The following is a 72,089-nucleotide window of genomic DNA, read 5'->3' on the forward strand; positions in this document are numbered from 1 at the left end:
AAAAGAAACATAATACTCTGAAAGGTATAGAGAAGAAAGCAGACCACATAGGGACCTTGAGACCTGATGAACAACACTGCGATGATTTCCCTGAGTTTTCTTTCGGCTTCAAACATCCTAGACTAGATACTGGAGAAGCCGGCAACCCATTAATGCTCTCCCTAGCCACAGAACCAGAAAAAGAGCATCCTAGCAAGACAGACAATATTCTGTGGTGATCCATAAGGCTCAATTGCTACAAAAGAACGTAATGTTTGGTAGAGGGTCAGAGAAAATGAAGGGACCCTCAATGAGATGGATTTACACAATAGCTACAATAATGGGACTCACACATACCAACGATTATGAAGATGGTGCAAGACCAGGCAGCGTTTTATTGTGTTAGAAATAAGGTCGCTGTTAAGGATTGAATTGTGTTCCCAAAAAATATGTGTTGTAAATTCTAACCTCTATTCCTGTGGTGGTACAGTGGTTAAACTGCTCAGTTGCTAACTCAAAGGTCAGTAGTTCGAACCCACCAGCTGCTCCACAGGAGAAAGATGAGGCAGTCTGCTTTTGTAAAGATTTACAGCCTGGGAAACCCTATGGGGCAGTTCTACTCTGTCCTATAGCTCTGCTCTGAGTTGGAATCCATGGGGCAGTTCTATTCTGTCCTATAGCTCTGCTCTGAGTTGGAATCCACTGGACAACAGAGAGTTTATTTATTTATTTATTTTGGTTTTATGCCAATGGTTATAATTCCACTTGGGAGTGTGTTGTCTTTGTTATATTAATGGTGCAGGATTAGTATTGGTTGTGTCTTGAGTTAATCTCTTTTGAGAAATAAAAGAGATTAAAACAAGCAAGTGGGCAAGCAGAGATCAGGGAAGAGAAATGCCAAGCCACAGGAAGAGCACCCAGAAGCAGAAGCTAAAAGAAACAAGAACCTTTCTCCAGAACCTACAGAGAGAGAAAGCTTTCCACTAGAGCTGCAGCCCTGAATTTGGACTTGGAGCCTCCTAAACTGTGATAAAATAAATTTCTGTTTGTTAAAGGCACCTATCTGTGGTATTTGTGTTATAGCAGCGTTAGATAACAAAGACAGAATTTGGTACCGTGAAGTGGGCGTGCTGCTCTAACAAACACCTACGATGTGGAAGTGATTTTGTAACTGGGTAATGGGTAGAGGCTGCAAGAGTTTTAAGGTGCCTAACAGTAAAAGCCTAGACTGCCTTAAGAGAATGTTGATATAATTCTGGACATCAAAGGCAATTCTGGTGAAGGCTTAGAAGGAAGTGAGGAGAGCTATAGAGAAAGTCTTTACCATCTTAGAGAATACATATGGCACCAGCAACAGGATGTTCCTAGAAATATGGATTTTAAATGTGCTTCTGGTGAGGCTTTAAAAGAAAATAATGAGCATGTGTTTGGACAGTGGAGGAAGGGTGATGCTTTTTATGTAGCGGCAAAGAACTTGCTGAATTACGTTCAAATGTTTGATGAAAGGTAGAACTTTTAAGTGATGAACTTGGATATGTAACTGAGGAGATTTCCAAGCAAGGGTTTAAAGTGGCCACGGGGTTTCTCCTTGCCACTTATGGTAAAATGAACAGTGCAATATGAAAAAAAAAAAAAAACCTTAAAGATTTGGAAAATTCTGTTGTACAAAGGGCATGTGTCCTAGAATTTTCACCAACGGCATGGCTACACAATCTTTTGTTAAAGAGATTAAGCCTGTGATTAAAGGAAGGAGACAGAGAACGGACAAAAGGGAAAGAAAACTGCTCTGCCTCTTGGAATTCTATAGGCAGAAAACAGGCCAAAGGAGCTACATCTGTTGTCCTCCAAGAAAAGAAAAGGACCATCCCTGGAGCAACTCAGAGATTAGCTGAATTGTTGGAAGGAGCACAGGAAGCAAGGCTTTTTCAGTTTCAAATGGTAGGGACACAGTCTCCTGGATCTCAAAGGGAGGAGCCATAGTCTCCTAGGTTTCAAAGAGTCAGGTCTTCACCGACGCGGTTCCTGAGTGTGGGGCTGCTTTTAAGATGTACCAGGGGAATGCGGCCACCACCCAAAGCTGAGGGGGCAGGGCTGCCATGTCCAAGGGGCAGAAGAATAGGTCCTTTTGGGGCTGAAGGGGTGGGGTCACCATTCAGATGGACAAGGAGACTGGGGCCTTCCAAAGCCAAGGGAGTAGAGTTGGAATCCCAGTGGGCCTAGGAGGTGGAGCTGAAGTCCAGGGCTGAAGGGCCTCCATCCAGAATCCAGAGGGCATGGCCAAGACCGAGAGTCTGGAGGGTGGGGCTGTTGTCCAGATGGTCCCAAAGAACAAAGCGTTATTTTCAAGACTTTAGAGCTAATGTAAATTGTTCTGCTGGGTTTTGGACTTGCTTGGTGCCCATTATCCCTTCTTTTCCTCCAATTTCTTCCATTTGTAATGAAAATGTCTACCTTGTGTCTGTTCCACCATTGTACTTCGGAATCAGTAACTTGTATTCTAGATTCCACAGGTTCACAAATGAAAAGGAATTTTGCTCCAGGATGGACTATGCCTAATGTCTCACCCATATCTGATTTAGATGATCCAGAAGATGAGATTTTGAACTTGGAGTTGATTTAAGGCTTTTGGGATGATGTGATGGGGTGAATGTGTTTTGCATGTGGCAAGGATGTGAATTTTTGGGGGCCAACTGTGGAATGCTATGGGTTGAATTGTGTCCCCCCAAAATATGTGTTGTAGATCCTAACTTCTATGCCTGTGGTTATAATCTCATTTGAGAGTGTGTTGTCTGTTATATTAATGAGGCAGAATTACTGCAGGGCGTTTCTTGAGTCAATCTCTTTTGAGATATAAAAAAGATTATACCAAGCAAGCAGGCTAGCAGAGATGGGAAAAGAGAGATGCCAAGCCACATGAAGATCACCCAGAAGCCAAAGCTAAGGGGGACAAGAACCTTCCTTCAGAGCCAACAGAGACAGAAAGCCTTCCCCTAGAGCCATCACCCTGAATTTGGACTTCTAGCCTCCTAAAACCTCATTAAAACCCCCCTTTCATGGAATTTCTGTTATAGCAGCACAAGATAATGAAGACTGTCACCATGAATCAGAGCTGAATCAACAGCAACTAACAACAAAGCAAGGCAGAAGTTTAGACAATAACTGTCCTATCCCAGCAAAACATCATGGAAAACTGCAGCCCCTCTCCCGCCCCGTTATCAAAGGTCCAGTGAGGAATCTAGACTTCTATTAGCCCCCCCAACCATGGGGAGCCGAGACTTTTATTCCTGAGTGGCAGTAACAAGGTACCCCTTCCTTCAGTGGAGGCCGTGTGGGGATCTTGGACTTCCACCCTCAGGCCCAGAAAGTGCCTCCCTCCCCACCAGTATCAGAGGATCAGAGGAGGCTGAATGGAAAGTTGTAACTTCCACCACCATCCAGCAGTAACTAAGGTTCTTCTCTCACAGTGTCAGTGGAGGCCATGTGGGGGGTAGTTACAAAGTGCCCTTCTCCCTCCCAGCCAGACAGTGTCAGCTAAGCTCTAGTGGGATGTCCCTGCCCGATAATGATGAGGCATCCCTGCTGGGGTGTCAAAGAAGGCCTAGTGGCAAGCCTGGAATTTCAGCCCTGACTGGCAGTAACAAGGTGGCATCCTACCTTCCTCCACTGGCATGGTGTCAGAGGAGGCCACTAAATCAGAAAATTTAAATAAGATCCAGAGTTTCATAACATAATACACAAAATGTCCAGGATACAATTTAAAAAAACCTCTCCTCATACCAAGAACCAAGGAAATCTCAACTTAATGGGGGAAAAAAGCAATGAATACAAAAACTGAGGTGACACACAAGTTGGAATTATCTGGCTTGACTTTTAAAGCAGCCATCATAAAAACATTTTAATGAACAAATACACTTGAAACAAAGGAAAAATAGAATGTCTCAGCAAAGAAATGGAACATACAAAAAACAACAACCAAATATAAATTCCAGAATTGAAAAAATACAATCACCAAAAGTTAAAATTAACAACTTCAAAAAAGTGAGCAGAAGAGTCCTGGTTCCAGCAAGATGGATGAGCTCCATCTTACAATTAAAAAACCCTAGACACACAACAGACAAGCATAGGAAGACTCTGAAAAGTGGCAGAAAGAGGGTGTACTGCCTAGGACCTTGGGGCTTGAGGGATGACATGGATGCGAATTCCCTCGGTTTCATTAGTGCCTCCTTTATGTCCTGAACAGGGTGTTGCAAAAGCCTCAACACAGAACTGTTAATAGGCACAGACAGAAAAAGTCTGTTCCCCCTAGCCAAAGGATAGGGGAAAGGGTAGCCTAATGACAGAAAACTTTTTTGGCAACACCTGCCCTACTCCAGTCAAACACCAATGGAAAAACCAAGGCTTCCCCCCAGTGATTTCAGCAGAGCCAAGCAGGGACTTGATCGTCCGCCTAACAGACCTATTCTAAGGAAGTGGGTATCACCACTCCTACTCCTCTGCTTGGTGGCGTTGACAAGACCAAACAGGGAGCTAATCTTCCATCTCCTGACAGGCAGAACCAGGTGGTGATTATATTTCTCTGCCAGGTGGATTTGGAGGGCAAACCAGGGAGCTGATCTTCCATCCTTCGCATAGCCTAAAGCAACCACTAAAAACAAAAACCTATACAACGTGATGTATTCAAAAACTGTATCGAAATCAAGATGAATTCTAAAAATGTTCAAGTAACTCATAGGACAGTAAGAAAAGAGAAACTGAGGAAATATAAAAAAATAGACTTAAGCCATAACATAATAATAATTACTTTAAATTTAAATGTTTGAAATACATCAATTAAAGGACAGAAGTCGACAGAGTAGATTTAAAAAAAAAAAAAAAACTTTATCCAACAATACACTGTCTACAAGAAGCTCACTTCAAATCCAAAAACATCAATTGAAAGCAAAAGAATAGAAAAAGATATATCATACAAACATTAATCAAAAAAAGCATAGGTGGTTATATTGATACTCAATAGTCTTCAGAACAAAGAAAATTAGCTAAAGAGATACATTGCACAATGATCGAAAGAATCAATTGAACAGGAAGACGTAACAATCCTAAATTCCGACTCCTGGCAACCCCATAGGGTTTCCAAGGCTGTAAATCTCTACGGAAGGCAGACTGCCACATCTTTCTCCCACGGAGCGGCTGGTGGTTTCCAACTGCAGACGTTTTGGTTTGCAGTGGATCGCTTTAACCACTGTGCCACCAGGGCTCCTTAGCAAACAACAGAGCCTCAAAATACATGACGCAAAAAGCTCGTAGAGCTAGAAGGAGGAATAGATGAATCCACAATTACAGTTACAGATTTCAACATCCCAGTCTCAAAAACTGAGAGAAAAACTGGATAGAAAGTCAGCAAGGATATAGAACTCAGCAAGATCACCGAAAAAAAGGATCCAATCAACGTTTATAGAACACTTCAACTAACAACAGCAGAACATGTATTATTTTCAAATGCTCACAGGACATTTGCCAAGGTAGACCATACTCTGGGCCATAATGCAAACCTCAACAAACTGAAGAGAATTCAGATCATACAGAGTATGTTCTCTGACCACACTGGAATCAAACTAGAAATCAGTAACAGAAAGATAACAAGAAAATCTTCAAACAATGGAAACTAAACAGCATACTTTTAAAGAATTCTTGGGTCAAAGAGGAAGTCTATGGGAAATCAAAAAGTACATTTGAACTGAAGGATAATGAAACGCAACATCTCAAGCACAGTTGTTAAAGAAACAGCTAAAACAGTGCTGAGGGGGCAATTTATTGCACTGAACGCTTATATTAGAAAAAAGTCCCAAAGCGATTATCTAGGCTCTCATCTTAAAGAACTAGAAAAAGAAGACCCAAATAAAACCAAAACAAGTAAATGGAAGGAAATAATAAAGATAAAAGCAGAAATCAATATAATTGAAAATAGAAAAATCATAGAGAAAATCAGTGAAATATAAAGCTGATTCTTAAAAAAAAAAATCAATAAAATCAACAAACCTCTAGTAAGACTGACAAAGAAAAAAAGAGAAGACACAAATTAGTAATATCAGGAATAAAAATACAAATACTACAAACATCAAACAAATAATAATGAAATATTAACAACTCTACAGCATAAATTTGACAACTTAGATAAAATGGACAAATTCCTCATAAAACACTAAAGAAACAAAAAACAAGAAAACCTGTTGCCATCAAGCCGATTCTGACTCATAGATAGCAACCCTTGAAGACAAAGTAGAACTGCCCCACAGAGGTTCCAAGGCTGTAAATGTTTACAGAAGCAGACTGCCACGTCTTTCTCCCACGGTGCAGCAGGGGGACTTGAACCACCGATCTGTCAGTTAGCAGCCAAGCACTTAACCTCTTCACTGCCAGTGCCCCTCATAAAACACTAGCTACCACAAATGACTCAGTATGAAATGGGTACTATGAATAACCCTGTAACAATTAAAGAAGTCTAATTCCTAATCTAAAAACTCCTGAAAAAGAAATCCCCAGGCTTAAATGATTTCACTGGAGAATTCTGACATAAATGTTTAAAAAAGAATTAACACCAATTCTGCACAATCTTGTCCAGAAAATATAAGAGCTGGGAAGACCTCTCAACTGATCAAGCCAGTATTACCTGGATACCAAAACCTGACAAAGACAGTACAAAAAAGAAAACTACAGACCAGTATGTGTCCTGAATATAGATGCAAAAAATCCCTAACAAAATATTAGCAAACACAATTGAGAATTATATAAAAATAATTATAAAATATGATCAAGTAGAGTTTATTCTAGAGATACAAGGTTGGGGCCATATTTGAAAATCAATCAATGTAATTTATCATATCAACAAGCTAAAGGAGAAAAATCACATGATCATATCAATTAATGCAGGAAAAGCATTTGACAAAAATTCAACACCTGTTCATGAAACTGTCAGAAAACTAGGAATAAAAGAGAATGCCCTCAACTTAATAAAGAACACCCACAAAAAACCTAGAACTAACATCATACTTTTTTTTTTTTTTAACATCATACTTAATGATGAAACACTGAATAGTTTCTCCCTAAGACCAGGAACAAAGCAAGAATGTCCATTCTCTCCAATTCTATCAACATAATATGAAAAATTCTAACCAACAAAATAAGGGAAGAAAAGAAATAAGAGCTTACAATATAATACTATTCATAATCACTCAAAAAACACAAAAGAGGTAAAATCTAATGTACTCGTATATTGAAACTACAAAATGCTGATGAAAGAAAACCCAGATAAATGGTGAGATATATCACGTTCACGGATTAAAGCACTCGTGATAGTAAAATAAATCAATTCTCCCCAAACTGATGTAAAGGTTTAAAATAATTCCTATCAAAATACCAGCAATATATTTGTAGATATAAAAAAGCTATTCTAAAATCTGTATGGAAATACAAAAAAACTAGAATAGCTAAAAAATTTTTGAAAAGGAAGAATAAAGTGGGAGAAATAACTCTATTCGATGGACTCAAACATAGCATTGATTGTGAGGATGGTGCAGGACTGGGCAGCTTTTCGTTCCTTTTTACATAGGGTCGCTATAGATTGGAACCTACTCGAAGGCACCTAACAACAAGATGTACCAAAACAAACAAACAAAAAAAATCGATGGTCATAAATGCAGTCTGTGGTAACTTGAATGCATAGCAAGTTGAGGACTACCTGTAAATACATATTGTACCAATGTCAGTTTCCTGGTTTTGCTATTGTCCTAAGTAAGATGTAACCATAGGGTCGCTATGAGTCGAAACTGACTCAACAGCACCTAACAACAACAAAAACAACAAACTATAGGAGGAAACTGACAGACAGTACATAGGACTTCCCTGTATAATCTTTACAACTTCCTGTAAATCTATAATTATTTCAAAAATTTTAATTAAAGAAAAGAAAGTTTTTAACGAAAAGGATCAATGTGCAAATTTCAACAATAAACATGCACTTCTCCTGAAATGAGAATACAAGCTTTTTTCTTTTTTAACAGGAATGCCTAAAACTTTCCCCTCAGAAGGAATGATACATGCATCAATTAATACGTGATGTCTATTAACAACTGTGAGGCTCCTTGGAAGAAAGCCTTGGCAATCTGCTTCCGAAAGGTCACAGCCATTGAAACACCTACAGAGCACAGTTCTACTCTGACACACATGGGGTCACCATGAGTCAGGGTCAACTCAATGGCAACTGGTTTGGCTTTTTTTTATTAATAACCGTTGGAGGCAGCAGGAAAGAGACGGTGAACTGTCTGAGAAGCAAATGTGAAGATGCCGTCTGTCTGATTACCAAGAAACCACTGAGGTGGCTGAACCTCTAGATTGTCAGGACCTAAAGAAAAGTCTGAAATTCTCCCTGTCCTTCTCATTCTCTCCTTGGGTAATTCTGGGATTGCAGGCTAATGGCACAGAAAAAGCAGCTGCTTTGGAGCCGGAATTTGTTCTTTCTCGTTTCATCATCTGCTTAAGACAAAACAATTTCCTTTCTTTTCATTTCTATCTAAACCTACAGCTGTAAATAAATAAACACCACCATTTGCAAAGCCCACACAAATTCACACTAACAGATTCCATTCAGATGAACACGTTAGGCCCACAAGACATGAGATGAACAAAACCTCCCAAAGCAATTTATTTACCTCTATTAACGATGGCAATGACAAATGCATTTGCAGTTTATTTTTGAAGCCGTGTAGATCCATTCAAGCTGACCCCTTAGTTGTAGGATTAAGACTATACTGCTTTCAAATTGCCTTTCAAATAGTGCTATAAAATAAAAGCAGGAGGGTCGAAAGAAACTGCCATACAAGAGGTCACCAGCTGATGGGCCTGGAACTAAAGGGGCCTAGGACAGGTTTGGGATAACATGACTGGAGTTGGCTTATGGGAAAACAGTGTACAATGATGACATTGTATGGTGTCCAGCCAACCTCTTTTCTATGCCCTCACTGCGTTCTTGCCCTTCACATTTCTCCTCCCCCCTAAGCCTATCAGCCATTTAATTGACCTCTGAGGGCTCTGCACCTTCTGTTGAAGCTACCTCACCATCTCCCCATCTGCAGGAATGAGAAAGCAAGGTTTGGGTGCCTCTGCTTCCTGCCCTGTGGTTGTTAGAGCTGACTCACCAGCCCAGCCTGGGTCTACAGTTTGAAGTACTGATGATGCAATTCACCTAACATTAGATCGTATTTCCCCATGTCACGAAATATTCTTAGAAAACATGGTTTTATTGCCTGCAAACTTTGCCAGGGCCATCTGCTTACTTGGCACTGGCATTTGAGCTGGCAGACCTCAGTGTCCTCTCCATTCTCTGATCCCTCATGTGGAGCATGTACACCCACATGTGGCTATTTGCTGTCATTCCATATTGTTCACCGGCTCCTGGGCAAGGCTACCGCTTTGGATCCGCACATCCAAATATCAAAACATGATAGCCACACACACATACACATAGAACAAGCCCTACAATAAAATTTAATGTGGCCCTGAAGCCACCTGGCCTTTAGCCCAATTTTACACGTCTCTGGAATAGTCTCATTCAGTTTAGTTCAGCCAGTGGAGGAACAAATTAACTTTCTTTCCTGCATGAATGGTGATAGATATCTAGCATGCAGGCACAGGGCCCTTAAATCATAGAAATTTTAAAAATAATTATGTTCACTACACATAAGAGTCACTTAATAAGTACTATCTTCCCAAAACAACAATAAAAGTGCTTAAAATATCAAGTATTTAAAATAAGGCAGTCTTATACCCATTTGAATAGATATTGTATTTAAAGTAAGATAAAAATTCCTCACTTCTTAGGAACTCGAGTTGGCAAGGGTGGGAATAGGCTTTTTCTTGAAACCTTCACACATTGCATTTTCAGAAATGCCTAAAGAAGAAGGATAGCATTATTTCCATCTAAGGAGCACTCATTAAACGGTATGGGAACGTCATAATATCTGCATATATGATAATAATGGCCTCACTTGTTGAGCACATACTAGGTTCCAGGCACTACACAAAGCACCTTTTGGGAAAGAACTAGCACTACCCCTTTGTGGCAGTATTTTTGGCCCAAAGGAGCAAGAGGAACTATGTTTAGGTGCATAATGCAAGAGTTCAGATTCAAGAGTCCAGAACAGTGTGTGTAGCCAGCAAACAATGTTTCACATAAGGGCCTAAAGCCCTTACATGTAAAGGGATACTGAGCCCCCTGCCCTCCCCATGGGTATCCCCTCATAAAATTTATGAGACATCCACAACCCTCTCCGTTAGTGGCTGTTACTAACAGTTTTCCTGTTAGCTTTTGCTGTCCTCAACCTCGTGCCCACCAGTAAAACCAGACAGAATAAATAGGGGGAATATTGATTCCTTCACCCTGGTTGTTCTCAGTTGCTCACTGTGGCAGACTGTTTTCCAAGGTGGCCTGGTCACAAGAATATCTCCCATCCCACGTGCTCTTCTAGAACCTTGCCATTCCTTTATCCAGAAGTGGAATCTAATTCCCTTCTCCCTGAATCTGGGAAGTGTTGAGGCTTATTTGTAGCCAAAAGAATATTAGGGAAAGTGTCTCTTATGACTTCCAAGCCTGGGTCACTGTATTAGTCTCCTTGGGCTGCTGTACCATAAATTGGGGGCTTAAAACAACAGAAATTTATTGTCTTACAGTTCTTAATGCTGTAAGTCCAAAATTCAGGTGTCAGCAGGGATGTACTTTTTCTGAAGGCTCTAGGGAAAGATCCTTCCTTGTTGCTTCCAGTTTCTGGTAGTTCCTGGCAATCTTTGGCACTCCTTGGCTTATAGATGCATCACTTCAATCTCTGAGTCCGTCTTCATGTAACCATCTTTCTTCTCTTTGACTCTCTGTGTCTCTTCTTTTATAAGGGTGCCACCTAGATTAGGACCCACCCTACTCCAGTAAGAACTCATGTTAAATGGTAGTATCTTCAAAGACCCTACTTCCAAACAAGGTTACATTCACAGGTACCAGAGGTTAGAACTTTGACATATCTTTTGAGGGAACTCAATTCAATTCATACTAGTTATAAAAGGAGATGAAATTCCCACCTTGTTAGTTTGAATCCTGAGCCACCATGTCAGAAATCTGACCACCCTGAGGCCACCATGATGAAACAAAGCACAGGCCACATGTAGGTATTCTTAACCACAGTCCCAGTTGATGTCCCGGCTGATAACCACCATCTACCACCAAGAATGTGAGTGAGACAGCCTTCAGATGATTCCAGCTCCAACAATTACCACCAGCTTTTGTGTCTCCCTAGCTGAGATCTCGGACATCATAGAGGAGAGACTGGCCAATGAGGCCAATGCAACTCATAAAATGTTACTACAACAAGGACATCAATGACAAACTAGTTAATAAGTGTTGTCATTTATTTCTAAGGCTATTTTTGATTAGTCGATGCTAAAAAAAACTTGAATTTCCCAGAAATCATAGAGCTCACATATGAAAGAAACTTGATGAAAATAAGGGCTAAATAGTCCCCAAATTTGTAAAGTTCATAGTTCCATGGTAAAGCTAGATTGCAGAACTTGGTCGATCCCAAATCTAGGCCTTGGGAATTACCAGTGGGGAGAGTTGGATCTGCTAAATCCTCTTTGAAAGGTTGTATCCTGACCCACAGGTCCAGTAGACGGTGAGAGAGAAATAGTGTGCTAAAGCAGGCTGGCTGTACCTCAGATATACTCAACAAAAAAAAAAAAATTTACTCAACTCAACAGCTGGAAAGAAAATGGAGAAAAGAAAACTGGCCCTTCTTACTGATGGACTCTGGTTATGTTGCTCAAGATGGCAAGAAAGAAATCGCATTATTGAAAACAATATGGTAGCCATATTATTTCTTTGTAAATGTGGTCCAATGTGTGTTGGGATCTCCCTAGTCTCACCAATCAGACTTGTTATGATTCTTGCCTGGAAGCAGCTCAACAAATTGGGTGGGGAGAAACTGAAAGTGTTCACCCCAACACTGCCCCTCCTAGGGAAGGGAGAGGAAGTCCCTTCCACTCAATGTGAATTTGAGAACAGAGGAAGAAAATCCCCACACAGATACTGATTTTAAATGAACTTTGGCACAATTGGTCCACCATTCTTTCCAAAGCAGTTGTGAGGCCTGTTCCCCATGTCCCCTCTGCAATCTGAGGACTCTGATTGCTTCGGAATCCTTCAGCTGGAGCTGGGAGGACCTGCACTGGGCTCACTACGCTTCTTTCTCTCTCTCACAGGGCCAAAGAACTCCCAGATCAGGCCTGGCTTCTCTCTCCTGGCACACACACTGCTTTGCACAAAATGAGAACTTGGTTCTGTGGAGCTTTGACTACAGAGGAAGGAACGGTTCGTTCATTCAGCATGATGAGAGACGAAAGGGAGTGCACTGCCCATCATCAGGAGGAGAGGGGACAATGGAAAACCCACGGCAAAGCTCTTCCCAGACACTCATTTCCTTGGAAGCTGGTAAGACAGAGGAAGAGGGAGCACAGGTGACTTCCTGGGGCATCTCCCTTTCTCCTTGTCTCCTCTTCTGGTCACCCAACCCCTCTGTGCTTTGTGGTCAAGCCTGTCTTTGACAAGCATATTGGAGCGATTATGTTCTTGGAGCTACTGCCAGATGGAGAAAAGAAAACCAGAGACTGGATTTTAAAATAAAAGAATAAACCCTTCTCTTCCATCAGCAGTTCTGAGGGCTATTACTTTCCCATCTCCCTATGAATACCATAGAGCATGACAGGAGCTCCTGTTTGGATATCTTGTCCCATCTGTTACGAGCAGCAGATACTTCCTTCTTAGCCTGAGTTGTGCATTAGGCTGTCTCATTGAGGTTATGCGGTGGTCTCTGTATGCAGTAGGTGCTCAGTTAATACTACCCAAAGAAAGGGAAATCTTAGGAGTAGCTCATGTGGATTTAAAGATCCTTGTTCACCCCTGACCCTGAGCCCATGAGTCTTGGGGCACTCAGGATCTCCTGGCAGCATGACAAAAACCTCCTGGGTGGCCCTTAATGAGCATGGGGTATGGGATGAGTGTCTCACTACCCAGCTGCCCATGGCAGTCTGTGGGTTCTCAGCACCTTCACTGTGCCAGGAGCCACTGAGCCCTTCTCACAGTGGCTCATGAAGTCTCCATCTGCCGGGGTGATGAGCTGTCCTGTGCCCCCTTTCACCAAGGCCCCTGTGGAGCACAGTTCCTCCTTGAGAGTGGGACTTGCGGAGACTAATGCAGCCTTTTGTTGTTGCGAAGGTAGTATCTGACTCACACTGGGCCTCATTTTGATGAAAGTTCACTTTTTCCTGGCAAGGATCTGCTGGAATGAACATCATGTTATCAATATGTCCACTTGCTCATCATTTGCGACAGTCAGCTTAGTCAACATTGCTCAGGACTCATTGTGCAGCCATTCTTAGGGCACCAGGAGCCTCAGGCTCCAGCTCCACCCTCACACAGGCAGTCTATCCCTCAGTGAGGGAGTGCCAGGGCCCTGATCCTCCAGTCTGATGAAGTCACTTGCAAACACCCAAATGTCTGCTTGTTCTTTTGCTTATAACCACACCCTGTGCGTCCAGTAACTACAAACAGGAAAAGTGAAAAATGACCCTTACTGTGGGCAGTGAACAGTGTCAGCCTTCTCACCCTGGACCACCTCGTACCTCCCATCTGACAGGTGAACTGATGATCTGCTACGTGCGTGCCAGACACTGTTCAAGGTACTAGGGCTATGTTGTTGTTAGGCGCTTTCAGAGTTAATTTCCAACTCATAGCAACCCCATGTGACAGAGTAGAACTGCCCCATGGGGAGATTGCTGGGTCTTTCTCCTGTGGAGCTGCTGGCTGGGTCCAAACTGCCAACCTTTCAGTTAGCAGCCAGAGTGTGTACCTGTTGCACCACAAGCAGGGATAAATTAACCAGTGACCAAAATATGCACAGGCACAGTTGTGGTGAAACCCATGTGAAATCATGCACTACAGCTTAGTAAGTAAGCCCAAGTAAGCCTGTGGGTACCTTGCTTATTGGGTCACCTGTCCCTGGCCACCAGGGCTGCTGCTAGAGATACCGCAGGAAAGAAAGCAAAGGCTATTTGTTGCACCTGCACCCACCCAGCTTTGAGATGGCGCCTCCTGGAGAGCAATAGGGTGCAGTGCTGCCCTGGTGATCTCCATCTCCCCTCATAAGAGACCTCTGTGACCTGCGCTTTTAATAACCCTTTGCCTCTCTCACCTGGTGGCCCTGATCCGCCCCCTGCCCGCTGCAGTGGTATGGGAGGCAGCAAATATTTGGTGTCCGGCAGTGGCCCAGATAGCCCAAGCATTGCAAAAGTTCCAGGGGGTCCCCACAGCCTTGGCACCTGGATCAGTGGCAGGGGACCTGGAAGGCTATGTCCTGGCCAGTCGCTGTTTGTCAGCCTAACTGACCACTCTAAGCTGCAGATTAAAACCCCAAACCTACAGAGCTCAGTGTCTGAAAGTTGCAGACATAGGATACAAAGCAGAAACCGTGAGAATTCTCTCAGATGAGGACATATAGGGCCACCTCTAGCTCCTCATGAACACATCCCTGGTCTACGTTTTCTGGCAGATCACAGCCACTTCCTGGCCTGAGGTACAGGGCACGAGATGGTACCTCCCTTCTTTTTCATCCCTATGAAGAGAGCACACTGGTATTGGGCTACACGTTCTCATTTCTGAAAGTGTCTGCAGTGAAGCCTGAAACTCAACCCCTGGGGCGAGGTCCAGTGGGAAGGAGTCAGCACCTGCAGCTGGGGAGCAGGAGGGTAAGTCTTCTGAGGCTGGAGGCAGGGGGTGCTTGTGTTGATGTAAGTAAGAATGGAAAAGCCACAATCTGGCTGCTGGTCCAGGTGGAAAGAAAATCCAAAGTCGTGTTTAAAGAAATTCACTGCTTTTATTTCCATCCAAATAGCAATGGAACTCAAGGTGAAAGCGGTCTGCTCCTCTGGCCGGTGCGTGTAAAAGCAGAGGCGAGGGCAGAACACACACACGCACTTCACAAGGGGAGTCCACCTCCAGAAGGGTCTGTGAGGGACCTGCAGGCCACCCCAGTAAGTAATGCTCAGCTTCCTAGTGCTGCTGTAACAGAAATATCACAAATGGGTGGCTTTAAAGAATAGAAATTTTATTTTCTCACTCTTCAGGAAACAGAAGTCCAAATTCAGCATGTGGCTCGGCGGGGCGGGGGTTGGGGGGTCCTTCCTTGTCTGTTTCAGCCTCTAGCAGCTAGCAATCCTCAGAGTTCCTGGACTTCTGGATTCACATGCCTCCATTTTCATCAGAGAGCATCTGTCTTCCCCATTTGTGCTTGCTTTCTCTGAGCCTATGCTGCTCCTTATAACTCAGAAGTGATTAGGTTTAGAACATGTCCTGCACTGATATGACCCAATAAACATAACAAAGAAGAAACTGGATCACATCCACAGGTATAGGGGTTAGGATTCCAATACATATTTTGAGAGGCACAATTCAATCCAATTAGCTGATGATTGATTGATTACAAGCTCAACTTCCTTCTTCATAAACATCGTAGGGATCTGGGTTTAAGACCTAGAAAACCAGTCTTGGTCAGTATTTGTGTCCGGCATAACCCATCCTTCTCAGATGGGTCCCTCTCTGGGGCTCATTTCCTGCTTCCTAAAGGGTTGGCTGGCTGCTCCTTATTTCTAGTCATCTATTTCATATCCCCCTCGCTGGGGCAAGTCTTGTGGCTACAGTAGGCTGCTAAGAGCCGGGCAACGCTTTTTCAACAGACACCCAAACACCTGTTTTTCTTGTTAAGTAAAAACAAGTTAATAGTCACAGCAAAACCATGAAAGAAAACCACAAGTGACCTAAGGATTTCTGACTCACCCCCAGCCTGGGTACTTTGTGACATTCCACCAAAAGCCATCAGCCACCTGCATGCACTGAGAACTGCTGACCAACAGTCTTTTTGTCTCCCTCACACAGGGTAATTACCCATGTGTTCCCTGCCCCAGATAGCTATTTCCTTCAAAAAAAAAAAAAAAAAGACCAACAGCAAGAAAAAAAAAAAAAAAAAACCCACCTTTCCCCTAAGCCCAAGTGACTAAGAAAAGCTGGCAAGGACCCTCCCTCAGACCATAATTGTGGGAAACCTCTTGCAAAACAGTTTTCTCTGCAAGATAAACTGTGTCTGTTCCCAGCAGCCAAGTGCCACACCCAAGAAAATGAACGATATTTCTTTCAAGAAACCTAGAGAAAACATTGACAACTGTTGTTGCTCCTCTGTGCACTGGGGAGAGTTGTGAGTAGTTGGTTACACCTTCAGAAAAGTACCTTTTTTTTTTTTTTTTTTAATAGCATAGCCTCCAGGATAGGTTGAACATACATACTCTTCTGGAAACCAGTACTGTGAAGCTTCAGCTCAGTCTAGGACTGGGTAACTTTCTATTAGCAGAAGGTCTGCTACATGTCAGGCACAATTCAAGGTAATTTTCTGCTTGATCGCTCATCATCACAAGCCCAGCCATCCAAGAGGACATGCGGACAAGCTGGGCCTTATAGCTGTCCTGAAAGAGGTGGCCAGTATGAAAGTCCCTGAAAGTTGCCATGCTTGGTGCCACCTAGCTCAGGTCTCATGGTCACACCTAGCAGGACATGGGCCTGGGCCACAAACCAAAGGATGTCTGCATCAGGCTGGGTCATGGCAGCCAAAGAGTTATATGGTTGTCTGTTGCTGAGCTCTGCCCTCTAGGGTTGCCCAGTGCTAGGCTGGGCCTCTCTGACCCTACCGGAGTCTCCTTCTCAAGGTCTGACCGTGGGCCCTTCCAAAGCAAAGAAGTCACAGCAGGAGCAAAGAGGGGACGCTCCAACTGCCACGAACACTGTCTTTGGGCCTTTAGAACCTCTTATGTACCCGGATCTCTGCACTCTGTACCCGGTCTCATCCTGCGATTCCTCAGGCTGCCTTAGGCACCTGGGGGAACACCTCTGCTCCCTGAGAGCTGACTAATGGTCACGTGCTCAAGACCTCACTGCCAAGGTATTGTTGTTAGCTGCAGTCAAGTCAGCCCCTGACTCCTTGTAACCTCATGACAATAGGACAAAACGCTGTTCAGTCCTGCACCATCCCCATGACTGGCTGTGGATCGACCACTGTGATCCGAGGGTTTTCACAGGCTGATTTTTGGAGGCAGTTCACCAGGTCGTTCTTCCTAGCCCATCTTAGTCTGGAGGCTCTGCTGAGACCTGTTCAGCCTCAAAGCAGGATGCAAGCTACCTCTGACAGACAGGTATGCACATGAGGAGCATTGTCCAGGAATCAAGCCCTGGTCTCCTGCATGCAAGGCAAGAATTTTACCACGGAAACACTAATGCTCCCATCCCTGCCGAAGTCCCACCCACCCATTGCCACTGGGTTGATTCCAACTCGTAGCAACACTATACAACAAAGTAGAACTGCCCCGTAGGATTTTCAAGGCTGTAATCTTTACAGAAGCAGATTACCACAATTTTCTCTCACAGAGGAGCTGAGTGGGTTCAGAGAAGGCAAAAAGGACAGAAATATGAAGGGGCTGCCCAGGTGTAAAAATGGCATAGGGGCAGAGTCTGACTTCCTCTGTCATCATTAGCGGGGGAGGAGAATCAAGATCAACAGCCCAAGCCTGATTCCTATGACTGGAGGTCAGACATCCTCCTTTCTCCACCATCTTTGCCGATTCTGATACCACCTATGGCACTCTCTACTTCTCTGCTGGGTTTGATAACTCACTGCAATGGCCACACAGAACTCAGACAATACTCAGATTATGGGGTTTATTAGGGAAGTCGTTGTTACTGTTAGGTGCCGTCAAGTAGACCCTATGTACAATGGAACGAAACACTGCCCAGTCCTGCATCATCCTCACAATTGCTGCTATGCTCCAGTCCATTGTTGCAGCCATTGAGTCAATCCATCTTGTTCAGAGTCTTCCTCTTTTTTGCTGACCGCCTACTTTACCAAGCATGATGTCCTTCTCCAGGGACTTATCCCTCCTGGTAACATGTCCAAAGTATGTGAGATGAAGTCTTGCCATCCTTGCTTCTAAGGAGCATTCTGGTTGTACTTCTTCCAGGACATATTTTTTCATTCATTTGGCAATCCGTGGTACATTCGATATTCTTTCAGCTTGAGAAATGCAGAGCATGTTCTTCCCTTTTCGCTTTCCATCTCAAGGTCTTTGCACACGTCATTATAATACTTTACTTTGTCTTCTCGAGGCACCCTTTGAAATCTCCTGTTCAATTCTTTTACTTCATCATTTCTTCCTTTCACTTTAGCTACTCAATGTTGAAGAGCAAGTTTCAGAGTCTCTTCTGACATCCATTTTGGTCTTTTCTTTTTTTCCTGTCTTTTTAATGACCTCTTATTTTCTTCATGTGTGATGTCCTTGATGTCATCCCACAACTTGTCTGGTCTTTGGTCATTAGTGTTCAAGGCCTCAAATCTATTCTTGAGATGGTCTCTAAGTTCAGGTGGAATATACACAAAGTTGTACTTAGGCTCCTGTGGACTTGTTCTAATTTTCTTCAGTTTCCACTTGAACTTGCATATAAGCAATCGATGGTCTGTCCCACAGTCAGCCCCTGGCCTTGTTCTGACTGATGATATTGAGCTTTCCATAGTCTCTTTCCACAGATGTAGTCAATTTGATTCCTGTGTATTCCACCTGGTGAGGTCCACATGTATAGTTGCTGTTTATGTTGGTTAAGAAAAGGTATTTGTAATGAAAAAGTCATTGGTCTTGCAAAATTCTATCATGCGATCTCCGGTATCATTTCTATCACAGAAGTCATATTTTCCAACTACCGAGCCTTCTTCTTTGTTTCCAACTTTCGCACTCCAATCTCCAGTAATTATCAATGCATCCTGATTGCATGTTTGATCAATTTCAGCCTGCAGAATTTGGTAAAAATCTTCAATTTCTTCATCTTTGGCCTTAGGGGTTGGTGCGTAAGTTTGAATAATAATCATATTAACTGATCTTCTTTGTAGGTTTATGGATATTTTCCTATCGCTGACAGTATTGTACTTCAGGATAGATCTTGAAATGTTCTTTTTTAACAATGAATGCAACACCTTTCCTCTTCAAGTTGCCGTTACCAGTATAGTAGACTGTATGATTGTCCAATTCAGAATGTTCAATACAAGTCCATTTCAGCTAACTTATGCCTAGGGTATCAATGTTTATGCATTCTATTTCATTTTTGACAACTTCCAATTTTCCTAGATTCATACTTTGTACATTCCATGTTCCGATTATTAATAGATGTTTGCAGTTGTTTCTTCTCATTTTGAGTTGTGCCACAGCAGCAAGTGAAGGTCTCAAAAACTTGACTCCATCCACGTCATTAACGTCTGCTCTACTTTGAGGAGGCAGCTCTTCCCCAGTCATCTTCTGAGTGCCTTCCAACCTAAGGGGTTCATCTTCTGGCACTATATCAAACAATGTTCTGCTGTTATTCATAAGGTTTTCACTGGATAAGTCTTTTTGGAAGTATACTGCCACAGTAGTCAAAATCAGCCTGGTACTGGTACAATAACAGATACATAGACCAATGGAACAGAATTGAGAATCCAGACATAAATCCATCCACATATGAGCAGCTGATGTTTGACAAAGGCCCAAAGTCAGTTAATTGGGGAAAAGACAGTCTTTGTAACAAATGGTGCTGGCATAACTGGATATTCATCTGCAAAAAATGAAACAAGACCCATACCTCACACCATGCAAAAAACTAACTCAAAATGGATCAAAGACCTAAATATAAAATCTAAAACTACAAAGCTCATGGAAGAAAAAATAGGGACAATGCTAGGAGCCCTAATACAAGGCACAAACAGTATACAAAACATTACTAAAAATGCAGAAGAGAAACCAGAGAACTGGGAGCTCCTAAAAATCAAACACTTATGCTCATCCAAAGACTTCACCAAAAGAGTAAAAAGACTACCTACAGATTGGAAAAAAATTTTCAGCTATGACATTTCGAATCAGCGCCTGATCTCTAAAATCTACATGATACCACAAAATTCAAGTACAAAAAGACAAATAACCCAATTAAAAAATGGGCAAAGGATGTGAACAGCACTTCACTAAAGAAGACACCAAGGCTGCTAACAAATACATGAGGAAATGCTCATGATTGTTAGCCATTAGAGAAACGCAAATCAAAACCACAATGAGATTCTATCTCACTCCAACAAGGCTGGCATTAATCCAAAAAACACAAAATAATAAATGTTGGAGATGTTGTGGAGAGATTGGAACACTTACACACTGCTGGTGGCAATGTAAAATGGTACAACCACTTTGGAAATCGATTTGGCGCTTTCTTAAAAGACTAGAAATAGAACTATCATACTATCCAGTAATTCCACTCCTTTGAATATATCCCAGAGAATACGAGCCTTTATACTAACAGATATATGCACACCCATGTTCATTGAGCACTGTTTACAATAGCAAAAAGATGGAAGCAACCAAGGCGCCCATCGACAGATGAATGGATAAATAAATTATGGCATATTCACATAATGGAATACTACGCATCGATAAAGAATAGTGATGAATCCATGAAACATTTCATAATGGAGAAATCTGGAAGACATTATTCTAAGTGAAATTAGTCAGTTGCAAAAGAACAAATATTTGTATAAGACCTCTATTATAAGAAATGGAGAAACAGTGTAAGCAGAGAAGAAAATATTCTTTGATGGTTATGAGAGGGGGGAGGAGGGAGGGAGGGAGAGGGGTTTTCACTAATTAGATAGTAGATAAATTTTATTTTAGGTGATGGGAAAGACAACACAGTATACAGGAAGGGTCAACACAACTGGACTAAACCAAAAGCAAAGAAGTTTCCTGAATAAACTGAACGCTTTGAAGGCCAGTGAAGCAGGGGCAGGGTTTTGGGGATCCTGGCTTCAGGGACATCTAAGTCATTTGGCATAGTAAAATCTATTAAGAAAACATTCTGCATCCCACTTTGGATAGTGGCATCTGAGGTCTTAAACTCTAGCAAGCAGCCATCTAAGAAGCATCAATTGGTCTCAACCCACATGGAGCAAGGAAGAATGAAGAACACCAAAGACACAAGGTAACTACGAGCCGGAGAGACAGAAAGGACCACATAAACCAGAGACTACATCAGCCTGAGACCAGAAGAACTAGATGGTGCCTGGCCATCACCGATGGCTGCCCTGACAGGGAACACAACAGAGAACTCCTGAGGGAGCAGGAGAACAGTGGGATGCAGACCCCAAATTCTTGTAAAAAAACCAGACTCAATGGGCAGACTGGGACTAGAAGGACCGGCAGGTCATGGTCCCCAGACCTTCTGTTAGCCCAAGACAGGAACCATTCCTGAGGCCAACTCTTCAGACAGGGATTGGACTGGACCATGGGATGGAAAATGATACTGGTGAAGAACAGGCTTCTTAGATCAAGTAGACACATGAGACTATGTTGGCATCTCCTGTCTGGAAGGGAGATCAGAGGGCTGAGAGGGCCTGAAGCTGCCCAAATAGACACGAGGAGAGAGAGTGGAGGGAAAGAGAGTGCTGTCTCTTTAGGGGGAGAGCAATTAGGAGTATACAGCAAGGTGTGTATAAATTTTTGTATGAGACACTGACTTGATTTATAAACTTTCACTGAAAAAACAATAAAAATTACTTAAAAAAAAAAGAAATGTTTGTTAAATAAGCAGCTGGCCATCAATCAAGGCCTGTAGAGAACCTATTTGTATGTTTTCATTAACTTTACCCCCAAAATTTGGTCTTTGCCTCGGTTCCTGAGACATAATCTCTAAAACAAACCTTCGAATGTGAGTGCCCTTGATTAGGGCTCCAGACCACACCTAACTAACAGCTTAGCTGAAGTGATGAGGTGACTCTGAGTGGGGGCTGGGCAGGCCGGACAGACCCACCATGTAATACCTCATTACCGCCTCGTGATATTGACCAACCTTTGCATTACATTCCCATTACATTTACATTACATGGCGAGGCCCCCAATGAAGGCTCTGGTAGGTGGAAGACATCCACGCACATGAGAGGATGTCCTTGGGACATGAAACCTTCAAGACAGGACGCTCCCGTACCTCGCCCTAAGCATCTCTATGTTTGTATCCTTTTTTGCTACAATGAAGCTGTAATCGTAAGTATACCACTTCCTGTAAGTTCTGTTGAGTCGTCCCAGCAAATTATCAAACCCAAAGGAGTTGTGCCAGCCAGCCGGTCAGAGGTCAGGGAGTCTCAGTGGAGAGGGAGGGATTCCAAGCTTGTGACGGGTGCCGGCCTATTTGGCAGCCTGAAGGACGATGTCTAGCTCCAGGTGGCTGGGTCAGAGAAAGACGTGCTATATGGCCAGCTGGTGTCGAAGCTGAGCAGAGAAATGTAAAGTGATTTATGCAGATAATTATCCTCACGATAACCCATTAAAAAATCCGTTGTTGTCAAGTTGACTCCGACTCCTAGCGACCCTGCAGGACAGAGTAGAGCTGCCCCATAAGGTTTCCAAGGAGCGCCTGTGGATTCAAGCTGCCGGCCTTTTGGTCAGCAGCTGCACCACTTAGCCACTGTGCCACCAGGGTTTCCAGCCTCACAATACTTCTTACAAAATATTATGCTATAAACTTTGTCCCGGGGTTGGGAAAGGGAAGAGGTAGGAAGGAATTTATAAGTACACTTCACGTCAGTTCCCACAATAGCAATGACTGGTATGATATACAAAGATATGCACAAAATCTCCGTGTACACGAATCACGAGAGCTAACTGGAGAGATTCCACAGGAAAGATGGGCAGTGCTTGTCTCTGTTTAGCTGGATTTCAACCGATATTTACTGTCTTCCTTGCTTTTTTCTGTTTGAATTTTTTTAATTTACAATGAGCATGATTTATTTTTACAAAAGCCTTTTGAAAAGATAAGGAATTAACTCCTGTTCATGGAGGTTCGCCGTCAAGTTGGATGACTTGCCATAAACTAATGAAAAGGTAGGAGTCCCCGGGTGGTACAAATGGCTAACACCCTCAGGTGCTAACTAAAAGGTTGGAGATTTGAGTCCACCCAGAGGCACCTGGGAAGAAAGTCCTGGCAATCTACTTCTGAAAAATCAGCCACTGAAAACTCTACAGAGCACAGCTTTACTCTAACACACAGGGTCACCACGAGTCAGAATCGTCAACAGCTGGTTAGTAAAAAGGTAAAGGAAAAAAGTCCACCCTGACCAGTGCCACCTGAAAGGCAGAGCGAAGCGTGTTTACCCAACGGGGAGGACTCAGAGCAGGTGAGACCCGAGAGAGAACGCACAGTGTCAGTTGTGTTTGCTCAAGCAGAGGTCAGGAGTGGGGCCATGCACGCTGAGTTCAAGAGGTTGCCTAGCATTTCTGAAAAGTGAGTTAAGTGGAAAGTTAATTTTGGTGTGTTGTTGGTTTTATTGAACTAAAAATGTATAAAAGTTTGCAAAATAACATGTCACTCTCCGTTTCTTTTCCTAACAGATAAAAAAACTACAATCCCAGAATGTTTTTTTGGAAGGTCTGGGTGTGGCAAAGGAGGCAAGTCAAGGCCTGGCTGCAGTCCTGGGAGAAGCAAGGCACACGCATGACCCCCAAACCAAAACACAGCAGAGAAGGTTCTGGGAATGAAAACCACAGGTGAGTCAGCTCAGGGCAAAAAATGTGGCCAAAGCCTTCACCTCACTCCTAAGGTTTGAAGAGAACTTTCTAGGGAAAGGAAAACCCACAACCCCAAGTGGAACGGCAACAGGCTCGGATCACAAGAGCCCTAGCACAGCTTGCAAGGCGGCCACATACACCCCCTTTCAGGGGTGAAGAAGGACACCAAGCCTCCCCCCTGGCAGGAGTGCCAGCCTCGTGGTCTGCTTCACTCAGGGCTTTTCATAGTGCCTGACCCCTGCCAGCTACGTGCAGAAATCAAGGCCCAGCAGTCAGTGCTCAGTTACTCAGGAAGAGAAAGGGGAATGAATGAATGAGCCGCCGTGGCATGTCTGTAATCAGTGCACGTAATAAAGAAGGAAGGTTGTTGGCTCGTTGGATGAAATTCCTTAACACTAGAAAACACGTTTCAAAGTTTTATAGGACGATTACGTGCATGTGTGCATGTGCGTGCAAGTGTGTGTGTAGGCATGTGTGCATGTGTGTAGGCATGTGTGCATGCGTGTGTGTGTGTGCGGTACACATGCACATACAGGTGTATGTGCAGGTGCGTGTGTATGTGTGTGTAGGCATGTGTGCATGTGTGTGTAGGCATGTGGGTGTGTGTGTGGGCATGTGTGCATGTGTGTGTGCAGTATACATGCACGTACAGGTGTATGTGCAGGTGCGTGCGCATGTGTGTATGTACATGTAGGTGTATGTTTACATGTGCAGGTGTGGGTGTTTGTGCATGTACAGGTCTATGCATGCGTGTGTTCACGCGTAGGTACGTGTGCTTGTGTGTGTGGAGAAAGGGTGTAAACTTAAGAGACAATTTTTTCCAGAGAAGTGAATCAGAAATGCACTTCCCTACTCCCGTGTTTAACCCTAATTAGAGCTAATAACTCCTGAGTGCTGCCTGTGAGCCTGGCACTGAGCTAACACTGCAAGAATGATCTCGTTTCATCTTCAGTGACCCTGTCACATGGTTTCTACTATTATGCTCATTACAGACAAGGAACTTGAGTACCAGGGAAGTTAAGAAACTTGCCCATAGTCACCCGGGAGGTAAAATACTAGACCCTTCAATGCCCTTCTGTCCTAAAATGTAATGCACCTACTCACAGGCACAGGCAGTGAACTGACGTCCATTGAATACTGGAACAAGCCAGAGATGCTCAGGCTGGACACAGAGCAAAAGCCAAGATGGACTGGCATCTCACCAGAGTTCTTTCGCTCCAATATATCAGCGCATGGCTGGCAGTGGAAGTGGACCATGCAAGGTGAATTCAAGGTCTTTCTGGACAAAATTTCAACACAGACCATCACAGATTGTGGTAACTACAAAAACAACACATCTACAACTCCTGCAATGCAACAACCACTTAGGTGGGGAAGAGAAAGAGAGAGGGAAGAGAGAAGAGAGAGAAGAGTAGGGAGGATATGGGCGACATTGCTTCCCAGAGTCTGATGCCAGCTGTAATTTTCCCTCCCTCAGCTGACTAGTCGAAGTCCTTGGTGATGCAAATGGTCAAGTGTTCAGCTACTAACCAGAAAGCTGGTGGTTTGAATTTACCCAGAGGTGCCTCAGAAGAAAGGCCTGGCAACCTACTTCTAAAAGATCACAGCTATTGAAAACTCTGTGGAGCACAGTTCTACTCTGACACACATGCTGTTGTCATGAATCGGAGTCGATAGCAACTGGTTTGAGGTTTTTGTTTGCTTGTTTAAGCTGACTACTTGTGATCTGCAAGTTCAAAAGGTTTAGCAAAAAACAACTTGTGTATGTTAAGAAACGCCTTGGGTCTCCTCAGACATCTCAGCTGGAAGCAAGCCTGCTAGACGCCCTCTCGGCCCCCCACGACACTGCAGTTTCCTGGAGCCCTGCCAGCAGAAGCCCCCCTGCAGCCTGAGCTGCCTTTGGGGCCCGGGCCTGCCCCTACCTTCAATCTGAGCATCACCAGTGCCACTTTCTCCTGCAGAAAGTTTGGAGCTCCAAGTTCCTGAGTGGAGAAGGGCAGACAGCAGATCTCGTTGTTCAAAGAGAAGGCAATTCCCTAAGACACGAGCCCTTAACCCAGGACACAGGCTGTGAAATGTCAGGCAAACTGTGATGTGACAGTGCATCTTCATTGGTACCAGGTCCAAAGCCTTCACTGTGTTCTCAGAGGGGCCACCCCTGGTTTGGTGGATGAGTCTGGGAGGACAAGGAGAGATGCCTTAAGGTGTTAACGCTCTTCTGGCTCACCAGTGAGGCTCTTGGGAGATCCAGGACCGCAGCCACCATATAGGAAAAAATGAGCTTCAAATTCTCTGCAGCTGTGAGCCCAGTGTTTCCAACAGTGAATAAAGGTGGAGACACCTTCCCAGACTAGAGAGAAGTCAGGTTCTGGAAGCAGACCCCTTCAGAGCAGCTCTGCCATACAGTGGCCCTGCTAAATACTCTCTTTGTTTTTGTTCTATGGTTTATATGTTATCATTGTTAGCTGCCATCGAGCTGGCCCCCAACTCATGGCAAGCCTGTGCAACAGAATCGGATCCAGTTATCGCTGGAGCAGAAGTAAACCTCCAGGCCTTTCATACGAGTCCGTCTTAGCCTGGAAGTTCTGCTGAAACCTGTTCAGCACCATAGCAATAAGCAAGCCTCCACTGACAGATGAGTGGTGGCTGCATGTGAAGTGCACTGGCCGGGAATCGAACCGCGGGCACCTACACAGAAGGTGCTGGCCTTGATTTTCCAGGTCTTGCAAGTTTTCCCATTTTGGCAAGGTGCAGTATTACAACTTTTCTATCACGAGTTTTAGTGGGAGATGGTTGAGTTTTCCTTCTCTGACAGCTTTCCACCTTACACAGCTTCCAGCTTTCACAGGTTTACTGTATCTATATACAGAACCCAGTGCCGGCGAGTCGATTCTGACTCATAGCGACCCTATAGGCCAGAGTAGAACTGCCCCATAGAGTTTCCAAGGAGCGCCCCATAGATCTATATATATACATACACACACACACACATAACCAAAAACAACCAAACTCATTGCTGTTGAGTTGATTTCAACTCATAGCGACCCTAAAGGACAGGGTAGAACTGCCCCATATGGCTTCCAAGGAGCAGCTGGTAGATTTGAACTTTTTTGTGGCCGGTCTTTTGATTAGCAGCCAGGCTTTAAACCTCTGTGCCTCCAGGGCTTCATGCCCTGGTGGTGTAGGGGTTAAGTGCTACGGTTGCTAACCAAGAGGTTGGTGGTTCAAATCCGCCAGGCGCTCCTTGGAAACTCTATGGGGCAGTTCTACTCTGTCCTATAGGGTCACTATGAGTCAGAATCGACTCGACGGAGTGGGTTTGGTTTTATATGCATATGTCTATATGTATTTTTTTTTATATGTATATGTATATATAAGTGTGTTGTTTGTTGTCATCAAGTCAATTGCTATTCATGGTGACTCCATGTGTGCAGAGTAGAAGAACTGCTCCTTAGGGTTTTCATGGCTATGGCCTTTCAGAAGCAGACACCAAGCCTGCCTTTCAAGGAGCCTCTTGGTGGGTTTGAACCACCAACCTTTTGACTAGTAGTCCAATGCTTAACTATTTTCACCACATATATATATATAAAATATTCAAGCAGGGGGTAAGTCCTTACTCCTGCAAACCACACCCAAGTCTTTAGAGATAAGCACACATTTACTTTCGTGTACATCCACAATCATGCTGTCCTGTGATTCTAATTTTTCTGGGAGTGGCCCAAGATGTCCCAGATGCCTGCAGAAGGCTGTGTCCTACAGGCAGGTGTGGACGAATGGCCACAGTGATGTCCCATGGGTGGAGGTAGGAGGTGGGAGGAAGGAGCTGTTAGGTGCAGACTGAGGAAGCCAAGGAAGGCCTGATGGGTGGGTAGAAAAGTACCCTATTGCTCCAGGCAGAATACAGGAGCTTGAAGGATGCCTCAGGGAATTTGCAGAAGCTCACAAAGCAGGGGAAGCCGCGTTCGATGCCGAATATCAGCAAAACTCTCAGAGGTGGATTTTGACATTTTAACATTTACCAAAGCTATGGCTACATCTGAAGCGATCAATCCTTTGATAAAATAACTCAGTTGTGATAAGTTTATCAATAGAGAACAGTTAAGTGATGAAACAACTGCCTCTTAATCTGTGTAAGAGGCAATTGTTCGGACAGAACCAGGGACTGATTGGTTTAAAGTCAGGAAAGGTGTGCGTCAGGGTTGTATCCTCTCACCATACCTATTCGATCTGTGGGAACCCCGGTGGCATAGTGGTCAGGTGCTACGGCTGCTAACCAAAAAGTCGGCAGTTCAAATCCGCCAGGCATGCCTTGGAAACTCTATGGGGCAGTTCTACTCTGTCCTATAGTGTTGCTACGAGTCGGAATCGACTCGACAGCAGTGGGTTTGTTTGTTTGTTTGTTTTTGGTTTATTCAATCTGTATGCTGAGCATATAATCCGAGAAGCTGGACTCTGTGAAGAAGAATAGGGCATCAGGATTGGAGGAAGACTCATTAACAGCCTCCATTATGCAGATGACACAACCTTAGCATAGGGTCGCTATGAGTCAGAACCAACTCGACACCACCTAACAACAACAAGTGATAAAACTTTCAGGAGAACCTCTGCGTTCAGGGTAGTAACTTGATTTAAAAAAAATCAAAGTATACGTGAATAAAGCAAAGCATGATTAAAAACAGAAGAAGCTTATGAAAAAGCCTCAAAAAAGAAATAGGAAAAAAAATCAGAAGCTTCATAAAACTCCTCTAATGTTCTTTGAGTCAGTGATTATTACGGATTGAACTGTACCCTCCCCCCCACCCAAAAAGACTTGCTGAAGCCCTAACCCCTGGTACCTGTGAAATGTCACTTTGTTTGGAAATAGGATCTTTGAAGATGTTATCAATTAATGTGATTATAATGGAGTACGGCAGGTCTTAGTCTAATATAAATGATGTCTTTATACAAAGAGAAAAGACACCGAGGGAAGACGACCACATGACAATGCAGGCAGAGACGGGGGGATGCTGCAGCTGCAGGCCAAGGAACACCTGGGCCTACCAGAAGCTGAGAGAGACAAGAAAGGAGGATCTTCCCAGTGCCTTCGGAGACAGCACGGCTCTGCCGGCACCCTGAATTCCAATTTATAGCCTCAACAACTGTGAGAGAATAAACTTCTGTTCTTATAAGCCACCCATTTTGTGGTGCTTTGTCCTTTTTTTTTTTTTTTGTCCTAGCCGGCAGCACCAGGAAATGGATCCAGTGTTTGAGCCAGACCATTCCTTGCATTGTGGAAATGTCTTTAAAAATAGCTTCACTAAAAAAAAAAATAAAAAGTAAACGATGGTTTTGTAAAATAGAGGCTTAGTTAAAAAAAATTGCCAATAATAGAGTCCATGATGATAAAAGAAATGACCAAATACCAATTACAGCAATAAAGACTTAGAGCTGAGTTATGAGGACAGGAAGGCTATGGAGGGAACTTGAGATTCAACAGGACTTTTTGGTGCAAGTTCAGTTTTGTGCTTTCTGAGGCATTTCAAATGGCAAGACAAGTACATATTATATACATGATATCTGAATATCTGAAACTTCTAGGAAAAAAAGTCTACAGAGTAAAAAGTTAAAGTCCTCCTTTACTCTCAATCTTTGTCAATAGTTTGGTGCACAACCTTGCAGAACTTTATGTATTTATGTCAATTTATAATACAAAGTGGCATTTTTTACTGAACAATCTGTCATAAAGACGTTTCGATATGCTTTTTAGAACGATGGTGTATAAATTAAGCCATGTCAATGACTTAAACGCTGAATCCCTCCGCTGTGCTCATTACCCAGAATCTTGAGAGGAAATCCCATTTGCAAGTGTCTGGGTTGTTGGGGTCACTATGAGTCGGAATCGTCTCAATGGCAATGGGTTTTGTTTGGTTTTGGAGTGTTGGGTAAGTGCCTGAGGGCTGGAGTTGGGTTTTAGTTCAGAAATGACCCGGGGCAGATGCGCGGAGGCCACCTCATTTAGGGGTCCCTTTTTTTTTTTTTTTTTTTTTTTTTACCTGACTCTCTCTGACTCCCTTCCGGGCTGAGCTAAAGGCAGATGCTGCATTCAAATTCCATGCCCCTGCATCTTCTAGTTAGAGCTGTGTGTTCCTCAGGGAGACGTCAGCTTGTTTGTCACACGGAGGAGAGTAGAATGAGAAAGTGTGTTGGAGCAGGGCTGAGGGGGACAAAGGGCCCCCGCCCACATAGCTCTCACAACTGGCGGCTGCGCCCCCACCCACAACTCTTTCAGAATGGAAAGCCTCAGCCTCTTGCATCTCGTTTTGCTATGAATACTGCATGGGGCTTTTTAACGAGTCTACCCTGGAAGTGTTTTCCTAGAGGATTATAATCTCATCCCTCACAAAATCCATATGACATAAGGAATCAACCCCCCCCCCGCAACAAGAAAAAACAACTTGCCCACTGATTTCAAAAACCTACTCCTTTGCATGAGCATCTCTCTTTGCCTCATCCTCCCTCTTTTTATTCCTGGCAGTGGTTGTCCCTTCCCCCAGAGCAGTCATCCCTGGGACACATCAACCTGGCTCCTACTTAATTTGGGGTCACTTTTTTTTCTAACATATTTGGAAACTCTGGTGGTGTAGTGGTTAAGTGCTACGGTTGCTAACCAAAGGCCCGGCAGTTGGAATCTGCCAGGCACTCCTTGGAAACTCTATGGGGCAGTTCTACTCTGTCCTATAGGGTCACTATGAGTCGGAATCAACTCGACAGCACTGGGTTTGGTTTCTGGTTTTTGGTAACCAATTTGGAAACAAGGAGGCTGAGCTTCTGTAGAGTCCCAGGTGGCCAGGATGTCCCTGCCCCACAACCTTCCTGGTTAGCCAGCTTGGTTGTGGTTAGCCAGGGCTCTTACGTTGGAGCCAAGATTTGGAACACTCTTCTCCATCAAATTTCCATCCAAGCCTTCCTCTCAGGGCCTACTCCACCATCTCAGCCTGCCTTACTGTGATACATGCCCTAACAGCAACTACAGTAATGGAAAACCATTACTAGAACTCCCCTTATGTGAGCCAGACCCAGGGCCCAGTGCTTTGCAAGTCGTCTTTATGACGCCTTGTGGGGCAGGCGTTATCATTTCCATCTCTCAGTGAAAAAACTGAGGCCTACAGCCATGACCATCATTTCAGCCCAGACTTGGCTGACATTTAAGCCCAGTACTAAGCCATGTTGCTATAGTGCCTCCCTAAAAACCTACTCCTTTTCAGTGATAGAACTTACAAAGTCCAATTGCTGCCAAGTTATTTCTGATCCATGATGACTCCATAAGGTTTTCAGTGGCTGATTTTTCAGAAGCCAGTCACCAGGCCTTTCCTCCAAGATGTTTCCAGGTAGACTTGAAGCCTCAACCTTTTGGTTAGCATCCTAGCAGGTTCACTGTTGTGCCACCAGGGATTCCCTACAGAGTCCAAAAACCTTTCAGCATATTATGACTTAGTTTATTCCTTCTGGATAACAAGAGAGAAAGAATATCGAAATGCAGAGATCTGCCTTACTCACTGAATTCATGGTTTCCAAAACAGGGCCACATGGGATTCACTTACAAAATGTCTGACATAAAGAATTGCTAGATGGATGGTTGGGCGGGAAAGGATGGATAGTAGATATCATTGTTGTGATTAGTTGCCATTGAGTCTATTCACTGAGGTGACACTCTGAGTGCAGAGTACAAATGTTCCATAGGGTTTTCAAGGCTGTGACCTTTTGGAAGCAAATTGCCAGGCCTGTCTTCCAAGGCACCTCTGGGTGGGCAGGTTTGAATCACCAACCTTGCAGTTAGTAGTCCAGGCAACTAACCATTTGAGCCACCCAGAGACTCCTTGCAAAGTAAGTAGGGAGAAGAAATGTGCTAGAAATTAAGGTCAGTGCTATTCGTGTAGAAATAAATCTGGCCAACTAGCAATGTGGCTGTCTTAGTCATCTAGTGCTGCTTTAACAGAAATACCACAAGTGGATGGCTTTAAAAAAGAGAAATTCATTTTCTCAGTCTAGTAGGCTAGAAGTCCAAATTCAGGGAGTCAGCTCCAGCAGAAGGCTTTCTCTCTCTGTCGGCCCTGGAGGGAGGTCCTTCTCATCAATCTTCCCCTAGCCTAGGAGCTTCTCCACTCAGGAGCTCCGGGTCCAAAAGACGTGCTCTACTCCCTGCACCTCTTTCTTGGTGGTATAAGGTCCCCATGTCTCTCTGCTTGCTTCTCTCTTTTATATCTCAAAAAAAAAAAATGGCTTAGAACACAATCTAATCTTGTTGATCTCATTAACATAACTGCCGCTAATCCACCTCATTAACATCGTAGCTAGAGGATTTACAACACAGAGGAAAATCACATCAGATGACAAAGTGGTGGACAATCACACAGTACTGGGAATCATGGCCCAGCCAAATTAATACACGTATTTTGGGGGACACAATTCTATCCATGACAGTGGCCAAGCACTCTGCCTTTAAAATTGGAAGGGAGGAGTGGTACAGTCCCTTTCCAAATGGTTTACTGTTAGCCAATCAAGCAAGCTCAGAGTCCAGATGAACAAAGAATCATCCTTGGCTCATGTTAGGCCATAGATTCCAAACTCTACAAAATCTACAGGGATGGGGGTTTGGAACCAGTTCTCATCTCTGACCCTAGGATCTTCATGCTAGGCTCCCGTGGTCACCCTCTCTCGGGCAATGGGGGAAATCTCACTCCTGCAGCCTGTCTGGTCTCTTCTTTTGCTCTGCTTGGTGCCTTTTCTTCCCTTCCCCCACTTTGGTGTGGTTGAGTGAGGTGGAGGGGAGGCCCTCACTGTGGTCTGGCCTCAGGGTAGAGTAACCACAAGACAATCGTACTGCCAAAATTAAACTCACCATAGCAGAGTTCCTGTGTGCTCTTATGCTAAAAAGTCCTCTTTGTAGCGTTGAATAGTGTTTCAAAAATATTCTCTTCTTGAGTGTGTGTGTGTATTATAGATGCATACATATAGATTCCAAGAAGGGATGAAGAAGGGGAGAAAAACCAGTCCCACTGCATTTATTGCATTATATGAAAATCTTCAAAATTCATTTGTGGTTAACACGAGAAGTTGCATCTCACCTGTACAGGTGAAGTTATATAGTTATTTCCATTTCCAATCCTGCCAGGACAAAAGCATCCACTGAATTGAGTCAGTAATGTAAAGCAAACCCATTTTTCCATGAGGTAAACACCACCATAGGTTAAAAACATGGCATCTGTGGGTATTGCTCCTATTAAAGGCCTCTCGTGAGAGAGCAAACGTGGGTCAGTGGTAGAACCTATAGAAGGCAGAAACCTGTCAGAGAAGGAAAATGCAAATGTTTTCCACTAAAACAAGTGATAGAAAAGTGAAGACTGTGCCTGTTAAAGGCAGAAAACTTGCAAGACCTGGAAAAACAAGGCAGTCCTGTCAAATTCCCACTCTCACAGTTTTCGCTGTAGTAGTATATACGTTTGACATTTAGATGGTTGGCAGAATATAGAGATATTTGTTGGCAGGAAGATGGAAGCTGACAGCATATGGAAGGAATCTAAAACCACGACACAAGCTACTCATTCAGAGAGTAAGCCTGGGCCCCTGTAGCATGTGTGTCCAGAACAAAGCTTCATTATTCACCCCGAAGAACCATCAGAGATGCACTACGTCAAAACACCTTGGGCTGATCTCTGAGGTGCAATTTGGTCGTCTACCTCCCTCCCTACACCCATTAACCATGCCTTCATCATGTGGACCTTCCCATTTGGCCAGTCCCAACCCTCACTGACCCCTCATCCCATGCTTATTGCCCTATGTGTCTGGTTCACACCATTCACCTTTGTAGGAGGGTGTCCTATGGCCCATCCACTCTGCTAACCTCATTCTCACTATCCATTAAAGACCACCCTGAGCCTCATCCACCCCCTGCCCCACAAAGCCCTTGATGGTATTTCCTCTCCTGGCCTAAGTTTCTGACCTGTACTACTACCTGGGCACCTATTATATGGTGTTTTGTAATAATGAGAGAGCTTTCTGTCTTCTGGTGGAGGGTAACAACTCTGTCTTTGTGTTCTGGCTTCTCTAGTGCTTGACACAGTGACCAAAGTATAGTGGGCATTCGGTAGACATTTGCCAATAAAGCTGAGGAAAGTTGTATGACAAAGGGAGAGTCCACCCACTGTAGTACCCTAGAGCCAAAGCGCCGATACAGCCCCAGCAGTCCAAGGCCTGTGGGCGGGCTTTTCCCTGGAACCAACTGCAAGAGAGCCTACCAGCAGGGTGAGCTTTCTCCCACTGGTAGTCTGTTCTTCACCCAGCACCCTCCTGATTCTTCTTATGAGAGAGAAAAGAAAAGTGGGCTTTTCCCTCCTGTGCTATGACTTTCCTCTCCATTTGGCCACACTGAATGAAGCTGGAGGAGAAAAAGATAAGGCTCCTTTTGGGGCCAATCCCACAGCCCCTGTGACCACCTTTTCCAATTAGAAGAGTCCCCCCCTGCCTCCCTTAAAGAGCCTTCTTCTAACTGTAAATTATTTCTAAATTGTATACTCTGTTTAACGTGTTCCAAAATTGTAAGAAAATACTTCTCCCACAATTACAGTCATTTGGTAACTAAACCCCACAGTTTCCCAGCTCCTTCCAAACCTACTTATTTTAAAGCAGAAAAATACCGCCATTCTCAATGTGTTCTTTACTGAGTAACCCACAGTGTATATGCAGTAGACTACTTTACACTCACAGGTTATCCCAGGACTGCTGGATTACAGACAAATTGGGGAATATTGGATGCTGCTCTCTTTTAAAGAGATTTCTAAAGCTGGATTTTAGCGGTGGCAAGGGCACATCAAAGTACTCACCCAGGTAGGCAGGGACCTTGTCAGCTGAGAGCACAGAAGAGGCTGAACCCTAAGGGAAGACATGGAGCCTGGAGCTTGAAGGGATATGTGCTGGCAGGGCAGATGGGGCATCTCACGCACTTCTAACACTAAGACAGGATCCACACACCATTTCAAAGAATGAGCCATATTCTAGAAGGTTGTGATGTGATACTTTCTAGTTACTAGTCACTTTTGGTAATGTAATGATTAAGCACTTGGCTGCTAACCAAAAGGTTGGCAGTTCAAACTCACCCAGCAGCTCTGCAGAAGAAAAGACCTGGCAATCTGCTCCCATAAAGATTACAGCCTTGAAAACCTTGTGGGGCAGTTCTACCCTGTCACATAGGGCCTCTATGAATTGAAAATTGACTGGACAGCACCTAACAACAACAGCAGCAGTCACTTCGCTGAATGAAAACTAGGGGCACCTCTGCAAGCTAGGCTTCAGATGGAGTGAACCTCACCTAAACTGGACTCTCGGCCTTAGCCTTCCTCATTCTTGTCCCTAGCTAGTGCCAGGATTCCCACTCCTGAGCAATAAATAGACTAGGAATTCTGCAATAACCGCAGCCTCCGAAACTGTGGCGAAAGAGTAAGGCAGTGCTCGGAGGGTTTAGGGTGATGTGAGAAAGTCCTTTTCTTCAGAGCCCAAATTTTAACCAAAAACCAGTTGCTCTTGGGTCAACTCCAACTCATGGTGACCAGCTGCATGTGTGTCAGAGTAGAAACTGCTCCACAGAGTTTTCAATGACTGATTTCTTGGAAGTAGATCGGCAGACCTTTCTTTCAATGCACTTCTGGGTGAACTCTAACCTCCAATCTTTCATTTAGCAGCTGAGTGCTTAAACATTTCCACCACTCAGGAACTCCTAAAAACAAGTGCCATCATTTCCAAATACAGCGAGCCCATGCATGTCAGAGTAGAACAGTGTTCCATACGGTTGATTTTTCAGAAGTTGGTCACAAGGCTTTTCTTCCAAGACATCTCTGCATGGACTCCAACCTCCAAACTTTTGCTCACCGGTCAAAAGCACTAATCATTTGCACCACCCAGAAGTGAAGAATCAATGACACTGTCTAAACCCCAAGAACCACATGATCTGGAGAAAAAAACATGGGCAAAGGCACCAGGACATACCTGTCAGGAAATACCAAAGTTCAAGTTTCTTAAAGATACAAGGGAAAGATTAGTCTAAAGGACTAATGGACCACATCTACCACGGCCTCTGCCAGACTGCATCCAGTAAAACTAGATGGTGCCCAGCTACCACCACTGACTGCTCTGACAGGGATCACAATAGAAGGTCCTGAACAGAGCTGGAGAAAAATGTAGAACAAAATTCTAACTCACAAAAAAAGACCAGACTTACTGGCCTGGCAGAGACTGGAGGAACCCCAATAGCATGGCCCCCGGACTATAGCTCATTAATGAAGTCGTTTCCAAGCTTTGCTCTTCAGCCAAAGATTAGACAGGCCCATAAAACAAAACAAGACTAAAGGGGCACACCAGCCCAGGGGCAAGGACTAGAAAGCAGGAAGGGGCAGGAAAGCTGGTAATAGGGAACCCAAGGTCAAGAAGGGAGAGTGTTGACATGTCATGGGGTTGTCAACCAATGTCATAAAACAATATGTGTACTAATTGTTTATTGAGAAACTAGTTTGTCCTCTAAAACTTCACCTAAAGTACAGTAAAAAATAATAAGAAATGGACAAAAAAAGAAAGTTCAAGTTTCATAAACTGACTCCCTGAGGAGGAGGTTGAAGGGCTTCAAGAGGAGTAACCATCTTGTGTTTCAGAAACCATGTGGCCAACAGACTTCCAAGGTGAGACGCACCGGTTCAGGCTCTGCCCCAAAACATTTCAAGGATGTATCAATTCTGAAAAACCATGCAGGAGTTGGAGCCCAAGGCAGAGTCAGCATGTGTTTCAGGCACCATCAGTTTTTTTTTTTTTAATTGGGAACCAGTTTTCACCAGGTGTGAGACACAGAGCTGTTGAACCCAAGCCAAGTATTCAGCATAAAGCTTCTTCGGCCCCAGACACTTGTCATCTTGGATTTAAACTTGACCCTGCCTGCCACCACCACACGTGGGATAAAGGTTAGGAAACTAAACAGGGCTGCGTGCCATAAAAGTCTCCGTGATTAATCACTTTCCACCTGATTTGACAGCCACAGATATTTTTCTCCTCTTGCCTTCAGGCATTATCTCAACACAGGATGAACTTGAAACTGCCATCTGAGGTGCAAATTTGACACATGAAGGCTTGAAGGGCACTCGGGACCTGACTCAAACTTTCATTGCGGTAGAGCGTATTTGGTTTCCCAGGAAGAGGACAATGCTAACCTTTGTACAGCGCCCCTGAGTTCAAAACCGGAGTCATCCCATCCACAGACATTCTATTGTCTTTTGCCTAAGGGCCAAGTAACCTAATTATAAGTGGCATCCAGTAAAACTTCACAAAAACCACTGCTCAGACAGATAACACGGACGTCAGGCCCATACGTCCCCAATCAAAAGTGCCCACTTTGGGTACAAAATGGTACAGGCACCTTGGAAAACAGTTTGGCAGTATCTTATAAAGTTAAACATGCATCTGCTCAACGTATTAGCCATCAGAGAGATGCAAATCAAAACCACAAGGAACCTTTCAGCCATAAATTTGACAGGCCTATAAAACAAAGAATAGCAAATGTGAGGAACGTGCTTCTTAGTTCAGTCAAGTACATGAAACCAAATGGGTAATACCTGCCCAAAAGCAAAGACAAGAAGGCAGGAAGGCACAGGAAAACTGGGCGAATGGACACTGAGAACCCAGGGTAGAAAGGGAAAGGGGGACAGTGCTGGCATATTGCAGGGAGTGCTACTAATGTCACAAAACAATTTGTGTATAAAATTTTTGAATGGAAAACTAATGTATACTGTAAACTTCCACCTAAGACACAATAAAATTAAAAAACAAAAACACAATGAGATATCATTTCACTCCCACTAGGATGGCTAAAATAAAATAACAGAAAATAACAAATGTGAGGAAATTGGAACCCTTAGCCACAACTGGTGGGAATGCAAAATGGTACAGCTGTTGTGGAAAAAACTGTAGTGGTTCATCAAAAACTGTAAATAGAACTACCACATGACCCAGCAATTCCACTTCTACATGTATACCCAAAAGACTTGAAAGCAGAGACTCAAACAGATACTTGTACACCAATGTTAATTGCAGCAGTATTCACAATTGCCAAAAGGTGGAAACAACATAAATGCCCATCAACAGATGAATAAATAAGCAAAAATGTGGCACATACATACAATGGAATACTACCCAGACATAAGAGAAATGAAGTTGTGATACATGCTACAGTATAGATGGAGCTTGAAGACATTAGGCTGAGTGAAATAAGTCAATCACAAAAGGACAAATATTGTATGACCTCACTTATATAAAAACACAAGAACAGGCAAATGTATAGAGACCAAAGTTTATTAGTGGCTAACAGGGGTGGGAGGGTGTGGGAAAGAGAGGGTTATTGCTTATGGAGTACTGAGTTTCAGTTTACAGTGATAGAACAATTTCATTAACAGTAGGGTTGCTGTCAATAAGTTGTGCACTTGTTAAAAGCTGAATTGGCAAAAGTTGTGTGATAGATATATTTACAACAACGACAAAAATAGTAGCTGCTGAGGCTGTATATGTACAACCAAACATCTCATGGGATTTGATTCCTTGGTTTGGAGGTTTAGGGTCATGTTTTCACGGGACATCCCAATTAATTGGCCTAATATTGGGTTTAGCACTTGTCTTCTACCTCCTACTTAGTTCATTGTGTAGTTCCTGAGGTCTTAAAAGCGTGCAAGTGGCCATCCAAGGCACAACAATTGGTCTCTCTTCTCCTGGAGCTGCAGAGGAAGAAGGAGAGTCAGGAATAGGAGGAGGAAATGGAATGTGTGGCTAATTGCCTCCAGGAACAACTGCCTCCTTTACCCTGAGACCAGAAGAAAAACTGGATGGTGCTGGGCTACCATTACTGAACATTTTGATCAAAGATTCTATATAAGAATCCTGATCAAAAGGGGAAAATGCAGAACAGAATTTCAAATTCTCATGGACTCCAGACTTTCTGGAGCCATGAAAGGAGGATGAATTCCTAAAACTATTGCCCTGAGATAATCTTTAAACCTTAAACCAAAAATACCCCCTGAAGTCTTCTTAAGACCAAACAGTAGTTTAGCTTAACTAGCAAAGAATGTCTGCCTTGTTCCTTGTGCTCTTTAAAGATCTACCTATATGGGATCAAATTGACAACAGCAACTAGAAAGATTAGACAGTAAACTTAGGTGGCAGTGAGTTGATGTTTATGGGGGAGGAACAACTCAGAAAAGGAAGGTGAAAATGGTTGCACAACTTGAAGAATGTAATTAATGTCACTGTATTGTATTGTATTGTATGTGTAGAAACTGTTAAATTGGTGTATGTTCTGCTATGTATATTCTCAACAACAACAACAAAAAATAAATTATTTTAAAATAAGTTAAACATACATCTACACTATGGCCCAGCAAACACGCTCCTGGGTATTTACCCAAGAGAAGTAAAAACAGAAGGCCACACAAAGATCTGTACGTGAATGCTCAGAGCAGCTTTATTTATAATCGCCCCAAACAGGAAACAACCCAAGTGTCCATCAACTAGTGACTGGTTAAACAAACTTGGATACACCCATACAACAGATTACTACTCAGCAATAAAAAGGAATGAGCTACTGATACACACAACGACATGGATAAACGTCAGAGATACTCTGCTAAGTGAAAGAAGCCAGACACAAAACACTACATGCTATTTGATTCCATTTACATAAAATCCTAGAAAGTCAAAACTATAGTGACAGAAAACATACCCCTGATTGCCTGGGGCTGTGGGGAGGGTAACAACTGCAAGAGACACAAGGTAGCATCTTGGGGTGACAGAAATGTTCTGTATCTCAATGGTAATAGTGGCTATACAACCATACGCAATTACCAAAATTCAAGCGTACATTTAAAACGGGTGAATTTTATTTTATGTAAATTGTGTCTCAATTATTAAAAATATGCCCACGGCCTAGTTCCCAAAAATCAATCTACAGACTGTCCTTCTCTACCTTATTTGCTGTCTACCCCTAAATTCCTAAGGAAAGCAGGAATTACAATCATGGAATCAGAGGTTGGGAAGGAATCCCTCGTGTCCTGGCCTTTCCAGGACAAGGTGGTCTATGCCGGAACAATGACAGACCCTCAGAAAGCCAGAAGAGGGTCCACAGCCTGACCACCAATATACCCCAGGTGAAACAAACACACGTAAAACGTTCTACTGCACAGATGATGTCTTTCCATCATCCCCATGAGAAGTGAGCCCCCAGTGAAGATGGGTGTACGTTCGAAGTGGTGACTCCTGCAGCATCTTCTGAAGCCCAGCAGAGACGGAGCAGGGTGTTACTGGTGCCCCAAAAGGAGCACAGGCCTCGACGATCAAGCCTGTGAGTTCCTGGACCGCAATGAAAGGCCACTGTGGTCTTTAGAAATTCACCAGAAATAACATGAAGGACTTTGAAGGCATGAGCTGCAAGCATCTTCAGGGAGTAATTCGAAGGAGTCAAGGGAGTCTGTGGGAGCCTGTAAGATCTCCTGGGTGGCACAAATGGCTTGTACTCAACTACCAACCTAAAGGTTGGAAGTTCTAATTCACCTAGTAGCTCCACGGAAGAAAGTCCTGTCAGTCTGCTTTCATAAAAATTACAGCCTAGAACCCTAGGGAGTTCAGTTCTACTCTATAACACTGGGGTTGCCATGAGTCAGAATTGACTCAATGGCAACAGATTTGTGTGTGTGTGCGTGCGCACGTGTGAGTCTGGAAAGTCAGTGGTCTCTGGGTGGTACAAACAGTTAACAGGCTCAGCTGCTAACTGAAAGGTTAAAGGCTTGAGTCCACCCAGAAGTACCTCAGAAGAAAGGCCTGGCAATCTACTTTAGAAAAATCAACCACTGGAAAAAACCCTCTGGAGCACAGTTCTACTCTGACACACATGGGACTTCCATGAGCTGGAGTCGGCTAGAAAGCACCTGGTTTACGGGTGAAACTCAGTGGGATGTAGGTGATGAGATATGCCATCCTTCAAGTTCTGGTCAGATTCTAGAGAACCAGAATTACTTTTCTTCCACGCTAGAAAAAAAACCATGAAGCTAAATCCCTCTTATTTAAGGGACAAATGATGAAGCTCAGTTTTATTATTTTTGCAAATACACACATGCACAGAGCCTGGGAAAATTCTTGAGCAAGAAAGAGTATGAGGCATCAACCACCGGCAAAAGCAGATCAGCAAATTGCCTACACGCCTCTCTCTCCATCTTGCTCTGTCTCCTGGAAGGGTGTTGGGCAAGCACAGGAGAACCAACGCCACCACATTAAATGCCAACTATTGGAACCAATTTCTGTGAAATAACAAAGAAATCCTCACAGTTTCTCTTGAAGCCAAAACCGTGAATAATACCAAAGATACCACAAATTAAAGGTTGTAGCTGCCAGGCGTGAAAGGACCCTGGGAGCATCCCCCAGACTCTGACCTCAGGCCTGCCAAGTGCTGCCCACGGTCCAGATTTTAAAAGCCACAAGAAGGTGCTGGGGCCTTCACAACCAAGCTCCAGTAGGTTCACAAGAAAACAGAGGATTGCTAATGCCCCTACTCAGCAAAGACTATCCAACCTCTGCTTTTCCCAGGGCTCATTGTCCAATGACCCGGCCCTACTTTCTGCTCCTTCTTCCCACGGGCTTCATTCTTCACCATTCTTTGTGTTCTTTAGCCCCTGCATGAGAAGAAATGGATGCTCATCTCCTGCTCTTGGTGAATAAACAGAATAAAAGATGTGATAAGGACAGAGATTCAAAGTGCTGAATAAAATACACAAGGACTTATGACTATAAGTGGCAGACCCCCGATTTGCATTCGATCTGCCCTCTTTCTATTGTGTCTTCAAGGGTGATTTCACATCTCCATCCCTCCCCCACATTCCAGATCTATAAGTCTATCTCATCCATATTGTAAACCACCTACCCTAAAGCTGATGAGGCAGTCGTGGTTCAGTGGTAGAATTCTCATCTTCTACGCAGGAGACCCCAGTTTGATTCCCAGCCAATGGACCTTATGAACACCTACCACCCGTCTGTCACTGGAGGTTTACATGTTCCTATGATGCTGAGCAAGTTTTAGTGGCATTTCGAGACTAAAACGAACTAGCAAGTAAGGTCTGGTGGTCTACTTCCAAAAATCAACCAGTGAAAACCCTGTGGCTCACAATGGTTCGATCCACAGATGATCGAGGGGATAATGCCGGACTGGGCAGTGTTTCCGTCATGCTTGGGGCCCACATGAATAAGGACTAGACTTGAAGGCTGAGATATGAAGTGAGCTCCCCTCCTGGAAAGGGAGCTTCCCTCCCGGAAAGAGAGCTTCCCAGACCCCAGCAAGTCCATCTCAGAACCACAAAGACAGTTGCAGACTGACCAGGATTAGGGACATTGCTGTGATAGGGAGCCATGACTAGAGTGAGAAGTCCCCAAGATGCCCCAGGTCCACTCCAATGCTCCACTCACAGCCTTCCTGCACCCTTACCTCAGCCTCCATTTCCTCGTCTGTAATATGGGATGCTCTGCTGTTAAAGAAGCATGTTGTAAAGAACGAATGAGTGAAACCCATGAAAGCAGGCCATAAACTGTTCAAGATTATTATAGGAACAACCTTATGAATGTTATTAAGTTATATTTAACAAAAAGCCATTACACAGTAACATCCATTAGTCATCAATCAACAAACATCTCAAAGCTTACTATGTTCAATGAATTATGTGATTTTTAAAAAATAATAACACTGGAACCCTCCTGCACTTGAATGAGTCATAATGGCCTCTGGGCCCTGCAAGATTAAAGCAGAAATCTGGGCAGAATCTTTAGTCACAAAGCCTCGGCCTTCCAGGGTCTCAGCCTCTGGTTTAACTAGAAAGTGACAGCCATGGTGTGGGGGCTTATCCCCAGTCAAGGAGGATGTCATGGATTGAATCGTGTTCCCGAAAAAGGTATGCAAAAGTCCTAACCCTGCATCTGTAAATATGATCTTGTTTGGATATTTTTTTTTCCCCGTTACGTTAGTGAGGTCACACCAGAGTAGGGTGGGTCCTAAAGCTAATGCCTTTTCAGTAGCGTCTTATAAAAAAAGCAGAATAGACTCAGACATACGGGGAAGAGGGGGGCGGGGGGAGACAGACACCATGTGAAAATCTGTCTACAAGCAAAGGAATGTCAAGGATTGCCGGCTGATACCAGAAACTAGAGAGAGGCTCACAGAAGTAATCAACATGGCTGAGACCCTGATTTGAACTTCTAGCCTCCAGAACAGTGAGAAAATAAATTCCTGTTCCTTAAAGCCACTCCCTTGTGGTATTTGCTGTTAGCACAGCACTAGGTAGCTAAGACAGAGCACAAAGAGTCCCCAAGCTAGAGACCTCCTTCTCTCCAAGGGGGCACGTCCACCTGTCCGGCAGCTGCTCACCAAGGACTGTGTACTGAATTCCAGGTGGGTGAATGAGACCACCACCCCTCACACTCTGACATTTCTCTTCTCTCTGCCGAATTTGGACTCAACAGCATTCTCCTCCTCATCTTGTACTGATTGGAGAAAGAGCCAGTGCTGAAGGGCACCTATCCAATTCAAAGCACTTACAGAAATCATTGCTTCAAGATGACTCATTTTGCAGATGAGGAAGCTGAGGCACAGTGAAGGGACACAGAGCAAATATAGGCAGTCCCCAGGTTATGAACGAGATCCACTCCTAAGTCTGTCGTCTTTAAGATGAATTTGTAGATAAGTTGGAACAGGTACGTATGGCTTTTGCTTGGCATCCGTTAATCAAACGTGGATCCCTGGTGGCGCAGCGATAAAGAGCTCAGCTGCTAACCAAAAGGTCTGCAGTTCGAATCCACCAGCCATTCCTTGGAAACTCTATGGGTCAGTTCTACTCTGTCCTATAGGGTCACTATGAGTCAGAATCGACTTGATGGCAACTGGCTTTTTTATGGAAGTCAAACCTTTCTTAGTACATAGTGTATATTTTACCTTTCTGTGCATGTAAAAACACTTAAGAAACACTTCCAAAGCATGTGATGTTTTCATGAGGATCACAAGGCTGGGCGCACATTCATTATTATAAACCATTGTATTTAACTCAAATTTTTAATATAATAGGCTTTATGGAAGTCTGTTCTTAAGTACAAGTTGTCTGAAATTCAGATGATGGTAAACTGAGGACTGCCGATAAGTGGCCAACCTGAGGCTCAGGCTCAGGTCTGCCTGAGTGCAGCATGCCGGCCACCGCCCCGAGCACCACAGCACAAGACTATGAACTATGACATGTACTGCACCCGGCATTGTGTGTCTCCGTCCTCCATGAGTATTAGCTCTGTGAGGGCAGAGCATTTTTTACCAACTTGCATCCACCACACAATGTATTTCTTCAGAGATGGTCAAGAAAGTTTTTTAAGTAAATGAATCTAGAGATAAGGCGAATACCACATGCAACAATATGTGGCAGTTGAGCTGAAAGAATGGTTGGGAGCCGATTGAAGGGTAGCGCTGCCAAATACTTCAGGCCTTTTTAACGCCCACTCCCTTTGGATAATCATGTATGTGCCACATCTCCGGAAATAGTCTTGGATACTTCCAAGGACTTAAAGTTGCTGGGAGGCGCAAAAAGTTAATGTGCCTGGTCACTAACTAAAAAGTTGGAGATTCAAGTCTGCTCAGAAGTGCCTCAGGGAAAGCTTGGTGGTCTACTTCTGAAAAATCAGCCATTGAAAACCCTACAGAGCATAGTCCTACTCTGACACATGGGATTACCAGAGTCAGAACTGACCCAATGATAGCTTGTTTACTGGTTAAAGCTGGTGGCCAGGCTGAGGACTTCAAGCTGCCCAATCGCCTTGCCCCACTCCAGGGAGCATCTTGCTAAGGAAGGAACTCCTGGGATGTTCCAGTGGCTGAAGCCTGGTCCAAATGGTGGCCTGTAGATGTGCTTGCACACCGTGTCCTCTCTGGGTGGAGGCTTTGAGAGAGCAGGAGGGAAGACGCCACTGTCATAAAAGATCTCAGGGAGCCCAGCCTACTCAAGAAAAAGTCCTAGAAAAGGCAAACTTAGAGTGCTTTTATCAAAATTAAAAGCTCTCAGTCCTCGTTGCCCATCCTTGACCAGATACCACTTCCAAACCATGTGTCTGCCCTTCTGCTTCATATCCATCTGGTGCCAATCTTATTCACGGTCGAATGAGATTCAAGTCAACTTCCTTCCAGAGAAAGGACTAACCCATGAAGCCAGCAATTTGCCATGGCTGAAGGCTAAGGAAACAAGCAAACATCAGTTCAGAGGGTCCTCTGTCGGGCCGAAGTCTGAGCCTGCAAGGAGTTGTGAGGCAGGCACACTTCACCAGCACAAGGTGATCTTGCCTCTCTTTTTGAAACTTGCCATTTGGGGGAAGGCAGAGGAGGCAGGGTGGACCTGGTTACAATCCACAAAATGTTTTATCATTGTCCTTCCTGGTTCTAAGATGTTTCTTTCAATGACTCACAGAGGCTAACTAAAGCTCTCAAATTTAAAAACCCGCAGGGTTTTCCTTTTATAGATTGTCCTCAGGAGCCCTTTCACTGAGTGTTCCCTCAGTCCTAATCCTCAGCTGGCAGCCGCTTCTTAGCACGCGTGTTTACAGAAATACCAGTAGTTACTGCCTGCTCCTTTCCCTGTGATTAAACGTCGCCATGAAGCTCAGGCTGGATGAGAACGGTTTTGCTCTCGGAAAAAGCAGTGGCAGCTGCGGTGTGCAACTTCTGCCACCTACTGGTCACTGGTGGTATTACGCCCCAACCTCAAAAGGCGCTGTGGACAGGGTTTTGCACCAGCCAGTGAGCAAAACTGGTTGCCATAGAGCGGATTCTGACTCATAGCAACCCTACAGGACAGAGTAGAACTGCTCCATAGGGTCTCCACGCTGTAATCGTCAGGGAAGCAGACTGCCACATTTTTCTCCTGTGGAGTGGCTGGTGGCTTCAAACCACCAACTCTGGTTAGCAGCCAAGCGCTTAACCATTGTGCCACCAGGGCTCCTTGCCAGTGAACTAGCCAGAGCCAATGTCTCATCCACCCTGCATGGGCAAGAGGTGACTGAGAAATAGAGCTCACTGTTCCACACTGGAATTCATCTCAAGCCTGTGCTCCCTCGCAAAGGGCTCCAATCACCTGAGCTATTGTCTGCGGAAATAGATCCTTGGATCTCTTGGTCCATAAAGGGCCCAGGAGAAGGGCACTTCAGGACCAGGGGACCAAATATCATCCCATTACTTTACACATACATTCATATTTGGGGGTTAGGAGGTAACCATCCTGTGGTTTGCAGCTTTTATTGATGGCATCTGCCAGGTATCGTTTGAGAACACTGGGACAGTTGTATGAGGTAGGTTCTGTTTTTCTTACTTTAGAGTTGAGAAGACTGAAGCACAGAGAGGTTCTGTCACTGTGCTAAATGACTTTCTCTACACTGAGGGAAATGAAAGGTTGGGATATTTGTTGGGAAGTGGAACTATATCGTAGCTATTCTCTCTCTTGTTTATTTTTAAAGCAAACTCACCAAAAGAAAGATATCCAAGTGTTCTCCTAACAGTTTGGAAGAGCCCATTTAAAAGTTCCACAAGCAAATGAGGCCCCCAGCTTTGCAGCCACTGACTCACTTCTCAGTTCATTTCAACAAATATGGATTGGTCATCTTTTGAGTTCCAGGCAGAGCAGCAGATGTAGGGAGGGTTTCTTCAGCTACCTTAGGGGGCAGTCTTGATGCCAACAAACTCTTAGGTATTTCCCAAACAGAAACTCATCTTAAACAATGAAAATTTGCCATGTCTGAGAATGCTCATGTTTTAAAGGCCATTCACAGTTTTGAGAAATAATGTAAGCAGGTATGTAAAGCCTCCCAGAGTGATCACTTCAATCAAAATTACATCCATGGTAAAAAAAAAAAAAAGTTTTTAATTATATCCATGAAAATCTAGGTCTTGATGTGTTTGTTTAAAAAAGAAAAAGTCAGTGGTGCCCTGTTTAGAGCCACACCTGACATTAGGAAAAGTACTAGCTGACATGATAACCTTCCCAGAGGCAGCAGAAATGATCCCACCTCATCAGGAAGAAGATTCTAGAAACTCTTTCTCTTGCTTGATTCCCAACCCCACTCTCCTCCCTCTTCCTATCGGGTCCCAGGTAATCAACCACAGCCTCTCCCAGTCTGCCATGAAGAAAAAAAGAAGAGAAACCTGAGTCACTGGAATCCCAGCTGATCCCGCTGTGACTCAGGCATTTTTAATAGAGTGACTAATTCCAGCGAACGGAGGCAGCTTCCAGTTTAGTATGAGGTTAGGTGGCATTGCCTCATCATGTTATCAGCTCACTGGGAGACTTAGACAAGAAGCCCAATTTGCAGTCAACCTGCAAGGAGTGCCAGGACTACACCGGCAAGCAGAACCCATATTTTAAGAGAGAATCAGATTACTTATTTTTGGGTTGCTTTTTTTTTTTTTTCTACTCAGATTTTGCCAGGGGACCACAGCATGACTACATAAAAAAAAAAAAAATTTTTTTTTTTTTTTTTACTACATAGCATAGATATAAAAATAATGTTATTAGTTACCATTGAGTTGATTCTGACTCATGGCAACCCCATGTGTGCAGGATAGAACTACTTCATAGGTGTGATGGTTAAGGTTGTGTGTCAACTTGGCTGGGCCATGATTCTCAGTGGCTTGTCAGTAATGATGTAATTTGGCAGTTATGTAATGATGTAATCACTCCGTGATGAGATCTGCTATGAGCAGCCAATCAGTTGAAGGGGAGTTTCCTTGGGGGTGTGGCCTGCCTGCCATATATAAATGGATGTTGCTGCTAGTCTCTCACTTTGGATCTCGCATCCAGCTGATCATCATCTAACTTCTTGGCTTGAGCTAACAGCTTACCTGCAGCTTCATGAGTCAGGACGAGCCCCCAGCCTGATGCCTGACCCATGGACTGGAGATTTGCTACCCTTTACAACCACATGAGCCGTTTCCTTGAGTGTTGCTGTGATTCTGGAAGCTTTGCCACCGGTATTTCAAATACTAACAGGGTCACTCTTGATGGACAGGTTTCAGTGGAGCTTACAGACTAAGACAGACTAGGAAGAAGGACCTGGCAGTCTATTTCTGAAAAAAGTTGGCCAGTGAAAACTATATGAATAGCAGCAGAAGTTTTTCTGACACAGCGCTGAAAGATGAGCCCATCAGGTTGGAAGGCACTCAAAATATGACTGGAAAGAGCTGCTTCCTCAAAGTAGACTTGACCTTAACAACATGGATAGAGTCAAGTTTTAGGGACCTTCATTTGCTGATGTGGCATGGCTCAAAATGAGAAGAAACAGCTGCAAACTTCCATTAATAATTGGAACGCAGAATATATGAAATATGAATCTAGGAAAATTGAAAGTTGTCAGAAGTGAAACGAAACACATGAGATCTATATCCTAGACATCAGTGAGCTGAAACGGAGCTGGCGTTGGCCACTTTGAATCAGGCAATCATACAGTCTACTATGGTGGGAATGAAAACTTTAAGAGGAATGGTGCCACATTCACTGTCAAAAAGAACATTTCAAGGTATGTCCCGAAGTACAACACTGTCAGTGATAGGATAATATCCATACACCTACAAGAAAGAACAGTTAATACAACTATTACTCAAATTTATGCACCAACCATTAAGGCCAAAGCAGAAGAAACTGAAGATTTTTACCAACTTCTGCAGTCTGAAACTGACCAAACATGCAGTCAGGACACACTGATAATTACTGGCAACTGGAATGTGAAAGTTAGAAACAAAGAAGAAGGATTGGTAGTTAAAAATATGGACTTGGTTATGGAAATGATGCTGAAGATCACATGATAGAATTTTGTAAGACCAATGAGTTCATTGCAAATACCTTTTTTCAACAAGATAAGCAACTACTATACACGTGGACCTCACCAGATGGAACACACAGAAATAAAATTGACTACATCTGTGGAAAGACAGGATGGAAAAGCTCAATACCATCAGTCAGAACAAGGCCAGGGCCAACTGGAACAGACCATAAATTGCTCATATGCAAGTTCAAGCTGAAACTGAAGAAAATCAGAGCAAGTCCATGAGAGCCAAAATATGACCTTGAGTATGTCCCACTTGAATTTAGAGACCATCTCGAGAACAGATGTGACATACTGAACACTAATGACCGAAGACCAGGTGAGTTGTGCAATGACATCAAGGACATCATCCATGAAGAAAGCAAAAGGTCATTAAAAAGACAGAAAAAAAAGAAAAGACCAAAATGGATGCCAGAAGAGGCTCTGAAACTTGCTCTTGAATGTCCAGTAGCTAAAGGGAATGGAAGAAATGAGGAAGTAGAAGAGCTGAACAGATTTCAAAGGGAGGCTGAAGAATACAAAGTAGAGTACATTAATGAAACATGCAAAGACCTGGAGATAGAAAACTAAAAGGGAAGAATATGCTCAGCACTTCTCAAACTGAAAGAATTGAAGAAAAAATTCAAGCCTTGAATTGCAATATTGAAGGATTCTACAGGGAAAATATTAAACGATGCAGGAAGCATCAAAAGAAGATGGAAAAAATATGCAGAGTCACTGCACCAGAAATAATTGGTCAACCTTTAATTATTTCAGGAGGTAGCATATGATCAAGAATCGATGGTCCCAAAGGAAGCGATCCAAGCTGTACTGAAGGCATTGGTGAAAAACAAAGCTCCAGGAATTGACAAAATACCAATTACTATGTTTCAACAAATGGATGCAGTGCTGAAAGCTCTCACTTGTCTATGCCAAGAAATTTAGAAGACAGCTACCTGGAAAACCAACTGGAAGAGATACATATTTGTACACATTCCAAAGAAAGGTGATCCAACAGAATGCAGAAATTATTGAACAATATCATCAATATGACATGCAAGGAAAATTTTGCCGAAGATTTTGCTCAAAAGCAGTTGCAGCAGTATGTCAACAGGGAACTGCCAGAAATTCAAGCCGGATTCAGAGGAGAATGTGGAACCAGGGGTATCACTGCTGATGTCAGACGGATCCTAACTGAAAGCAGAGGATACCAGAAAGATGTTTACCTGTGTTTTATTGACTGTGCAAAGGCATTTGACTGTGTGGATCATAACAAATTATGGGTAATGTTGGGAAGAATGGAAATCTCAGAACACTTAATTGTGCCCATAAGGAACCTGTACTTAGACCAAGAGGCAGTCATTCAAACAGAACAAGGGGATACTGCATCTTTCAAAGTCAAGAAAGGTATGCATCAGGGTTGTATCCTTACACCACACTTATGCAATCTGTATGCTGAACAAAAAATCCAAGAAGCTGAACTATATGAAGAAGAACACAGCATCAGGTTGGAGGATGACTCGTTAACAGCTTGAGAAATGCAGATGACACAACCTTGCTTGCTGAAAATGAAGTGGACTTGAAGTATGGTTTTCGTCTCTACCTAAAGAAAACAAAAATCCTCACAACTGGACCAATAAACATCATGATAAACAGAAAAGATTGAAGTTGTTAAGAGTTTCATTTTACTTGGATCCACAATCAATGCCCATGGAAGCAGCAGTCAAGAAATCAGAGGACACATTGCATTGGGCAATGCTACAAAAGACCTCTTGAAAACGTTAAAAAGCAAAGATGTCACTTTGAGTACTGAGGTGCCCCTGACCCAATCCATGATGTTTTCAATTGCTTCATATGCATGTGAAAGCTGAACAATGAATAATACCAAAGAAGAACTGATGCCTTTGAATTACGGTGTTGGTGAAGAATATTAAATATTTCATGGACTGCCACAAGAATGAACAAATCTTTCTTTGAAAGAAATACATACAGAATGTTCCTCAGAAGTAAGGATGGAGAGACCTCATCTCACATACTTTGGGCATGTTATTAGGAGGAACCAGTCCCTGGAGAAGGACATCATGCTTGGTAAAGTAGAGGATCAGAGAAAAAAAGGAAGACCCACAGTGAGATGGACTGACACAGTGGCTGCTACAATGGGCTCAAGCATAACAATGATTGTGAAGATGGCACAGGACCAGGCAGTGTTTCTGTTGTACAGAGGGTCACTATGAGTAGGAACAGATTCAATGGCACCTAACAACAACAAATACATATCTATATATATATAATTCACTGGTTTTGCTTCTCTAGAGAACCTAGCCTATAAGACAATAGGATTTTCAAGGCTATGACCTTTTGAAAGCAGATTGTCAGGCCTTTTTTCGGAGGCACCTCTGGGTGGGTTCAAATTGCCAACCTTTTGGCTACTCACCAAGTGCTTAACTATTTGTGCCACGCAGGGACTCCTTGTAAGAATAATACCCACACACATCTATTTAGCAATCAATATTTATCAAAGACTTTTAGGGACCATTTTCATATTATATCTCTGTCGTTGACCCATGAAGCTTATAGGGTGGGCATTGTCACTCCCAGAATGTTTGTCCTGAGTTTGAGGCAGACCGAGATGGAAATTCCATTTCCTGGTGCCATTCTCAAACATGCCACTGGGCACTAAGCCCCATATGAAAGAAACAAATAAGCTTGAGTCCATAGATAACTGGAAGGTGAGACTTAAAAAAAAAAAACTTGTTATATAATCTCACTCCTGACAGTCTCTTTGACTTTTAAAGAAATCTGAAGGTGGGGCGGGGGACTGGGGAGTGGGGTAACGGTATGTGCGGCAAGAGGGAGTTTATGTTTTGGGGTGATAGAAGGATGAGGCCAGGGTCAAGACTCATCTCATCAGCCCAATGACTTCCTCTAATTTACAAAGCTGATGATAGCCTTTCTGAACAAGGTTTATTTCTGATTGATTCTGGGATGCATTCTGGCAATGTTAGAGTTGGAAAAGATTGTTGAAAAAACCTGATTGAGTCCCTTTCACATTACACACAAGGAAACAAAGCTCGGGGAGGTTGAGCCATTTTCCCAAAGTTACTTGACTCTGGAAAACATTTTGAAGACTTTAACCCCAAGAACAATGGGAAATCATGAAGGGGCTTCATGACAGACAAGATTAGATTAGAAGTTGAATCTCTTTGTTCTTGATCTTGTTTCTGCCCAAATTAATGAATTGCTTCTTTCTGACACCCAGGTACAATCAACAATTTATTGGTGCTGCAGACAGTAAGGTAAGGAAATAAGAAGAACAGGGGGTGGACTCCCATGAGAAAGAACAACAAAAGCAGGTGAGTGTAAAAGCAACCAGTGCCTGTCGCCATTGAGTTTGTTCTGATTCACGGCTACTCCCTGGGTGTCAGAGTCAAACTGCGCAGCAGGGTTTTCACGGTTGATTTTTCTGAGTTTTAGATTGCCAGGCCTTTCTTCTGAGATGCTTATGGGTAGATTCAAATGTCCAACCTTTTGGTTAGCAGCCAAACATGTTAACTGTTCGTACCATCCAGGGACTCCTTTGTAAATGCAAAGTGACAATTATTCCCAGGCACTTCTAGCTGAACTGCCAGAGTGCAGGAGGGAAAGGACAAGCGCTTAGATACGAATGCCAGGAGAGTACAGGAAACTAGTAGCATGAATGGAGTCAACTGAACCGTCAAAGGGAGACTAGGGCCTCAAGGACAGTTTCAGAGGTTGTTGGCTTTCAGAGAAAGCAGCACCCAACAGCACAGGTATTTAGAGTCTACACTGAGGCTCAGAAAGAAATCCCTACAGTCCTACCCTTGTTGAAGCAGTAGTCATTCAGCAAATATTTATGGAGTCAGGCCCTATGGATGCAGCCATATGATGTCCAAGCCAGCCCAGACCCTGCCCTGTGGAGCTTGCAGCCAAGTGATACAAGAATTAAACAAATAGCTCCTTGATAACAAGAGTGGAAAGTACTGGACACCTCAAAAGATTAGGTAGGAACCTCAGGGGGTGGCGAGTTTATATTAACAGGGGAGGAACAACTCCGAAAAGGAGGGTGAGAACGTTTGCACAACTCGAAGAATGTCATCAACGTCACTGAACTGTAAATGTAGAAACTTTGAATTGTTGTGTGTTCTGGTGTGTATATTCTCAACAACAAAAAAAAAATTACATTTTTTAAAAAAGATAATGGATACCGGAACCATAATGTCTTGTTTGTAATCTTTCTCTGCTTCTTACAAGTTATTTGAACAAGTTACTAGGGCTCTTTGTGCCTCAAGATCTTAATCTGTGAAAAGGTGATAGGATTAAATGAGTTAATACATGCAAAACGTAACAGTACTTGGCACATAGCCACATAGCTAAGTTTTAGGTAATATTGTTGTTATTATTTCAAAGCAAATAAAAGATCTGAAAAGAACTCCCAAGTATGAACAGAATGAATGAAAAGAAACAGCACAACTATATAAACACGCCACAGCAAAATAAAACAGAAACACAGCATCCAAAAGACAAGGAGCTTAGTCCAAAAGAAAACATAGCCCAAGGAAGAGAAGAAAATTCCTCCTGAGTGCTTTGGATTACAGAATAACAGAACAACTTTAATTCAATAAAATAAGAATTCAAAGGCTAAGTAATGTATTAAAGAAAAGAAAGGGAGGCCTCATCTTTCATTGCCAGGAATCAGTCTATACTATCTAAAATAAAATTACGTAATAAAAAAAGTTTTTTTTTAAATAAAATAAACTGAGGGGAAAGCACTGCAACGGAAGCATGAAACAGAGCTATCTGACTGAGCCAGGGCGTGTGGGCAGAGCAGTCGGGGAAGCTTCCCTGGCGAGGTGATATTTAAGCAGAGACTTGGCAAATCTACGGATGTTAGCAAGTGACACAGGCCAGAAGAGTGTTACAGGCAGAGGGATAAATCCTGGAAACTCCCTGGGGCTTGGGGGACTCAGCTCGTCGATCACAGGACAGTGGGCCAGGGGGCAGGGACATAGCGATAGAAAGGGAAGGGGCTGGAGATGACTTCCCCCATTAAAGATGTCACACTGACCTAAGAGCAATGGAAGTCATTAAAGACATGATCAGATTTGAGCTTTTCAAAGACCAGTCTGGGTAGAGGTTTGGAAAGTGCACGAGAGAGTAAGGGGAGCCTGGTGTAAATTCAGCTGTGGTCACCCCAGTGATAGGTGGTGGTGGCTTGGTCTGGTGGGATGCACTGGAGGTGAGGAGAAGTGAGCAGGTTCAAGAAAATTTTAGGAGTTAGGATCAAGTGAACTTGCTGATGGATATGAGGGGACAAGTTGGGAAGTGCCAAGGACGACTCCCAGGAGGATGGAAACGATATGTTCTGGGACTGGGAACACTGCGAAAGGGCAGCATTGAGCTGGAAGGTCATGAGTACTGGTTTGGATATATTGAATTTAAAAGGTGTGAGGCTAATTATGAGTAGCCAGAGGTATAAAATTGGGTGTCCTCGTCATGCCGGTGATAAACGCAAAACAGAGCACGGTGGACAAATGAATTTCGGCAAAGAGAACAGACAGAGAGAGGAAAGTAGACTTGTCCCAAGGACAGTTAGTGTCTGGGTCAGGGGCCAGAGGCAGGAAAGGGAGATAAAGAGGATAGGTCTGGGAGGCAGAGGAACCAGCAGACCTTAGGGTCGCAGAGGCCAAGGACTCTGAGGGTCACAAATGATGGAGACTAAGAAGTGTCCAGGAGATTCCATAGCACGGCCTCAGAGGGCCCTCCCATGATCACTCCACTCAGGTCAAGAATGGTGAAACACAACTGAAAAATACAAACCAGCAAAGGTCTGGCTAAATATTGGCTTGTGCCTTTATGATTTGTACACTTTTCAGTACTATGTTTTATATCAATAAAAATGTAACAAACAAACCTTCATCTATATTTCTCTACAGTTCCATAAGGAATTATTCTTACCCAAGATTCCCACTTTCTGTAGAAACTGAGAAATTATTTTTCTGGTAGCTTTATACTGTTATGAATCCTGAGTGTTCATGCACTCGCTTATTCACAAACTGTGTATTTGCTGGGCACCAACTATGTGCCAGCGTCCCTGGATGGTGCTCAGCTGCTAACCAAGAGGCTGGGAGTTTGAGTCCATCCAGAAGTACCTTCGAAGAAAGACCTGGTTATCTACTTCTGAAAAATCAGCCGTTTAAAACCCTGTGGAGCGCAGTTCAACTCTGGTACACAAGGGTCTCCAGGAGTCGGAACTGACTGGACGGCAACTGGCATTGATTTTCACCATAAGCCAGGCACTGTTCTAGGCCATGGGGCTACCTCAGTGGACAAAACACGTAAAACACCTGCCCTTGAGGAATTTATATTCTATAAGAGGGAGACAGATCATAAGTGTTATGGATTGAATTGTGTCCCCCAAAAATGTGTGTCAGCTTGGCTAGGCCATGATTCCCAGTATTGTGTGATTGTCCACCATTTTGTCATCTGGTGTGATTTTCCGATGTGTTGTAAATTCTACCTCCATGATGTTACTGAGGTGGGATTAGCAGCAGTTACGTTAATGCGGCAGGACTCGATCTACAAGTCTAGGTTGCGCCTTACATCAATCTCTTTTGAGAAATAAAAGACAGAAGGGAGCAGAGAGACATGGGGGACCTCACACTGACAAGAAAGTAGTGCCAGGAGAAGAGCAGATCCTTCGGACCCAGGGTCATTGCACTGAGAAGCTCCTAGTCCAGGGGACGAGTGTGACAAGGACCCTCCTCCAGAGCCAACGGAGAGAGAAAGCCCTCCCCTGGAGCTGATGCCCTGAGCTTGGACTTCTAGCCTACTAGACTGTGAGAGAATAAAATTCTCTTTTTCGAAGTCATCCACTTGGGGTATTTCTGTTATAGCAGCACTAGATAACTAAGACAATAAGCAATAAATATAATCAATTATATATAGAATATTAAAAGGTAGTAAGTGTTATTTAAAAAAAAAAAAAAGAGTAAGGAAGATCAGGAAGTCCAGCCTGAAAGGTGGGGAGGGGTGCCATCAGCGTGGTCAGGGCTGGCTTCATTGAGAAGGTGACACTGGAGCAGAGAGACAGGGCTCACTACTTTCCACAGCCTTCCTGTGTTTCTGGCTTCCACACTGAGACAGGATTCACGCTGTGACAAGCTGTCAAACCATGAAGAGGGTGCTGAAAAGATTTGGGAAAGCGGCAAATGCCAGAGGTCTGCCATAGCATGATTTAAAAGTTGTTTTTAAAAATACGAAAGTAACACACGGAAATATGTTTGTGAAAACTCAGACAGTCTTAAAAGCGTGTGAAGTAAAACACCCATACGCACACACAGATTAGGGATTGTTATGGGGTTAAACTGAGTGTCAGGGTTAGACACAGGGTTAGGGTCAGGATTGGTGTTAGAGGTAAGGGTTAGGGTTTGGGTTCAATTTAGAGTTAAATCTAGGGTTGAGTTCAGGGCTAGGCATAGGTTTGGGTTTATTTAGGGTTAGACCCATAATTAGAGTAAGGAATAGGGTTAGGGTTAGTTGTAGAAGTATCCTTAGGGTCAGAGATAAGATTAGTTTTAGTGTAAGGTTAGATCTAGTTTATGGTTAGGGATAAAGATAGAGATTGGTTCAAATCTATGGTTATCATTAGGCTGAGTGTTAGGTAAATGTTACCCTTAGATCTAAGGTCAGCCTTTTATTATGGTGAGGCTACACTTAGATTGACAGTTAGGATTAGAATTAGAGTTTACTTTAGGATTAAATTAGGGGTTCTGGTTAGGTATGGACATAGTTTGAGGTATAGTGTAACATCTAGGTTTAGAGTCAGGGTTAAGATTATTGTTAGAGTTAAAACTAGATCAAGGGTTATGGGTAGAGATACGGTTTCACATAGTGTTAGATTTATGGTTAGTGTTAGGTACTGTGGCAGAGTTAGGCATTAGGGTTACGGTTAGACATAGTGTCAGATCTATGGTTAGATTAGGGATAGATTTAGGGTTCTATCAGGGTTGGGATAGGGTTAGTAGGTTTAGAGTTAGGCTTAGGGTTAGAAGTTAGGGTAAGGGTTAGGGTTAGATCTAGGTTAGAGTTATGTTGAGGGTTAGAAGTAGTGTTTAATCTAAGATTAGGATGATGGTTATGGTTAGATCTGTACCTAGCATTTGACCTAGAGTTAAGGTTAGGGCTCTATCTTGTCTTAAAGTTCAGGTAAGTGTTGGATATAGGCTTAAAGATTGTGTTAAGGATAGTGGTTATGATTTGGGTAACATCTGGGGTTAGCGGTTAGGGTTAGAGGGTTAGGGTTAGAGGGTTAGGGTTAGAGGGTTAGGGTTAGGGTTAGACGGTTAGACGATAAGGGTTGGGTTAGGGTTAGGTTAGGGGTTAGGGTTATGGTTAGGTTTAAGGGTTAGGGTTAGTGTCAGGGTTAGTGTTAGGGGTCAGGGTCAGGGGTCAGGGTCAAGGGTCAGGGTCAAGGGCCAGGGTTGGGCGTTAGTGTTAAGGGGTCAGAGTTTAGGGTTAGGGGTTTAGGATTAGGGTTAGGTTTAGGGTTGGGGGTTAGGGTTACAGGGTTAGGGTTACGGGGTTCTGTTTAGGGTTAGGTGCTTCGGGTTAGGCTTCGGGTTAGGATATTTGGGTTAGGGTTAGGGTGTTCAGATTAGGGTTAGGGTTGGGGGTTTGGGTTCGGGTTAGGGGTTAGAGTTAGCGTTAGGCGATAGGGTTAGAAGGTTAGGGTTAGGGTTAGAGGGTTAGGGTTATGGTTAGAGGTTAGGGTTAGGATTAGAGGGTTAGGGTTACGGTTAGGGTTAGAGGGTTACGGTTAAGTTTGGACAGTAAGGGTTAGGGTAGATTACGAGGGTTAAGTTTTGGGTTAGGATTCGAGGGTTAGGGTTAGTGTTCGAGGGTTATGGTTAGGGTTCGAGGGTAAGTGTTAGGATAAGGGTTTGAGGGTTTAGGGTACTTTCGAGGCTTAGGGTTAGGGTGAGGGCGAGGGTTCGCCTGTCAGGTTTAGAGTTAGGATTAGGGCTCAGGTTAGGGCTCGGGTTCCACTTTTATGATTAGAGATAGCGTTTTGGCATAGTGTTAGATTTATGGTTAGTGTTAGGTAGTGTGGTAGGGTTAGGCATTAGGGTTATGGTCAGACATAGTGTCAAATCTAGGGTTAGACTAGGGATAGATTTAGGGTTTTATCAGGGTTGGTTTAGGGTCAGTAGGTTTAGAGTTAGGCTGAGGGTTAGAAGTTAGGGTAAGGGTTAGGGTTAGATCTAGGTTTAGAGTTATGTTGAGGGTTAGAAGTAGTGTTTAATCTAAGATCAGGATTAAGGTTATGGTTAGATCTGTAGCTAGCATTTGACCTAGAGTTAAGGTTAGGGTTCTATCTTGTCTTAAAGTTAAGGTAAGTGTTAGATACAGGCTTAAAGATTGTGTTAAGGATAGTGGTTATGATTTGGGTAACATCTGGGGTTACCACTTAGGGTTTGAGGGTTAGGGTTAGGGTTAGAGGGTTAGGGTTAGGGTTAGACGGTTAGACGATAAGGGTTGGGTTAGGGTTAGGTTAGGGGTTAGGGTTCTGGTTAGGTTGAAGGGTTAGGGTTAGTGTCAGGGTTAGTGTTAGGGGTCAGGGTCAGGGTCAAGGGCCAGGGTTGGGGGTTAGTGTTAAGGGGTCAGAGTTTAGGGTTAGGGGTTTAGGATTAGGGTTACTGTTAGGGTTGGGGGTTAGGGTTACAGGGTTAGGGTTGCAGGGTTCCGTTTAGGGTTAGGTGCTTCGGGTTAGGCTTCGGGTTAGGGTATTTGGGTTAGGGTTAGGGTGTTCAGATTAGAGTTAGGGCTGGGGGTTTGGGTTCGGGTTAGGGGTTAGGGTTAGCGTTAGGCGATAGGGTTCAAAGGTTAGGGTTAGTGTTACTGTTAGAGGGTTAGGGTTATGCTAAGAGTGTCAGGGCTAGGATTAGAGCGTTAGGGTTACGGTTAGGGTTAGTGGGTTAGGGTTAAGGTTAGGGGGTTAGGGTTAAGGTAGAGTTCGAGGGTAAGGGTTCGGGTTAGGGTTCGAGGGTTAGGGTTAGGGTTCTAGGGTTAGGGTTCGATGGTTAGGGTTAGGGTGAGTGTTTGAGGGTTTGGGTCACATTCGAGGGTTACGGTTAGGGTTAGGGTTCGGGTTCAGGGTTCGGGTTGGGTTTCGGGTTTTATGGGTAGAGATAGGGTTTGGCATAGTGTTAGATTTATGGTTAGTGTTAGGTAGTGTGGTAGGTTTAGGCATTAGGGTTATCGTTCGACATAGTGGCACATTTATGGTTAGACTAGGGATAGATTTAGGGTTCTATCAGGGTTGGGATACGGTTAGTAGGTTTAGAGTTAGGCTGAGGGTTAGAAGTTAGGGTAAGGGTTTGTGTTAGATCTACATTTAGAGTTATGTTGAGGGTTAGAAGTAGTGTTTAATCTAAGATCAGGATTAGGGTTCTGCTTAGATCTGTAGCTAGCATTTGACCTAGACTTAAGGTTAAGGATCTATCTTGTCTTAAAGTTAAGGTAAGTGTTAGATATAGGCTTCAAGATTGTGTTAAGGATAGTGGTTATGATTTGGGTAACATCTGGGTTTAGCGGTTAGGGTTAGAGGGTTAAGGTTACAGGGTGAGGGTTAGGGTTAGACTGTTAGACGATAAGCGTTAGGGTTAGGGTTAGGTTAAGGGGTTAGGGTTATGGGTATGTTTAAGGGTTAGGGTTAGTGTCAGGGTTATTGTCAGGGGTCAGGGTCAGGGGTCAGGGTCAAGGGCCAGGGTTAGGAGGTTAGTTTTAGGGGGTTAGAGTTTAGGGTTAGGGGTTAGTGTTAGGGTTAGGGTTGGGGGTTACGGTTACAGGGTTAGGGTTACGGGGTTCTGTTTAGGGCTAGGGGTTTTGGGTTAGGCTTCGGGTTAGGGTGTTTGGGTTAGTGTTAGGGTGTTCGGAGCAGAGTTAGGGTTCCTGGTCGGGTTCGGATGAGGGGTTACGGTTACCGTTAGGCGATAGGGTTAGAAGGTTAGGGTTAGGGTTAGTGTTAGAGGGTTAGGGTTATGGTTAGAGGGTTAGGGTTAAGATTAGAGGGTTAGGGTTACGGTTAAGGTTAGAGGGTTGGGGTTAAGGTTGGACGGTAAGGGTTAGGGTAGAGTTCGAGGGTTAAGTTTTGGGTTAGTATTCGAGGGTTAGGGTTAGGGTTCGAGGGTTATGGTTAGAGTTCGAGGGTAAGTGTTAGGGTGAGGGTTTAATGGTTTAGGGTACGTTCGAGGGTTCGGGTTAGGGTGAGGGTGAGGGTTCGCGTGTTAGGTTTAGGGTTAGGGTTAGGGCTCAGGTTAGGGCTCGGGTTCGGGTTTTATGGTTAGAGATAGGGTTTTGGCATAGTGTTAGATTTATGGTTAGTGTTAGGTAGTGTGGTAGGGTTAGGCATTAGGGTTATGGTCAGACATAGTGTCACATCTAAGGTTAGACTAGGGATAGATTTAGGGTTCTATCAGGGTTGGTTTAGGGTTAGTAGGTTTAGAGTTAGGCTGAGGGTTAGAAGTTAGGGTAAGGGTTAGGGTTAGATCTAGGTTTAGAGTTATGTTGAGGGTTAGAAGTAGTGTTTAACCTAACATCAGGATTAGGGTTATGGTTAGATCTGTAGCTAGCATTTGACCTAGAGTTAAGGCTAGGGCTCTATCTTGTCTTAAAGTTAAGGTAAGTGTTAGATACAGGCTTAAAGATTGTGTTAACGATAGTGGTTATGATTTGGGTAACATCTGGGGTTAGCGGTTAGGGTTAGAGGGTTAGGGTTAGGGAGAGAGGGTTAGGGTTAGGGTTAGACGGTTAGACGATGAGGGTTGGGTTAGGGTTAGGTTAGGGGATAGGGTTCTGGTTAGGTTTAAGGGTTCGGGTTAGTGTCAGGGTTAGTGTTAGGGTGTTCGGAGCAGAGTTAGTGTTGCTGGTCGGGTTCGGATAAGGGGTTACGGTTACCGTTAGGCTATAGGGTTAGAAGGTTAGGGTTAGGGGTAGTGTTAGAGGGTTAGGGTTATGGTTAGAGGGTTAGGGTTACGGTTAAGGTTAGAGGGTTGGGGTTAAGGTTGGACGGTAAGGGTTAGGGTAGAGTTCGAGGGTTAAGTTTTGGGTTAGGATTCGAGGGTTAGGGTTAGGGTTCAAGGGTTTTGGTTAGAGTTCGAGGGTAAGTGTTAGGATAAGGGTTTGAGGGTTCAGGGTACGTTCGAGGGTTAGGGTGAGAGTGAGGGTGAGGGTTCGCGTGTTAGGTTTAGGGTTAGGGTTAGGGCTCAGGTTAGGGCTCGGGTTCGGGTTTTATGGTTAGAGATAGGGTTTTGGCATAGTGTGAGATTTATGGTTAGTGTTAGGTAGTGTGGTAGGGTTAGGCATTAGGGTTATGGTCAGACATAGTGTCACATCTAAGGTTAGACTAGGGATAGATTTAGGGTTCTATCAGGGTTGGTTTAGGGTTAGTAGGTTTAGAGTTAGGCTGAGGGTTAGAAGTTAGGGTAAGGGTTAGGGTTAGATCTAGGTTTAGAGTTATGTTGAGGGTTAGAAGTAGTGTTTAACCTAACATCAGGATTAGGGTTATGGTTAGATCTGTAGGTAGCATTTGACCTAGACTTGAGGTTAAGGATCTATCTTGTCTTAAAGTTAAGGTAAGTGTTAGATATAGACTTAAAGATGGTGTTAAGGATAGTGGTTATGATTGGGGTAACATCTGGGGTTAGCGGTTAGGGTTAGAGGGTTAAGGTTACAGGGTTAGTGTTAGGGTTAGACTGTTAAACGATAAGCGTTAGGGTTATGGTTAGGTTAAGGGGTTAGGGTTATGGGTACGTTTAAGGGTTAGGGTTAGTGTCAGGGTTATTGTCAGGGGTCAGGGTCAAGGGCCAGGGTTAGGAGGTTAGTTTTAGGTGGTTAGAGTTTAGGGTTAGGGGTTAGTGTTAGGGTTGGGGGTTAGGGTTACAGGGTTAGGGTTACGGGGTTCTGTTTAGGGCTAGGGGTTTCGGGTTAGGCTTCGGGTTAGGGTATTTGGGTTAGGGTTAGGCTGTTCAGATTAGGGTTAGGGTTGGGGGTTTGGGTTCGGGTTAGGGGTAAGAGTTAGCGTTAGGCGATACAGTTAGAAGGTTAAGGTTAGTGTTAGAGGGTTAGGGTTAGGATTAGAGGGTTAGGGGTATGGTTAGGGTTAGAAGGTTAGGGTTAAGTTTGGACGGGAAGGGTTAGGGTAGATTACGAGGGTTAAGTTTTGGGTTAGGATTCAAGGGTTAGGGTTAGTGTTCGAGGGTTATGGTTAGGGTTTGAGGGTAAGTGTTAGGATAAGGGTTTGAGGGTTTAGGGTACGTTCGAGGCTTAGGGTTAGGGTGAGGGCGAGGGTTCGCCTGTCCGGTTTAGAGTTAGGATTAGGGCTCAGGTTAGGGCTCGGGTTCCGCTTTTATGATTAGAGATAGGGTTTTGGCATAGCGTTAGATTTATGGTTAGTGTTAGGTAGTGTGGTAGGGTTAGGCATTAGGGTTATGGTCAGACATAGTGTCACATCTAGGGTTAGACTAGAGATAGATTTAGGGTTCTATCAGGGTTGGGATAGGGTTAGTAGGTTTAGAGTTAGACTGAGGGTTAGAAGTTAGGGTAAGGGTTAGGGTTAGATCTAGGTTTAAAGTTATGTTGAGGGTTAGAAGTAGTGTTTAATCTAAGATCAGGATTATGGTTATGGTTAGATCTCTAGCTAGCATTTGACCTAGAGTTAAGGTTAGGGTTCTATCTTGTCTTAAAGTTAAGGTAAGTGTTAGATACAGGCTTAAAGATTGTGTTAAGGACAGTGGTTAAGATTTGGGTAACATCTGGGGTTACTGGTTACGGTTTGAGGGTTAGGGTTAGGGTGAGAGGGTTAGGGTTAGGGTTAGACGGTTAAACGATAAGGGTTGGGTTAGGGTTAGGTTAGGGGTTAGGGTTCTGGTTAGGTTGAAGGGTTAGGGTTAGTGTCAGGGTTAGTGTTAGGGGTCAGGGTCAGGGGTCAGGGTCAAGGGTCAGGGTCAAGGGCCAGGGTTGGGTGTTAGTGTTAAGGGGTCAGAGTTTAGGGTTAGGGGTTTAGGATTAGGGTTAGGGTTAGGGTTGGGGGTTAGGGTTACAGGGTTAGGGTTAAGGGGTTCCATTTAGGGTTAGGTGCTTCGGGTTAGGCTTCAGGTTAGGGTATTTGGGTTAGGGTTAGGGTGTTCACATTAGAGTTAGGGTTGGGGATTTGGGTTCGGGTTAGGGGTTAGGGTTAGCTTTAGGCGATAAGGTTCGAAGGTTAGGGTTAGTGTTAGTGTTAGAGGGTTAGGGTTATGCTTAGAGGGTCAGGGCTAGGATTAGAGAGTTAGGGTTACGGTTAGGGTTAGTGGGTTAGGGTTAAGGTTGAGGGTTAGGGTTAAGGTAGAGTTCGAGGGTAAGGGTTCGGGTTAGGGTTCGAGGGTTAGGGTTAGGGTTCTAGGGTTAGGGTTCGATGGTTAGGGTTAGGGTGAGTGTTTGAGGGTTTGCGTCACATTCGAGGGTTAGGGTTAGGGTTCAGGTTAGTGTTCGAGGGTTAGGGTCAGGCTTAGGGTTCGGGATCAGAGTTCGGGTTGGGTTTCGGGTTTCATGGGTAGAGATAGGGTTTGGCATAGTGTTAGATTTATGGTTAGTGTTAGGTAGTGTGGTAGGTTTAGGCATTAGGGTTATCGTTCGACATAGTGTCACATTTATGGTTAGACTAGGGATAGATTTAGGGTTCTATCAGGGTTGGGATAGGGTTAGTAGGTTTAGAGTTAGGCTGAGGGTTAGAAGTTAGGGTAAGGGTTAGGGTTAGATCTAGATTTAGAGTTATGTTGAGGGTTAGAAGTAGTGTTTAATCTAAGATTAGGGTTCTGGTTAGATCTGTAGCTAGCATTTGACCTAGACTTAAGGTTAAGGATCTATCTTGTCTTAAAGTTAAGGAAAGTGTTAGATATAGGCTTCAAGATTGTGTTAAGGATAGTGGTTATGATTTGGGTAACATCTGGGTTTAGCGGTTAGGGTTAGAGGGTTAAGGTTACAGGGTGAGGGTTAGGGTTAGACTGTTAGACGATAAGCGTTAGGGTTAGGGTTAGGTTAAGGGGTTAGGGTTATGGGTATGTTTAAGGGTTAGGGTTAGTGTCAGGGTTATTGTCAGGGGTCAGGGTCAGGGGTCAGGGTCAAGGGCCAGGGTTAGGAGGTTAGTTTTAGGGGGTTAGAGTTTAGGGTTAGGGGTTAGTGTTAGGGTTAGGGTTGGGGGTTACGGTTACAGGGTTAGGGTTACGGGGTTCTGTTTAGGGCTAGGGGTTTCGGGTTAGGCTTCGGGTTAGGGTGTTTGGGTTAGTGTTAGGGTGTTCGGAGCAGAGTTAGGGTTGCGGGTCGGGTTCGGATAAGGGGTTACGGTTACCGTTAGGCGATAGGGTTAGAAGGTTAGGGTTAGGGGTAGTGTTAGAGGGTTAGGGTTATGGTTAGAGGGTTAGGGTTACGGTTAAGGTTAGAGGGTTGGGGTTAAGGTTGGACGGTAAGGGTTAGGGTAGAGTTCGAGGGTTAAGTTTTGGGTTAGGATTCGAGGGTTAGGGTTAGGGTTCAAGGGTTTTGGTTAGAGTTCGAGGGTAAGTGTTAGGATAAGGGTTTGAGGGTTCAGGGTACGTTCGAGGGTTAGGGTGAGAGTGAGGGTGAGGGTTCGCGTGTTAGGTTTAGGGTTAGGGTTAGGGCTCAGGTTAGGGCTCGGGTTCGGGTTTTATGGTTAGAGATAGGGTTTTGGCATAGTGTGAGATTTATGGTTAGTGTTAGGTAGTGTGGTAGGGTTAGGCATTAGGGTTATGGTCAGACATAGTGTCACATCTAAGGTTAGACTAGGGATAGATTTAGGGTTCTATCAGGGTTGGTTTAGGGTTAGTAGGTTTAGAGTTAGGCTGAGGGTTAGAAGTTAGGGTAAGGGTTAGGGTTAGATCTAGGTTTAGAGTTATGTTGAGGGTTAGAAGTAGTGTTTAACCTAACATCAGGATTAGGGTTATGGTTAGATCTGTAGGTAGCATTTGACCTAGACTTGAGGTTAAGGATCTATCTTGTCTTAAAGTTAAGGTAAGTGTTAGATATAGGCTTAAAGATGGTGTTAAGGATAGTGGTTATGATTGGGGTAACATCTGGGGTTAGCGGTTAGGGTTAGAGGGTTAAGGTTACAGGGTTAGTGTTAGGGTTAGACTGTTAAACGATAAGCGTTAGGGTTATGGTTAGGTTAAGGGGTTAGGGTTATGGGTACGTTTAAGGGTTAGGGTTAGTGTCAGGGTTATTGTCAGGGGTCAGGGTCAAGGGCCAGGGTTAGGAGGTTAGTTTTAGGGGGTTAGAGTTTAGGGTTAGGGGTTAGTGTTAGGGTTGGGGGTTAGGGTTACAGGGTTAAGGTTACGGGGTTCTGTTTAGGGCTAGGGGTTTCGGGTTAGGCTTCGGGTTAGGGTATTTGGGTTAGGGTTAGGCTGTTCAGATTAGGGTTAGGGTTGGGGGTTTGGGTTCGGGTTAGGGGTTAGAGTTAGCGTTAGGCGATAGAGTTAGAAGGTTAAGGTTAGTGTTAGAGGGTTAGGGTTAGGATTAGAGGGTTAGGGGTATGGTTAGGGTTAGAAGGTTAGGGTTAAGTTTGGACGGGAAGGGTTAGGGTAGATTACGAGGGTTAAGTTTTGGGTTAGGATTCAAGGGTTAGGGTTAGTGTTCGAGGGTTATGGTTAGGGTTTGAGGGTAAGTGTTAGGATAAGGGTTTGAGGGTTTAGGGTACGTTCGAGGCTTAGGGTTAGGGTGAGGGCGAGGGTTCGCCTGTCCGGTTTAGAGTTAGGATTAGGGCTCAGGTTAGGGCTCGGGTTCCGCTTTTATGATTAGAGATAGGGTTTTGGCATAGCGTTAGATTTATGGTTAGTGTTAGGTAGTGTGGTAGGGTTAGGCATTAGGGTTATGGTCAGACATAGTGTCACATCTAGGGTTAGACTAGGGATAGATTTAGGGTTTTATCAGGGTTGGGATAGGGTTAGTAGGTTTAGAGTTAGGCTGAGGGTTAGAAGTTAGGGTAAGGGTTAGGGTTAGATCTAGGTTTAAAGTTATGTTGAGGGTTAGAAGTAGTGTTTAATCTAAGATCAGGATTATGGTTATGGTTAGATCTCTAGCTAGCATTTGACCTAGAGTTAAGGTTAGGGTTCTATCTTGTCTTAAAGTTAAGGTAAGTGTTAGATACAGGCTTAAAGATTGTGTTAAGGGCAGTGGTTAAGATTTGGGTAACATCTGGGGTTATTGGTTACGGTTTGAGGGTTAGGGCTAGGGTGAGAGGGTTAGGGTTAGGGTTAGACGGTTAAACGATAAGGGTTGGGTTAGGGTTAGGTTAGGGGTTAGGGTTCTGGTTAGGTTTAAGGGTTAGGGTTAGTGTCAGGGTTAGTGTTAGGGGTCAGGGTCAGGGGTCAGGGTCAAGGGTCAGGGTCAAGGGCCAGGGTTGGGTGTTAGTGTTAAGGGGTCAGAGTTTAGGGTTAGGGGTTTAGGATTAGGGTTAGGGTTAGGGTTGGGGGTTAGGGTTACAGGGTTAGGGTTAAGGGGTTCCATTTAGGGTTAGGTGCTTCGGGTTAGGCTTCAGGTTAGGGTATTTGGGTTAGGGTTAGGGTGTTCACATTAGAGTTAGGGTTGGGGATTTGGGTTCGGGTTAGGGGTTAGGGTTAGCTTTAGGCGATAAGGTTCGAAGGTTAGGGTTAGTGTTAGTGTTAGAGGGTTAGGGTTATGCTTAGAGGGTCAGGGCTAGGATTAGAGAGTTAGGGTTACGGTTAGGGTTAGTGGGTTAGGGTTAAGGTTGAGGGTTAGGGTTAAGGTAGAGTTCGAGGGTAAGGGTTCGGGTTAGGGTTCGAGGGTTAGGGTTAGGGTTCTAGGGTTAGGGTTCGATGGTTAGGGTTAGGGTGAGTGTTTGAGGGTTTGCGTCACATTCGAGGGTTAGGGTTAGGGTTCAGGTTAGTGTTCGAGGGTTAGGGTCAGGCTTAGGGTTCGGGATCAGAGTTCGGGTTGGGTTTCGGGTTTCATGGGTAGAGATAGGGTTTGGCATAGTGTTAGATTTATGGTTAGTGTTAGGTAGTGTGGTAGGTTTAGGCATTAGGGTTATCGTCAGACATAGTGTCACATTTATTGTTAGACTAGGGATAGATTTAGGGTTTTATCAGGGTTGGGATAGGGTTAGTAGGTTTAGAGTTAGGCTGAGGGTTAGAAGTTAGGGTAAGGGTTAGGGTTAGATCTAGATTTAGAGTTATGTTGAGGGTTAGAAGTAGTGTTTAATCTAAGATTAGGGTTCTGGTTAGATCTGTAGCTAGCATTTGACCTAGACTTAAGGTTAAGGATCTATCTTGTCTTAAAGTTAAGGTAAGTGTTAGATATAGGCTTCAAGATTGTGTTAAGGATAGTGGTTATGATTTGGGTAACATCTGGGTTTAGCGGTTAGGGTTAGAGGGTTAAGGTTACAGGGTGAGGGTTAGGGTTAGACTGTTAGACGATAAGCGTTAGGGTTAGGGTTAGGTTAAGGGGTTAGGGTTATGGGTATGTTTAAGGGTTAGGGTTAGTGTCAGGGTTATTGTCAGGGGTCAGGGTCAGGGGTCAGGGTCAAGGGCCAGGGTTAGGAGGTTAGTTTTAGGGGGTTAGAGTTTAGGGTTAGGGGTTAGTGTTAGGGTTAGGGTTGGGGGTTACGGTTACAGGGTTAGGGTTACGGGGTTCTGTTTAGGGCTAGGGGTTTCGGGTTAGGCTTCGGGTTAGGGTGTTTGGGTTAGTGTTAGGGTGTTCGGAGCAGAGTTAGTGTTGCTGGTCGGGTTCGGATAAGGGGTTACGGTTACCGTTAGGCGATAGGGTTAGAAGGTTAGGGTTAAGGGTAGTGTTAGAGGGTTAGGGTTATGGTTAGAGCGTTAGGGTTAAGATTAGAGGGTTAGGGTTACGGTTAAGGTTAGAGGGTTGGGGTTAAGGTTGGACGGTAAGGGTTAGGGTAGAGTTCGAGGGTTAAGTTTTGGGTTAGGATTCGAGTGTTAGGGTTAGGTTCGAGGGTTATGGTTAGAGTTCGAGGGTAAGTGTTAGGATAAGGGTTTGAGGGTTCAGGGTACGTTCGAGGGTTAGGGTGAGAGTGAGGGTGAGGGTTCGCGTGTTAGGTTTAGGGTTAGGGTTAGGGCTCAGGTTAGGGTTCGGGTTCGGGTTTTATGGTTAGAGATAGGGTTTTGGCATAGTGTGAGATTTATGGTTAGTGTTAGGTAGTGTGGTAGGGTTAGGCATTAAGGTTATGGTCAGACATAGTGTCACATCTAAGGTTAGACTAGAGATAGATTTAGGGTTCTATCAGGGTTGGTTTAGGGTTTGTAGGTTTAGAGTTAGACTGAGGGTTAGAAGTTAGGGTAAGGGTTAGGGTTAGATCTAGATTTAGAGTTATGTTGAGGGTTAGAAGTAGTGTTTAACCTAACATCAGGATTAGGGTTCTGGTTAGATCTGTAGCTAGCATTTGACCTAGAGTTAAGGCTAGGGCTCTATCTTGTCTTAAAGTACAGGTAAGTGTTAGATACAGGCTTAAAGATTGTGTTAAGGATAGTGGTTATGATTTGGGTAACATCTGGGGTTAGCGGTTAGGGTTAGAGGGTTAGGGTTAGGGTTAGACGGTTAGACGATAAGGGTTGGGTTAGGGTTAGGTTAGGGGTTAGGGTTCTGGTTAGGTTTAAGGGTTAGGGTTAGTGTTAGGGTTAGTGTTAGGGGTCAGGGTCAGAGGTCAGGGTCAAGGGTCCGGGTCAAGGGCCAGGGTTGGGGGTTAGTGTTAAGGGGTCAGAGTTTAGGGTTAGGGGTTTAGGATTAGGGTTGGGGGTTAGGGTTACAGGGTTAGGGTTACGGGGTTCTGTTTAGGGTTAGGTGCTTCGGGTTAGGCTTCGGGTTAGGGTATTTGGGTTAGGGTTAGGGTGTTCAGATTAGAGTTAGGGTTGGGGGTTTGGGTTCGGGTTAGGGGTTAGGGTTAGCGTTAGGCGATAAGGTTAGAAGGTTAGGGTTAGTGTTAGTGTTAGAGGGTTAGGGTTATGCTTAGAGGGTCAGGGCTAGGATTAGAGAGTTAGGGTTACGGTTAGGGTTAGTGGGTTAGGGTTAAGGTTAGGGGGTTAGGGTTAAGGTAGAGTTCGAGGGTAAGGGTTCGGGTTAGGGTTAGGGTTAGGGTTCTAGGATTAGGGTTCGATGGTTAGGGTTCTAGGGTTAGGGTTCGATGGTTAGGGTTCGGGTGAGTGTTTGAGGGTTTGGGTCACATTCGAGGGTTAGGGTTAGGGTTAGGGTTCAGGTTAGTGTTCGAGGGTTAGAGTTCGGGTTGAGGGTTCGGGTTGGGTTTCGGGTTTCATGGGTAGAGATAGGGTTTGGCATAGTGTTAGATTTATGGTTAGTGTTAGGTAGTGTGGTAGGTTTAGGCATTAGGGTTATCGTTCGACATAGTGTCACATTTATGGTTAGACTAGGGATAGATTTAGGGTTCTATCAGGGTTGGGATAGGGTTAGTAGGTTTAGAGTTAGGCTGAGGGTTAGAAGTTAGGGTAAGGGTTAGGGTTAGATCTAGATTTAGAGTTATGTTGAGGGTTAGAAGTAGTGTTTAATCTAAGATTAGGGTTCTGGTTAGATCTGTAGCTAGCATTTGACCTAGACTTAAGGTTAAGGATCTATCTTGTCTTAAAGTTAAGGAAAGTGTTAGATATAGGCTTCAAGATTGTGTTAAGGATAGTGGTTATGATTTGGGTAACATCTGGGTTTAGCGGTTAGGGTTAGAGGGTTAAGGTTACAGGGTGAGGGTTAGGGTTAGACTGTTAGACGATAAGCGTTAGGGTTAGGGTTAGGTTAAGGGGTTAGGGTTATGGGTATGTTTAAGGGTTAGGGTTAGTGTCAGGGTTATTGTCAGGGGTCAGGGTCAGGGGTCAGGGTCAAGGGCCAGGGTTAGGAGGTTAGTTTTAGGGGGTTAGAGTTTAGGGTTAGGGGTTAGTGTTAGGGTTAGGGTTGGGGGTTACGGTTACAGGGTTAGGGTTACGGGGTTCTGTTTAGGGCTAGGGGTTTCGGGTTAGGCTTCGGGTTAGGGTGTTTGGGTTAGTGTTAGGGTGTTCGGAGCAGAGTTAGGGTTGCGGGTCGGGTTCGGATAAGGGGTTACGGTTACCGTTAGGCGATAGGGTTAGAAGGTTAGGGTTAGGGGTAGTGTTAGAGGGTTAGGGTTATGGTTAGAGGGTTAGGGTTACGGTTAAGGTTAGAGGGTTGGGGTTAAGGTTGGACGGTAAGGGTTAGGGTAGAGTTCGAGGGTTAAGTTTTGGGTTAGGATTCGAGGGTTAGGGTTAGGGTTCAAGGGTTTTGGTTAGAGTTCGAGGGTAAGTGTTAGGATAAGGGTTTGAGGGTTCAGGGTACGTTCGAGGGTTAGGGTGAGAGTGAGGGTGAGGGTTCGCGTGTTAGGTTTAGGGTTAGGGTTAGGGCTCAGGTTAGGGCTCGGGTTCGGGTTTTATGGTTAGAGATAGGGTTTTGGCATAGTGTGAGATTTATGGTTAGTGTTAGGTAGTGTGGTAGGGTTAGGCATTAGGGTTATGGTCAGACATAGTGTCACATCTAAGGTTAGACTAGGGATAGATTTAGGGTTCTATCAGGGTTGGTTTAGGGTTAGTAGGTTTAGAGTTAGGCTGAGGGTTAGAAGTTAGGGTAAGGGTTAGGGTTAGATCTAGGTTTAGAGTTATGTTGAGGGTTAGAAGTAGTGTTTAACCTAACATCAGGATTAGGGTTATGGTTAGATCTGTAGGTAGCATTTGACCTAGACTTGAGGTTAAGGATCTATCTTGTCTTAAAGTTAAGGTAAGTGTTAGATATAGGCTTAAAGATGGTGTTAAGGATAGTGGTTATGATTGGGGTAACATCTGGGGTTAGCGGTTAGGGTTAGAGGGTTAAGGTTACAGGGTTAGTGTTAGGGTTAGACTGTTAAACGATAAGCGTTAGGGTTATGGTTAGGTTAAGGGGTTAGGGTTATGGGTACGTTTAAGGGTTAGGGTTAGTGTCAGGGTTATTGTCAGGGGTCAGGGTCAAGGGCCAGGGTTAGGAGGTTAGTTTTAGGGGGTTAGAGTTTAGGGTTAGGGGTTAGTGTTAGGGTTGGGGGTTAGGGTTACAGGGTTAAGGTTACGGGGTTCTGTTTAGGGCTAGGGGTTTCGGGTTAGGCTTCGGGTTAGGGTATTTGGGTTAGGGTTAGGCTGTTCAGATTAGGGTTAGGGTTGGGGGTTTGGGTTCGGGTTAGGGGTTAGAGTTAGCGTTAGGCGATAGAGTTAGAAGGTTAAGGTTAGTGTTAGAGGGTTAGGGTTAGGATTAGAGGGTTAGGGGTATGGTTAGGGTTAGAAGGTTAGGGTTAAGTTTGGACGGGAAGGGTTAGGGTAGATTACGAGGGTTAAGTTTTGGGTTAGGATTCAAGGGTTAGGGTTAGTGTTCGAGGGTTATGGTTAGGGTTTGAGGGTAAGTGTTAGGATAAGGGTTTGAGGGTTTAGGGTACGTTCGAGGCTTAGGGTTAGGGTGAGGGCGAGGGTTCGCCTGTCCGGTTTAGAGTTAGGATTAGGGCTCAGGTTAGGGCTCGGGTTCCGCTTTTATGATTAGAGATAGGGTTTTGGCATAGCGTTAGATTTATGGTTAGTGTTAGGTAGTGTGGTAGGGTTAGGCATTAGGGTTATGGTCAGACATAGTGTCACATCTAGGGTTAGACTAGGGATAGATTTAGGGTTTTATCAGGGTTGGGATAGGGTTAGTAGGTTTAGAGTTAGGCTGAGGGTTAGAAGTTAGGGTAAGGGTTAGGGTTAGATCTAGGTTTAAAGTTATGTTGAGGGTTAGAAGTAGTGTTTAATCTAAGATCAGGATTATGGTTATGGTTAGATCTCTAGCTAGCATTTGACCTAGAGTTAAGGTTAGGGTTCTATCTTGTCTTAAAGTTAAGGTAAGTGTTAGATACAGGCTTAAAGATTGTGTTAAGGACAGTGGTTAAGATTTGGGTAACATCTGGGGTTATTGGTTACGGTTTGAGGGTTAGGGTTAGGGTGAGAGGGTTAGGGTTAGGGTTAGACGGTTAAACGATAAGGGTTGGGTTAGGGTTAGGTTAGGGGTTAGGGTTCTGGTTAGGTTTAAGGGTTAGGGTTAGTGTCAGGGTTAGTGTTAGGGGTCAGGGTCAGGGGTCAGGGTCAAGGGTCAGGGTCAAGGGCCAGGGTTGGGTGTTAGTGTTAAGGGGTCAGAGTTTAGGGTTAGGGGTTTAGGATTAGGGTTAGGGTTAGGGTTGGGGGTTAGGGTTACAGGGTTAGGGTTAAGGGGTTCCATTTAGGGTTAGGTGCTTCAGGTTAGGCTTCAGGTTAGGGTATTTGGGTTAGGGTTACGGTGTTCACATTAGAGTTAGGGTTGGGGATTTGGGTTCGGGTTAGGGGTTAGTGTTAGCTTTAGGC

Source organism: Elephas maximus, chromosome 17 (assembly GCF_024166365.1).
Source record: "Elephas maximus indicus isolate mEleMax1 chromosome 17, mEleMax1 primary haplotype, whole genome shotgun sequence".
In the NCBI taxonomy this organism is placed as follows: Eukaryota; Metazoa; Chordata; class Mammalia; order Proboscidea; family Elephantidae; genus Elephas; species Elephas maximus.